This window comes from Arachis hypogaea, chromosome 3, assembly GCF_003086295.3.
Source record: "Arachis hypogaea cultivar Tifrunner chromosome 3, arahy.Tifrunner.gnm2.J5K5, whole genome shotgun sequence".
Lineage (NCBI taxonomy): Eukaryota > Viridiplantae > Streptophyta > Magnoliopsida > Fabales > Fabaceae > Arachis > Arachis hypogaea.
In genome coordinates this window covers 77,274,649-77,346,737 of record NC_092038.1, presented here as the reverse complement: position 1 = coordinate 77,346,737, position 72,089 = coordinate 77,274,649, and the positions used below count along the sequence as shown (strand labels likewise).

Here is a 72,089-nt window from a genome sequence, read left to right as displayed (position 1 = left end):
TGGACATCTCTTGGTCAGCTGCTTGTATCTTTCCCAAGCTTCATAGAGGGATTCACCATCTTTTTGTTTGAAGGTTTGAACATCCACTCTTAGCTTGCTCAGCTTTTGAGGAGGAAAGAATTTATCCAAGAAGGCAGTGACCAGCTTATCCCAGGAGTCCAGGCTATCCTTAGGTTGTGAATCCAACCATATTCTAGCTCTGTCTCTTACAGCAAAAGGGAAAAGCATGAGTCTGTAGACTTCAGGATTAACTCCATTCGTCTTTACAGTATCACAGACTTGCAAGAATTCAGTTAAGAACTGATAAGGATCTTCAGATGGAAGTCCATAAAACTTGCAGTTTTGTTGCATCAAAGCAACTAGTTGAGGCTTAAGCTCAAAGTTATTGGCTCCAATGGCAGGAATGGAGATGCTTCTTCCATCAAATTTGGATGTTGGCTTTGTGAAGTCACCAAGCATTCTCCTTGCATTATTATTATTATTTTCGGCCATCTCTTCCTCTTGTTCGAAATTTTCTAAAAGGTTGCCTCTGGATTGTTGTAATTTAGCTTCTCTTAATTTTCTCTTCAGAGTCCTTTTAGGTTCTGGATCAACTTCAACAAGAGTGCCCTTTTCCTTGTTCCTGCTCATAAGAAAGAGAAGAAAACAAGAAAAGAAAAAGGAATCCTCTATGTCACAGTATAGAGATTCCCTCAGGTTAGTAGAAGAAGAAAGAGGTAGAAGAATGAAGAAGGATGAAGAAGAATTCGGATGAAGAGAGGTGAAGAGAAGTGTTAGTAGTTAAATAATTAAATAGAATAAGAGAAGAGAAAGAAATTTTCGAAAATAATTTTGAAAAAGAAGGATGTAATTTCGAAAATTAGAAATAAAAATAAGTTTAAAATTAAAATTTAAAACAATTAAAAAGAATTTTTGAAAAAGAGAGGGAGAATTTTCGAAAATTAGAGAAGGATAGGTAGTTAGGTGGTTTTGAAAAAGATAAGAAACAAACGAGGAGTTAGTTAGTTGATTGAAAAAGATTTGAAATCAAATTTTGAAAAAGATAAGAAGATAGGAGGTTAGATAAGATATTTTGAAATCAAATTTTGAAAAAGATAAAATTTTTGAAAAAGATAAGATAAAAGATAAAAAGATATATTTGAAAAAGATATTTGAAAAAAAAAAAGATTTAATTTTAAAAATTACTTAACTAACAAGAAACTACAAGATAAGATTCTAGAATTTAAAGATTGAACCTTTCTTAACAAGAAAGTAACAAACTTCAAATTTTTGAACCAATCACATTAATTGTTAGCTAATTTTCGAAAATTTGATAAAAAGATAAGAAAAAGATTTTGAAAATATTTTGAAAAATATTTTTGAAATTTTCGAAAATGCTAAAAAAAATGAAAAAGATATGATTTTTGAAAAAGATTTTGAAAAGATAAGATTTTTAAAATTGAAATTTTGACTTGACTTGTAAGAAACAACTAATTTTTAAAAATTTTTGACCAAGTCAACCCAAAATTTCGAAATTTTAGAGGAAAATAAGGAAAAGATATTTTTGATTTTTAAATATTGAATGAAAAACACAAAAATGACCCAAAACATGAAAATTTTGGATCAAGACACAAGATGCATGCAAGAATGCTATGAATGTCAAGATGAACACCAAGAACACTATGAAGATCATGATGAACATCAAGAACATAATTTTGAAAAATTTTTGATGCAAAGAAAACATGCAAGACACCAAACTTAGAAATCTTTAATGCATGAAAATTATGAATGCAAAAATGCACATGAAAAACAACAAAAGACACAAAACAAGAAATCATCAAGATCAAACAAGGGGACTTGTCAAGAACAACTTGAAGATCATGAAGAACACTATGAATGCATGAATTTTCGAAAACAATGCAAGAAAAATTTTAAAAGCATGCAATTGACACCAAACTTAAAAATTAACACAAGACTCAAACAAGAAACACAAAATATTTTTGATTTTTATGATTTTCTAATTTTTTTGTATTTTTATTGATTTTTTTCGAAAAACATTTTTGGAAAAACGAAAAATAAAAGAAAAATTTTGAAAAAGATTTTTGAAAAGAAAATTACCTAATCTGAGCAACAAGATGAACCGTCAGTTGTCCATACTCGAACAATCCCCGGCAACGGCGCCAAAAACTTGGTGGACGAAATTGTGATCCATATTCTCTTCAAGTTGTTTGTCTTTGTATGAAATCATTATTATGGCACTGGTTGAATTCACAACTCCGTTCAACTAACCAGCAAGTGTACTGGGTCGTCCAAGTAATAAACCTTACGTGAGTAAGGGTCGAATCCACAGAGATTGTTGGTATGAAGCAAGCTATGGTCACCTTGCAAATCTCAGTTAGGCAGATTAAAATAGTTTTATGGGTTTTTGAAAATAGAAATAATGAAAGGGATAAAGATACTTATGCAGATTCATTGGTGGGAATTTCAGATAAGCGGATGGAGATGCTGTAGAGCCCAAGCACGCCTGCTCTCCTACTCCTTCTACTCAGTCCTTCTTACTCCTTTCCATGGCAAGCTTTGTATAGGGGTTCACCATCAACTGTGGCTACTTTCATTCCTCACGGGGAAATAACCTGTGCGGCTGTCACTCGCACAGCTAACCAGTCTGGAGGCATCACCCATGGCTGATGGCTACATCCCATCCTCGCAGTGAAAACTATGCAACGCACTCTGTCACAGTACGGCTAATCACCGGTTGGTTCCCGCTCCTACTGGAATAGAATCCCTCTTTTGCGTCTGTCACCAACGCCCAGCAGGTTAAAGTTTGAAGCACGTCACGGTCATTCATGATCGGAATCCTACTCGGAACACCACAGACAAGGTTGGACTTTCCGGACTCCCAGGATCCTACTCGGAACACCACAGACAAGGTTGGACTTTCCGGATCCAGATGAATGCCGCCAACTATCTAACTTATACCACGAAGATTCTGTTGGGGAATCTAAGAGATACGCATTCAAGCTCTGTTGCATGTAGAACGGACATGGTTGTCAATCACGCGCATTCATAAGTGAGAATGATAATGAGGGTAATCTGACTCATCACATTCATCATGTTCTTGGGTACGAATGAATATCTTGGAATAAGAATAAGAGAGAATTGAATAAAAGATAATAGAATTGCATTAATACTTGAGGTACAGCAGAGCTCCACACCCTTAATCTATGGTGTGCAGAAACTCCACCGTTGAAAATACATAAGCAAAGAGTTCAGGCATGGCCGAATGGCCAGCCCTCTCTAACGTGATCACAGGATCAAAGTACAATCCAGGATGTCTAATACAATAGATAAATGTCCTATATATACTAGACTAGCTACTAGGGTTTACATGAGTAAGTAATTGATGCATAAATCCACTTCCGGGGCCCACTTGGTGTGTGCTTGGGCTGAGCTTGATGAATTCACGTGCTAAGGCATATCTTGGCGTTGAACTCTGAGTTATGACGTGTTTTGGGCGTTCAACTCCGGATCATGACGTTTTTCTGGCGTTTTACTCCAGACAGCAGCGTGTACTTGGCGTTCAACGCCAAGTTACGTCGTCATTCTTCGAATAAAGTATGGACTATTATATATTGCTGGAAAGCTCTGGATGTCTACTTTCCAACGCCGTTGAGAGCGCGCCAATTGGAGTTCTGTAGCTCCAGAAAATCCATTTCGAGTGCAGGGAGGTCAGATTCCAACAGCATCAGCAGTCCTTTTGTCAGCCTTCTTCAGAGTTTTGCTCAAATCCCTCAATTTCAGTCAGAATTTACCTGAAATCACAGAAAAACACACAAACTCATAGTAAAGTCCAGAAATGTGAATTTAACATAAAAACTAATGAAAACATCCCTAAAAGTAGCTCAAACTTACTAAAAACTATATGAAAACAATGCCAAAAAGCGTATAAATTATCCGCTCATCAGGAGTCCACCAGAGCTTGAGGACTGGTTGTTGGAGTTGTTTATTGATCCAATCTGTGAGATAAGAGTTTGTAAAGTAGAAGTCAAATCATTCATATTATTCTCCATAGCCTGTTGTCTCCGATCAATGGCTTGTAGTAATTCATCATTAGGAGATGAAGAGAGGCAAGTGGTCTGGGAAGTTTGCTGAGAGGCTTGAGGTTGTCTTAAATGAGGTGCTTTGTAGGATTGAGTCTGATTCTGTTGCCTGAAATTGTTATTGTTATTCCACCTCTGATTTCCATTGTTACCTCTGCCTCCTCTGTCAGAATTGTCCCTCCAACCCTGGTTAGAATTGTCTCTCCAGCCTTGGTTAGAGTTATCTTGCCATCCTTGGTTATAGTTGCCACCTTGATTGTACCCTTGATTGGGGCAGTCATGAAAGTTGTGAGTGGCTGCTATAGTGTTGTCTTCTGGTTGGAGCTGCGGACACTCATCGGTATAGTGACTATAATCTGCGCAGATTCCACACACTCTTTGTGGAACTAACTGCTGGCTGTACTGCGGTGGGGAAGGCTGAACTTGCTGAGGTTGTTGTTGATTCAGTTGCATCTGCTTCAACAAGTTAGTCAATTCACATAGACTCTAGGCTATAGCAGTAGTCTCTGTATTAGTGGATACCTCCGCAACAGCTCTTGACCGACTTTGTCTCTGCCTATGATTCCTAGTAGAGTCAGCTAAGTCTCTGATCAATTGCCATGCTTCGTCCGTAGTCTTGTACTTTTTCATAGAACCATTGCAAGCACCTTCTAGTGTGGTCCTATCTTGAGATCTCAAACCCTGTGTAAAGTAACCGAGCAAAACTATCTTGTCAATCATATGATGGGGACATGCATCTCGAAGTGTATTGAAGCGTTCCAAGTATTCATAGAGGGACTCAGATTCATCCTGAACGATCATAGACATGTCCTTCTGGTGCGGAATTTTACAACCCACACTTACTAACCGGCAAGTGCTCCGGGTCGTACCAAATAATACCTTACGTGAGTAAGGGTCGATCCCACGAGGATTGATGGATCAAGCAACAATGATTGATTGATTGGATTAGTTAGGCAAGCAGAAATTGGTTTTGAGATGTTCAAAAGGTTTAAGTTTGAATTCAAAAATATCAAAAGTATAGACAATTAAATAAATTGGGAATAAAATATGGATAAACAGTTAAGGCTTCAGAGTTATCTATTTTTCCGGATTAACTTTTCTTACTAACTATTTTAATTATGTAGGATTTAATTTATGGCAAACTATATGTGACTAGACCCTAATTCCTTAGACCTTTCTAGTCTCCTCTAAAATTCATCAACTGCCAATTCCTTGGTCAATTAATTCTAATTAGAGGGTAAAAATTAATTTTCAGTTTTCATGCCACAAAAACTCTAATTACCCAAAAATAAGGGGATTATATGTCACGTATCCCATTAAATCCAAATAATTAAAATTTAGGAGAATATGTTTTCAAGCTGTTGTTCAAGTATAGAGCTTTTCCAAGTTATACAAGAACTCAAATAGAAAAAGGGTCATACTTCCGTTCCACCCAAATTCATAAGATAAAGAACGAAAACAATTCTTAAATATAAATCCAAAACATAAATTAAAATAGAAAAAGTAATAAAATCAATCCATACAAATAGACAGAGCTCCTAACCTTAACAGTGGAGGTTTAGTTGCTCATGGAATGTAGAATGTAAATTTGTATAGAATTTCCTAATAGAATCCCTCTAATCTAATCTAATGTAATCTAATAGAAGAGAAGTCTCCCTTTTTATAACTAATCCTAATTAATTTAAAATCTAATTATCTAAAAGTAAAAATAATATCTCTTTCCAAAAAGATAAGATTTGAATTTAAATTCTAATTAATTAACAGGTTTTCAGTTGATGGGTGGGGACCACTTGCTTTGTCCATTCTGCAGCTTTTAATCTGTGTTTTCTGGGCTGGAAAGTGGGTCAAAACAGCCCAAAATTTGTAACCAGCGTCATTTGTATTTTTGCAGATCGCGCATGTGACGCGTCCGCGTCGTCCACGCGCTCGCGTCATTTGTGTATATTCCAGTCCACGCGTTCGCGTCAGGCACGCGATCGCGTCATTGGGATTTCTCCATTCCGCGCGGTCGCGTGAGCCATGCGTCCGCGTCGGTCTTCGCTGGTCATATCTTTGGTTTCTTCTTTTTCTCTGCAGAAACTTCATCAAATCCATCCGAATGCTACCTAAAATAAATAAAATTGCACAAAACTCAAAATAGCATCCATAGTGGCTAAAATATAATTAATTCTCAATTAAACTCAACAATTTAGATGCAAATTCACTTGGAAAAGATAGATAAGATGCTCACGCATCACCTTCCTCAGCTTATCGGCAACTTCAGCTGGAAAGAATTTATCCAGAAATTCTCTCCTAAGTGTATCCCAGTTGGAAACAGTTTCTCTGGGTTGAGTGTAGTACCACTCTCTTGCCTTTCCCTCCAGAGAAAACGAGAAGGCTTTCAATAGAATAGAGATTTCATCAGCGCCATCACGCTTAACAGTAGAACAAGCGGTCTGGAAATCCCTAAGATGCTTGATAGGCTCTTGAGCAGGTAAGCCATGAAATTTGGGCATCAAGTTGAGTATTGAAGACTTTATTTCAAAATCTACAGCTACTGCTGGGTGGTGTGCCTGGAATGGTTGGAGCGTAAAATCAGGGGCTCCTTCCTCCTAGATAGTGACTCTTCTGGGCGCTGCCATGTCACTTGCACATAAATGAACTGGATCAGTAGAAAGGGGGTTTGTTTCTTCCTTAGATGACGGTTCAGGTTCATCCTCAAAGAGGAGTCGCCTACGCCTAGCTCTTCTTATATGTGAAAGAGTTCTTTCAATTTCAGGGTCAAATGCTGGCAAGCTTGGATCAGAAAGCAAACGCGTCATTTAACGAAAGAAACGTACAGTTCATAGTGATAGAATGAAAAGAAAAAAATTGCAATAAAAATAAATACCAATCAATAAATCAACACACTGTTGTAACTCCCCGGCAACGGCGCCAAAAATTGATGCGGCGGAAATTGGTGAATTAAAAATTATTAAAATATATGCGTTGCAAGTATATTTCTTAACTCACCAGAATTCCACTTATCAATTTAGAAAGGTGTTACAAAAATTTAAATTTTAAATACTGGGAGTATGAATCCCAGGTCGTCTCCCAACGACTTGCAGAAAAGTGTGCTATTTTATTAATCAGATGTTTTCAAAAAGGTTTGAGTTGAGTAAATAGGAAATAAAATTGGAGAATTTGAATAATGTAAATAAAAGCCTTGACTGGGAGTTGATTAGTTGGAAGTCCCGCTATTGTTGGATTACTCTCTAGATTAATTGATAATTAAAAGTTATCCTGTTTAGTTATCTCTTACTAGGTAAGGGAAAGTCAAACAAATTAGAATGCTATGTCCGTTCACAAGTTGCAATCCACTTAATAAAAAGGGATTGGTATTAGTGAATAGAGGACAAGCCAACAATAAACCCAATTATAATATTTCCTTTAAGCTTTCCAACTCAAGGGTTCCTTTCAATCAACTCCCCATCAAGTTAGGGAACTACTCGCTCATTGTGAATGTAAAATTCATAACATATGAAAAGGAATTAAAGAAAGACATTATAAATAAAAATCAAAATAATCAAATAAAAATAAAAGTAATCCTTGTATTAAATAAATCCTAATAATATTCCAATGGTAAAATTAACAAAGCAAAGGACATGGAAGAGCAAAGCCAAGTAAAGAAAACGAACTAGAATGACGAAGTCTTGATGAGGTAATAACTCTTCATAAAAACTATCAATGTGTAGAGAGAAAAACCTAGAGGAGGAGTAAAAACTAGATCTAAAACTAAAACTGTGTAGAATGATTGATGTCTCTAGTTTCTGCATGTTCTCTGGCTCTAGTCTGCTGTTCAGGGCCGAGAACTAGGTCAAAACGGGGCCCAAAATCGCCCCCAGCGGAATCTGCAGATTATGCAGATTGCGCACGTCACGCGATCGCGTCATCCATGCGAATGCGTCATTCGCGTTTTTCCCTGCCACGCGTTCGCGTCGTCCACGCCTCCGCGTCACTTGTGCTTTTCCATTCCGCGCGGTCGCGTGAGCCATGCGGCCGCGTCACTGCGATTTCTCCTCTTTTGCGCGAACGCGTGAGCCATGCGGCCGCGTCACTTCTCGCTGGTTATCTCCTCAATTTCTTGTGTTCCTTCCATTTTTGCTAACTTCCTTTCCAATCTCCAACTCATCCATGCCCTATAGAGCCTGAAACACTTAACACACAGTTCACGGCATCAAATGGGATAAAGGAGAACTAAAACGCATAATTAAAAAGTCTCTAGGAAGCAGTTTTCAACCATATAATAATTTCAGGAAGGAGATATAAATGCATGCTAAATTAATGAATAAGTGGGTAAGGATCATGATAAAACCACACCATTAAACATAATATAAACCATAAAATGATGGTTTATCAATGCCATCATCCATTTTCCTAATTGACCTCTCAACATTGGATAAGTCAACATATATTTTACTAGGTTAGTTTGTGCAATAACTTTCACAGGTTTAGCAACCATATAGAATTTCAACTTTGTACAAGCATAATACAAAGAAAAACATAATTTTTTGATGGGTGAATACCTTGTCTCAATATCTGTGCAATAAACGGCTCGTTCATGTCCGTTTTCATCATCTTGAGCCAGCATATACCAAATTTTGTTCATGGATGCCGCAATATATAATTTTAAGGGTTCATGAGGGCGAACATTTGCCATTACTGGAGCTTTGGAAAATAAGCCTTGATTGACTCAAAAGCCTCTTGATGTTCTTTTGTCAAGTCGAACTGCGATTCATTTTTTAGTTTTACCAAAGGTGCAAATATTCGAGTCCGACCTGAAAGATTCGATATGAACCTTCAGAGATAATTAAGCTTTCCAAAAAAAAGATTGTACTTCTTTCTTCGACTTAGGAGGGGATAATGCTAAAATTGCATCAACTTTATTCTTATCGATAGCGATGCCCTTTTTATGGACAACAAATCCTAAGAAATTTTCTGCCGATACACCAAATGCACAACTTAAAGGATTCATTTTTAACCCCTTTTTTCGTATAGTAATAAATGCTCTTCTCAAATGGTTAATGTGTTGGCTTGCTGAATTCGACTTAACCATAACGTCATCGATATATATTTCCATAAAATTTCTAATGTATTCATGAAAAATAGTATTCATAGCACATTGATATATTGCACCATCATTTTTCAAACCGAATGTCATAACTACCCATTCATGCGTGCCTAATGCCCCTAGACATCGAAAAGTAGTTTTAGACACATTATCTTTTACAATGGAGATTTGGTTATATATCCTGAATAACCCGTTCATAAAACTTAAAATCTTATTTCTTGCTGCAGAATCAATTAAAATATCTGTTATGGGAATAAAATATTCATCCTTTGGAGTGCATTATTCAAATCTCGAAAATCAATACACACTCTTAATTTTCCATCCTTCTTTATCACAGGAACAATGTTCGAAACCCATCCAACATAACGTGCAGTTCGAATAAATTTTGCTTTAATCAAGCGTTCAATCTCCTCTTTAATATTTTGATTAATTTCAGGAGCAAATCGTCAAGGTGTTTGCTTTACAGGTCGAGCGTTCGATTTTAACGCTAATTGATGTTCTACAAGAGAACGATCAAAACCAGGCATCTCATGATAATCTCAAGCAAAACAATCTTTAAACTTATGCAAAAGACGATATAATTCAGTTCGAAACGGGAATGCAAGAAAAACTATTCAAGAATGCACAGAAGGTGTTGCATCCTTGACTTTGTCGACTGTAAACACCTTGGATGGCTGTTGTCCCTTTCTTCCTCTGCCTCTTGAATATGCTCTGGCTCGGCCGTGGAGAAAGGGTATCGACCTTGAGGAGGACCTCTATACCCCCACTGTGGGTTACGCTTGTAATGAGCCTCCCTATTCCGAAACTCTTGGCAGTTTCAAATCCATTGTACACCAATGGCTTGAGAACTGTTGATATGCACAATTGAACTTTTCTGAGGACCTCTAGAACTTTGCCCTTCCATTTGTCGAATAGGTTATTTTTGACGGGCCTGTTCTTCGCTGTGAGCCAATTCCTTCTTCATCCTTTCTTTCTCAAAAATTGCTGCAGCTTCAGCATCGAAAATAGCATTGCATTGAGGACACAAGATACGTCCCGATCTTTTAACTTCTGCTGCACCAGAAAATCCAACAACCCATCTCCTGCTACAGGGTATATAGATCGGACATCTAGCTCAAAGTTTCCCAGAGCCATATCAAAGTCACAAGACATTCCAACCATATTCATACCAAAAGATGGTTCAGCAAAACTAGCTTCAGTATCAAAAGGATCAGAATCAACTTTCATTTCTTTTTTACCATCTTCGAATTTCAACTTCCGTTTCATAATGGCTTCTTGAATTAAATCCCTGAAACGAACGCAATTGTTAGTCGAATGACTAGTTGCTTGGTGAAACTTACAATAAGGTTTTCCTTTTAAATCTTTCATTGAAAGCAAAGTTCTGCCTTCCGAAAAAACTAATTGTTTATATTTAAGCAACACATCAAAAATCTGATCAGATTTTAAAATATCAAAACCATATCTCTTTCTACTTTTCAATTTTGAATCATTCGACTTTTCATTGTTAGGAATTTTTTTAAGTAAAGAACAAACATAAGGAGGGCCTCTCTTAAGTTCAGCCAAATCAACTTCTGCCTCTAAATTGGACTCCTCATTAGAGGATTCCATGGCCACAAAAGCGACTTTCTCTCTTTGAGAAAAAGATTTACTCTTCAACCTCCTTTCATTCTTATATTTATCCTTTTCTTTTTTCAGAATTTCTACCTTACAAACTCTTTAAGCCAAATTGGCTAAATCAGGAATATGCATATTGAGTAATTTTTGACGCTTATAAAATCCTGACCCTATCTTTACTACTTCACTCTCAGGGAGTGATACATAACAATGACTTCTAGCATTTTTGAAATGAATCATATAATCATCAATGGTTTCATCATCTTCATGATTCAAAGCCACTAACTCAGTAACTGCCACATTCAATTCTCTCCAATAGAATTGGGCATAAAAAGTAGTTTCTAACTGATCCCATGTTGTTATCAAATTTGGTCTAAGATTCGAAAACCAAGTAAATGCATTCCTCGTTAATTAAGAAGGAAAAAACTTCATTTTCAAACTTTCATCATTGGCTAAATTTCCAATATTGACCAAATATCGAGCAACATGTTCAGTAGTTGACTCTCCAACTTCTCCTACAACTTTCGTAATTTTTTAGGATTTTTCACTCCCCTTGACACTTCAGCCATTTGAATATTATGAGGAAAAGCTGACACAAAGTGGTGTCGGTTCATGAATCCTATATTGAATCCAAACCTATTTAGAACATCTTCCACAATTTTGGTAACCTGATAACGTTCACCGACTTGATTAGCTCGTAATCGAGCTAGGACATCATCTGCATTTTGACCACGAGGAATTAACTGAGGATTTTTTCTATTTCTAAAAACACCATTCTCATTTTGAAATAAGTTTCTCAAAACCCTCATTATTTTTGTTTCTAAAAACACCATTCTAATTCTGCCTTTCTCCTTCATCATAATCAATGATTCAGACAATTCGCTCAACTTGCCTTGCAAGACGATCAAATTTCGATTCGTAATCAGCCATCATAGGATTTAGAATTGTGGTCATTTACTGGGTCAATGGATTGACCAGATCATGATGACTTTCTTCTACATGTTGCCGAAATGCTGCTATTGAATTAGAAGCATCTGATGTAGAACCCACATTATAATCTCGAGAAAACTCGGATTGCTATTGTGGATTTTGAACATTATTTACTCTATTTACATCCCGAAATCGGATGGGAAGAATAAAACCACTCACTGGCGGAGTATAACCAGGAGGAAAGACATAAGGAGGCCAACCAGCAGTTACTTAGGGCTGAATTGGTAGTGGATTACCACGTGGACGAGTATTACGTCTGTTATTTTCATCCTGCATATTTGTAACCGCCACACTTTCACTGATAACCACCCCTTCCGAACGTGAAGTAACATCCGAAGGTTGTACAATTACTGGTGCACTGTCATTGGTGGACGAACTACCATTCACATTCGATACTTCATCAGCCATGTGAACAATTCTTCTACTTCTTAATTACATACACTAAGTGACACCAAAATCATTTGACACACTTCAAATTAAAAAATTATCCCACCAGACGTGCCAATTTGTTTTGTCGATTTTTAGCAAATCGATGGTGGTTCAATTCTAATGGTCTGGAAGCGAAATCAACTCCTCTTTTGTGAGTACCAATTTTCTAAAAGTGTATCAAAGACCCTCGAATTAGATGGAATTAAAGGAAAAGACTGAAGAGGCAATAAATAAATAAAAGGATTTGAAAATAAAAATGACAAGAATCGAAATGGTTTGCCTTGAATTTAAATAAAGCAATAAAATGCTTTCGATTAGATCCAAGGACTTTGAATTCGAAAATAACAATGTGAAAATGTAAATTTGAACAAGGAAATTAAATGTTGCTTGAAAGATAAATTTGTGAGAAAAGTAAAGTTTGCGGAAAATGTAAATGGAAAGTAAAACAAGTGGAAGGAACCCTATAGAAAATTGACTCGAAGCAGACTCAGTAAGTCGCTAGGGATATGAGTGTGCGTGAGTAGTTTTCGAAGCGAAGTTTCAACTCTTGTGACTTTGAGCCTTCTAGTATTTATAGTCATTTCCTTAACAGACTAATTTGAAATGAAACTCCTACGTGTGTGAAAACATGAATAACCGTTGCTACTCTTTTGCCTGATCATGTGACGGTTCCAGAATGACTTTCGATTTCAGTCTTTGATCTTCTTTGTCAAATACTTCCTTGATTCGCTAAGTCAATCGGACTCTTACTTAATATCCCCAAACACGTATCTCCTTCGATGCCAATTTCTCTCCTCAAGCTCACTTAATTACTCGAATAACCTTCTCCTTCGAATTTAATTATTTTTTGGCCAACACATGGTGTATGAAATTGGTAGAAAATACCTATAAATAAAGTGACAAGTGATGAACAAAGGATTAAAAATTCTTTTTAGAAAATACTCATACATTCAGACCCTAGTAATTTTTTAAGTTTATCTCAAATCGACTTCTGTAGGATTCCTTTCGTTTTTATTTTTATTTTCCTTATCATTTATGGTTCTGTAATTTATCTTTCTTGCATAGATTATTTCTTTTTATGTCACTTTGTTTTGTTAATTTCCTCTGTTATTTTATTTTATTTTATTTTGAGACCTTTAGAATTTTTTATGAGAATTATTTTTTATATTTTCAAACACTTTGAATTTCTGTAAATTGCTCTATATTCTAAATTTATCAAGTAAAGTTAGTTTCTTTTTTCTGTCTTATTTTAATTCTGCAAAATTTTTGTCTTCTTCTTCATCATTAACAAATTAAAGATTTTGATGCATGTAAAAATGGTATCTACAAAGAGAAATATGTTTCACTCTCAAAAATTAAATTTTGATATTTTAGATTAATTGTGATTGATAATTACTTTTAATTATAAAAAATCTGTAAAACATTATATATAAATACAATTTTGCTAGAAAACAAACAAGGAGTGTAGTATTGTAGTCAACTAACAATTATTTATTTTTAAAATTTGTTTAGAGGGAACAAGAATTCAAATTATTATGAGAAATATAAAAAAATTCAAAATCTAAAAAAAATATAATCCCAATAATAACAAACATCCAAAATGCTTATAAAATTATTTTAAAGATTTATTTTAAACATTTTAAAATCATTTATAAAATTTCAAAATTTATTTTAAAATGATCCAAAATTATTTCTAAAATCATCTTAAAAATTCTAAAATTTATTTTAAAAATTCAAAATCATCATAAAAGTTTCAAAATTTACTTTAGAAATTTTAAAATTATTTTTAAAATGATTTTAAAACTTCTAATAAAAAATCTAAAATATAAGAAAAAACATCCAAAACATAAAAAAATATCTGAAACTTACGAAAAAATATCCAAAACTAGTAAAAAAAAAAATTCAAAACCTAACAAAAGAAAAAAAATCCGAAACTTAATAAGATCTAACGAAAAAAAGAAATATCCAAAAACTTTTAAAATTTCTTTGGAGGAGCATCAATTCAAATTATCACGAGAAACATCTAAAACCTAATGAAAAATATCCAAAATAAAAAAACATCTACAACTATTTTAAAAATTCAAAAAATTATTTTAAAAATTTATTTTCAAAATTCCAAAATTATTTAATATTAAAATTCTAAAATTTATTTAAAAAATTCAAAACCTAACAAAATGAGATATCTGAAATTATTAGAAACGAAATATTCAAACACTAGGAAAAGAAACATCTAAACTATAAAAAAGAATCCAAAACCTAAGAAAAAATATCCAAAACCCAGAAGAAGGGTGTCACAACAAAGACAGACGTAGAAAGAAGAAGAAGAAGCGATGTCAGACACACGATGAAGAATAAAAAGGAGGAAGAGGAAGAAGAAAGTTATTGCCAATGACTTGCGACTCGCGCAGATGGATGGGGAGAGGTGGGGAGGCAGTGCGCGATGGATGCGAAGCAAAGGAGAGGGAACGACGGAGCTACTTTTGATTCGGAACACGACATCGTGGCAGAGATGAAAAGAATGCATGGACGATGAGCGAGAGGGGAATGAAACGGAAGCGCGATGGTGGTTTTTTTCCTGCACGAATAACGGATGAGGAGGCGACAAAAGATGCAAGGACGACCAGCGATAGTGTTCGAGGATAGTGTGGGTCATTGAGGAGAGGGATCCGCAGCATTAGTTTTTGGAAGAGAAGAATTAAGGTTTATGGTATTCTTTTTAATGTGAGTAGGAGTGAAAATAGAATTAAAAAAATATTTGAGTAGTAATTAATTCTTCTTTTTAATGTGTTAGCGTATGACATGTTTGGTTTTTTATACATTTTCATACAAATAAGATTCTTTTTTTTGGTGTCCAAAATACTTTTATTAAATTAATTTTAGGTCTAAATTTTTCTATCAAGTTAATAAGTGGACTTGTTGGGACCCTTTTTCTGCTTATTGAACAAAGAAAAATAATGTAACAAAAACAATTGTTACTGTATGAACAAGGATGCACAATACATACTCAATTTAAAACCTTTAATTCAACACATGTGCAGGTTGAGAGCAATGAAATTGAATAATTTAGCATCATTTAGAAGGTGAAGCAACTATACCTAATGAAGAGTTTTTACAGTTTTCACCGGTACTTTTTTGGGACCATCGCATAGTCCCACTTAGGGATGACAATGAACAAAGTGAACAAATTTTTCTGTCCTTATTTTTAAATTTACTTCCTGTTTCTATTTCTAATTCTCGTTGTGGGAGAATATTATCCTTCATTCCCATTTTTTGTAGGATTTTATTCCCTATCTTCTAATATTGATAATTTATATGAAAATTTTAATAAAAAAATTAAAAAATTAAAAAATTATAAAACATTATTTCAACATACAATTAGAATATTGTTTAAGATTATAAGTCCAAAAATATAAAATAATACACTATAATCATTAAAAAAAGAATTAGAGAGTGAGATGGTACATTGTTAATAATGTTATAGAAAAAAATACTTTTTAAATTAGAGTTAAGTTTCAATATATATATAATATAAAATGATTAAAAAATTTATATTAAAAATAAATTATTAAATATATTTAGATAAATTTGATAATTTGAAAAATTAGTAGGAACGGGGTGAAGATTCCTACGCTACTTTAGGAGAATTTTACCTTTTTATTCTTATAAAAAAAATTTCTGTCTTCAAATCTTTGTTTGAGACAGTCATCGTAGAGTTTTTTGTGCTTGGAAGAGTTAGGCAGACTCCCACATCTCTAATGAGCATAGGTAAGTCAACTTAAAAAAAATTGTTTTCCATATATATGAAATTCTTTCACGTGTGACGTGTGATGTCGCAAGCTAATTCTAACATTAATACTGTAAGACCCAAAATTTTTGAAAATTCTTATTATGATCAAGTCTCAAATCATATAGTTATTTATAGCCTTAATTTCAGAAATTATTTTATTAGAGATAATTAAGGCAATTTTTAATTCATTGGATTTGAGACGAGTTATGATTATTATCCAATTTTATAATTATTGGATTATTTTCTATATTTAAAGTATAAGGTTGATAGTTATGAAATAATAAGGATTTTATATGATTCGGATTAGATAAGTAATATTTTAAATATTATTACTGCTATTTTGGAAAATGAAGAAATTAAGTATATTATTTCTAATTTTTGGATTTGGGCATTTTATTGAAAATAATTTGTGAAATTGATGAGCAAATAATATTTTCTATGTACAAATAGTGTTGGATTTAATTTGGGTTTCAATTACTATAGTATTCCCAATTTTATGTGAAATTACCATAATGCCTTTAACCCTAATTTTCAAAAATGAAACCCTTCCCCAACTTAACCCCTTCAGCCGCTGAGTTCCCTTTCTCCTTCACAAGTTCAACACACACAGTTTCCTTGGTTATCCCTGAAAGAAGCAAGCAAAGAGAACGAAAAGGGGAATGAGGGGAAAGGGAGACCCGGAGGAAGAAAGAGCACCGGGCAAGCAGCAGCTCGCCGGCCAGTCGCGCTCTGCCGCCACGTCTAGCTCGCCGTCGATCACGCTCCCGTCTGCCACCACCACCGCGCCGATTGCGCCGTCGCTAGGGAGGACAGAATCGAGAAGGGGTTGGCTCGCGAATGTGGGTGGTCGCGGGCTCTGAGCCACCGCGTCTCCATCACCACCGCGTCCACGCCATGCCGCAGCCTCTGTTCGCCACACCGTCACTCCTAGCCGCGTCGTCGCCAGTCGCGCGAGAGAGAGACGCACCGTGAGGAGGGTAGCCACCGCGCTCAGCCACCATCACTTCCTGTCACCATCGAGGCTCGCGTCGCTGTCACTCATGGCCGTCGCTCCTACTGTGCTCCATTCGGGTTCTGGGTTGAGCGCGCCGCTGTCACCGTTGGAAGCCGTTGCTGAGGCCGGGTTGCTATGGTGGTTGCTGTCCTTGTCAGTAGCGGGAGAGGATGAGATGTGATGATGGTGGGTGGTTCCCTCGCCCTTGCTGCCGTGCCGTCAGAATCTGCCGCCATGGCCGCCAGAGCTCCGGGCTGAGTTTCTGCCACTTGAGATCCTGCCGCCATCGTGTTCCACCGCTGGTAAGATTTTGAGTTTGGTTTCTGTTCTGTTGGAATTCCGAAAAGGTTGTTAACGCCGCGTGGTTGTTACAGTTACCGTCACTGGTGTTTTTGCTCGCGATTGTCACTTGGGGTTACTGACGGAGCCACTGCCGGGTTGATAAGGAGCTGCGGCTGCTTCATTTTGTTATTTCAGTGAGTATTTCGATTTTCGAAAGCCCTGCGTTAGTTCTCTGTTCCGTGTAATAAAGTATTTGCGATGTTAATGGTTTTAGGAGTTAGAATCTGGTTTGCTTATGCCGCTTGTAGCTGTTTCTGCTTTCGAGAGAGCAAGCCGAGTCGGGTTCTGATTGCCGGTGATTTCAGGCAGAGCGAAAAGAGTTCAGTTGACACGTTTGGGTTATGATTTTGGCGTTTTGAGGTAGGGGCGATTTCCAAAAACTATGTTTTGTATATTAGAATTATTACATATGGATACCAATGTGAGATATTGTGTATTTGGTGATTGTATCTGCCTTATGTATTATTTGATTGACTCAAATGATTATGGATTGTTGGTTTGGCTGAATTATTGTGCGGATTTGTGAAAAATAATATTTTGAAGTTGATTCTTTAAAGATTTGAAATTTGAGTTTAAACCGTTGAGGATTGGTTTGAATTGAGTCAATTATTTCAATGATGTGAAAAGTCGAATGCACTTTTGAATTCAGCCTGGTTTATTTTAATTGATTTGGTTTTGGACAAATGATTTGTTATTGAACCGTTTCTTTAAAGCTTTGGAAATGAGTTATATCGATTGATATTGAGTTGATTTTTAAATGGTATCCTTGAGATACGCCACTGAGGCGATTGTTGGATTTGACTTGCTTTAAATTGATTTCTGGTTTTGAGCTGTTGAAAAGGAATGAGAAATGGTTTAGTTGGGACCCGAACCGGGTGGCAAAAGTCCAAGTTTTAGGGGAGGTGCTGCCGAAATTTCTATAAAATCCTAGCCTTGTTTGAAAAGTTATTTGAAAAGGGTTGGATTTGAGAAGTTTTATTATTTGATTTATTAAGAGAATATTGATATTTTCAAGCTTAAATTATTTAGTGAACTTTATGCCTTGAGTTCGACTTATTTAGAAATGAACTATTTTAACCGTTTGAATCACTGAAGGAAAGAATGATGCTCTAGTATTGATTTCAATATAAAAAGGAGCTTTTAGTGATTTCAAAGGAATCTAGACTTTTGATTGAGTAATTAAGTTTGAGGCATTTTGGAAGAATACAAAAAAAGGGGTTCCAAAAAGAAACCTGAAAGTGGTTTGATTCAAATGAACCGGTTCCGTTTCAAATGAGTTGATTTTTGGACCGGGTTGGAACTTGTGATTTTGTATGGCCGATTTTATAGTAAATTCAGTTTTATTTACTTGAACCGAGAATCTATGATTTTAAGAGTTTCAATGAATTTTAAGGAATTGATGTAAGTTGACCTTCCCTAAAGACTTGGGACTCTACTGAGAAACTTTTGTTATAAAATCCCATTGTTGGATGGGTGATTTGAATGCTTTGAAATAAATCCTTAACTTGCCATGGTTTGGAAGCTTGGAAAGAGAATGCCGAGAGTGGCTCTGTTTTAAAAGGGGAACTCACTTTGAGTAAATTTGGCTTATGAGGCTGAGATGATTTGAGAAACGAGATTTCTAAAGCCAAGGCTGAAAAGAGTTGAAACTTGATTTCAAAGTGAAATGAATAGAGAAAATGATTTATGGCTTAAATGCCGATTTCATGAATTTGATGATTTTGAATGTGGAAGTGTTGTTTTGTTGTGAGCCAGAATGGCTGTGTATGATTATGAATATTGGCTGGTTCTGGATTGAACCGTGAGTCGGAATGGCTGTGTATGCTATGAATATTGGCTAGTTCTGGACTGAACCGTGAGCCGGATGGCTGAGATGGATGTTGATCCACGGATGAGAATGAATGCATGTATATGCTGAATTATTGATAATTGTGATTTGCACTTCCGCTATCTGAGATACGAGTTTCCCTGGGTAGTAGCAGTGGCTAGCCACCACGTGCTCCAGGTTGAGACTTGATACTCTGTTGACCCTATGTCGTAAGTGTGGCCGGGCACTGTGAAAGTCCCGGGTGAGCTCGCCCCCGAAATATTCACCAGTGAGGGTGATGGATATGGATCATGTTTATGATCGAGTTTATGATGAGTATAACTCGAGTTGGGGATGCGCGACAGAGGGACAGTCCAATGGTTAGCTACCAGGACTTGTCGGGTTGGCTCTATAACCGACAGATGATATCATCAGCCACTAGGGACAGGCATGCATCATATGCATCTATGTGACATTGTTTGGGTATGCATATTGTACTTGGTTTGCCTATGTGATTAACTGCTAATTGTTCTACTTGCAATAACTGTTTGTTTGTGTTTGCATCTTCCTACTTGTGTTTGCATCTGGAACTCTGTTGGATTGTGGTGGATTGGTTGTGGTTGGATTGTTTGGGCCTAGGGCCGTGGTTGAATGAGATGGACCGATGGTTGATTTCAGTTTTGTGGTTCTGGTTTGGAATAAGATATGAAAGGTTATTTTGGTTCAGTATAGATAAACCTTTTTGAAATGCTTTGATGTTTTCAGAATTGAACAGTTCCTCTTTCAGAAAAGATTTCTGACTTTACTTTTATTGTAAACTGTTGTTTTTGAAAAGAGGCATAAGATGGTTATTAATCACTGGTACGGTTTATCTTCATGTATCCTATTACAGTAATTCCCAAAAACCCTCTACTGAGAACCCTTTTGAGGATGATGTTCTCACCCCCTACATTTTTCCCCTTTCAGGATTTGGGCGCAGAAGTTATGAAGAGTTTAATTATTTGTTATTGAGATGCTCTGTATTGCTTTAGATTATTATTTTTGTACCCTCGCCTTTATCTTGATATATTCTGTGAGAGGGATAGGAATTGTACTGGATAATGTTTGTAATATTATTTATATATATGTATGTATATATATGGATGTACTCTTTATGAGTTTCTGTAAGTTGTATGGTATGTATGGACGTACGTTGTATGGCGAAAGTATTTTTGGGAATGGTATTGCGGTTTAAAGTTTTTAAACAGGCTCATATTTTAGTATTAAATAGTATAAGTGTTGTCGTAATGTCCGAGCTATCAGAGTTGCGCAGGCGGAAGCGTGAGCTTTGGTAGTTAGGGTGTTACAAATACTTTGTTTGGATGTTGAAAAGAAAATAAAAGGAAATAAAGGCTTTTTTACATATATACGTACGGAAAATTCATTTATTTCCAAAATGTACATATGTAAAAATCGTTCTCAAAATGCACAGGGCCATTTCTTGCATAGCGGCTACGAAATGGGTTTAAACACCATTTCATGCAAGGTGCCCATGAAATGGGAGCACCATGTCACTTAGAGCAGGCACGGAATAGAGATCCCATTTCAAGCGTGACTGCAGCGAAATGGACACACTAAATCAGGGAGACAGACACGATTTAGGGGCACAGCAGAGGTATTTCCATGCGTATTTCAGTAAAAAGCCAAATATATGAAGTTTGGCAAATAGTTAGAGAAAAGAGAAGTGATTCCACCTCTGAATGCACGTTCAACAAATTTTAGCTTCACATGAATGTGCATTCAAAGGTGGAATCACTTCTCTTTTCTCTAACCGTTTGCTAAACACACACTTCATATATTTGGCTTTTTTACTGAAATCCGCATGGGAACACCTCTGCCGTGCCCAAATCGTGTCTGCCGTCCCTGATTTTGTCTGTCCATTTCACTGCTGCCACGCCTGAAATGGATCTCCATTTCGTGCCTGCTCTAAGTGACATGGTGCTCCCATTTCGTGGGCACTTTCTTTGAAATGGTGTTTAAACCCATCTCGTGGCCGCCATGTAAGAAATGGCCCTGCGCATTTTGAGAACGATTTCTACGTATGCGTATTTTGGGAATAAATGAATTTTCCGTGCGTATATACGTAAAAAAGCCCTAATAAAATAAGAGGAAAGAAAATGGAAGAAAAAGTTGAGTTTTTTTTGTGTTGTTTGGATAAATAAAAAATAAATAGAAAGAAAATGGAGAGAAGATTTTCTTTTGTTTGGATTGAAAGAAAAGTAAAAAAAAACATAATAGTATAAAATTACATTAATATTCTTATCATAAAATAAAGTATAAATATTTTTATTTATTCATGTTTTATTACATTTTATAAATATTATAAAATATTATAATTTTATATATTTGATTTAAGTTATTTACCTAATACATATAATGTTTAAATTTGAATCTTTATTATAATAATATATTAAACTAAATTTATGTTAATAATTGTTAATAATAATATAAGTAAAGATAGTATTAGAAATAAAAAATATAGTATTTTTTGTTTTTTTACTTGTGATAAAAAAAATTTTTATGAGATCTACACCTAATTTTTTGTTTTTATTTTTTTTGATAACCAAAAAAACACATCATTTTTCATTCATTTCTTTCTATTCAAAATTTTTTCATTTATTTTCTATTAAAACCAAACATAGTGTAAGGTTTGGTGCGGAGGAGGGATGAGTTGATGACATTATTGCCCTTATCCACGTCGGGTCCTATTTCACATTTCACATACACTCGACAAGGAAGGAACGGAAAAAGAAAAAGAAAAAGTGAAAAACCATAGGAAATAGGAAAATAATCTAAATACCGAGAAGGCATTAAAATAAAAATTTGATTCATGATTTGACGCCTAAAAAGGCCACATGCATGATGCATTTGTCTGTTTTTCATCATGATTTTGAGTTGTAATTGTAGCATTTATTGAATTTATCTTTGTGTTACATGAATATTCATGAATGGACCAGAATGAATAATGTATAAAAATCGATTATTGTTTGACATGTCAATTTGGCACCGAATTACTAAAATGTGTGAGGATGCTGCTGCTCAGTCCATCTCTACTTCCATTGATGAATATATACAGTCTTACCTTGTCCCTACTATATTGAATAGTGGTCCACATGTCAATGTTTGTTTCACTAACCCCCTGTCAACTTTACTAACGTTACCACATTATTGAATCCAAAAGTCACCGCCTAATCTGGTCTAAGCACAATACAATTTAGTATGCTACTATTACGGTATTACCATACCGCGTTGCGGTGAATAGTATGACACGCAAAACTTTGTATTATAAATAAAGAAATAAATTAGTGTGAAGCTAAAAACTAAAAAGTGTAAAGTCAATACTCTCTCACATTCCCAGAGTGAGTGAGCAAAATCCCAATCTCGCAATATTCCAATTGGAATAATGAGTGGTGTAAGCAACAACCTAACAGCAATACTGAACTTCATAGCAGTATTGGCGTCGATTCCAATAATAGCCTCGGGGATATGGCTGGCATCAAAGCCGGACAACGAGTGCATCCACAATTTCCGGTGGCCAATAGTATTAATCGGGTTCCTGATCCTTGTGGTGGCACTGGCAGGCTTCGTGGGTGCCTACTGGAACAAGCAGGGTTTGTTGGCCGTTTACCTCTTCTTCATGGCGCTCCTCATCGCTGCACTCCTTGTTGTGCTTGTGTTTGCTTTTGTGGTTACAAGACCCGATGGAAGCTATGACGTTCCCGGAAGAGCCTACAAGGAGTACAGCCTTCAAGGCTACTCTTCTTGGTTGAGGAATCATCTCACCACTTCCGGGAGTTGGCAGAACATAAGGACCTGTTTGGCTGATTCTGATGTATGCATTAAGCTTGCACAGAACTACATTACTGCTGACCAATTCTTCGCCTCTCACATCTCTCCTTTACAGGTAACTGTTCATATTCAATTTGGTGTGTCTTTATCTTCGTTTCGCTTTTCATCACTGGTACTTTCCGTTTCTGCTCTTGTACTTGCACTGAGAAATATTCACTTACAAGATCCATATCTGTCAGTGCTTTTCTTACTCCTGTTTCTTCTTCTCTTGGAAACAAACAATATGTGAATTATTGGTAATGAACAATAACATAAAGGTTTTGCGTATTTTTAAAGGAATTTATTTCTCGTATCTTGTACTAGCTTAGTCCCACTTCACATGATGCCATGTTGCTTGTTTAGGGACACTTCTAGTTTCTGAATCTAAGGATTAATTTAATTTAATTTAATTTTAAAAAGGGGATTCTAGGTTATTGAATTGGAAGTAAAGGATACTGCATTTAGTGGATCTAAAAAGTTCTGATCTCATGGATTTTAGTTGAATCTGTCATATATGGCTCTGTTAAGATTAGGATACTTTAATTCAGAATCGGATAGTTACTGACATATATATAAGAGGCTGTGAAGAACGATATGGTTCCCTTGTCAAAGGGGGTAATTAGTTGATTATTCTATTGTGGGCTTACAGTGGTGGTTGGGGAAGAGTGTTCCCGTGATGCTTTTGGTGGGATTGGGACCACATTCTTGATGTATAAACAATTAAATATACCAATCAGAAGATCAATAACTACTTCTTGGACTTGAATTTTAAGAAAAATTATCAGATGGTTTCATTTAATCAATCCGTAACAAACTTCTAGTCATGTCATGTAATGTAAAATTTTCCAATATAGATCCCATCTCATTCTTAACTTGACCCACCACCTAAGTCATAGGTTCAACTTCATGTTTGAAATTTGTGGTTAACTGGCTCTCCACGCCATAGTGTGACTGTGACCTGCTCTAGCAGATAACTATGGTCCATTGAAATCTAATCGTCAGCGAGTCCATTATAAGAAGAAAAAAAATTTCAAATGAAGTCTTAAATTTAGAATAATTTAGAACCTGACATTAGGCACATCCCTTGTTCTCAGTCCTTGTGTGGGACGTTTCTCATATTCTATAGGATGAATGATTGAGCCACAGCAGCTGAAATAGCCACCTATGGATTCACATGTACAGAAATCATACAAACTTATACCTTATTAAATTAATCAACCTACTAGAATAATTAACCTTATTGTTTTGTCTTTTACTGAACAATGAAGATAAAAAAGTCTGGCGCACTATTAATATTAAATTATTAAATGGTGCCAAATGGTTGATGGATTGGGTGGTTTGATTATTACAGTCAGGGTGTTGCAAACCTCCGACATCATGCGGGTTCAACTATGTGAGCCCCATCATGTGGACAAACCCTGTGAATCAGATGGCTGATCCTGATTGCTACGCTTGGAACAATGATCTGAGCCAACTCTGCTACAATTGCAACGCCTGTAAGGCTGGTCTGCTTGGGAACCTTAGACAAGAATGGAGGAAAGCAAACATAATATTGATTGTCGCTGTGGTGGTTCTCATTTGGGTCTATGTCATTGCCTGCAGTGCCTTCAAGAATGCTCAGACTGAAGACCTCTTCAACCGTTACAAACAGGGCTGGGTTTGATTAATTTCATTCTCTCCTATAATATAATGTTTCTTTAGTGTATATATATTATTATTCTCTTTTCCGTCTTGTTCTTTTTGGCGCATGGAGTTATGAAATGGTATTATTATTATTAGCAGCAAGAGTTCATCACGTAAGTTTATGTGCTTGTCTCATCGGTCATTAAAAACTGTGAATGAAAGTAGATCCTAATAGTTGCCGTTTCTTAGAGCATATCATTTCTCTTAACTTGTTATCTCAGCAAAATTTTGCATGTAAAGAAATGATAGTTCATATGCAATGTAAATCCAGCTTTAATATAAGCATCATCGAGAACTTGTATCGGAAAAAGAAAAAAGAAACCCATCTTTTCAAGCATATAGTTAGAAAAAGAGCTAGATTATTGGGTAACTAATTAATAAATTGGAAGGTCACCGACTCCACCGACTGAAAGAAACGAAAGCTTTTGAAAGTTTTTTATGCTACAAGATCTTCAAAGTCCAAGACAAGCATAAGCGATGATAAATTGTTGGGGAGTCCAAATGCGAACGCTTATAGCAGGTGAATAAATTCTAATAGAAATATGGTGATTTCTTCCAAATCCATGGCAAATTTATGGGTAAGTTATCCTTGCTTATGTGTCATCATTTCAGCCATTGATCAAGAAAAGTTTTTAAAGGTTCATTAATTGATGTATTGTAAAAGTCAAAGTTCATAATAAATGTATAGCATGAGTATACTACATTGTAATGTATGAGTAGTTGTTATATATTAATACTGTATAATGTATTGGAGAAAATTTACAATTAAAATTTCTATACTCTAAATTGATTTTTTAACACAAAATCCTTCTTTTGTTCCTCAAACCCTTCTTTTGTTCCTGAAGTTCAACATGCATTTCTGAGAAAAAGAAGACACACAGCCATTAGTCACCCAACCCTCATTTTTTGGCCTTCGTTCTATACTCTCCAACACGTTATTCAACCTCAGGACCTAGGCACAGAACCACTGACCCACCCCTCTTTGTTTTCTATTCTTCACTTCAACCACAAGTTCATTCTGTTATCTATGGTTGCGGGAGCCATCACTGGAACTCTGTGAATGCGGGAGCCATCACTGGAACTTGTTTCCATCAACTGGGCTCCGGCGTCGACTTAGGTGACGCTGAAGGATATCCTCTGTGTGCTTGCATGTTGTGAATTTTGTGTACCTAGAAGGTTTACATCTGATCGCGAACAAGCTGTTGCAGGTGGAAGGGGTTTACCATCCACATTTCTCAGCCAGCTACGAATCACGTGCGGGTGCTTAATTAAGATTGTCTCCCTCAATAAGTTCAATTCTTTACTCATTGGATTTCAAGCTTTGGTTGTCATCAAGGTATCTCCGTTTTAATTTTTTTTTAATAATGGAGGTTAGTTTAATTTTAATTTTAATGGAAGTATCTATCTTTTAAACATTGCTCTGTTTATGGTGTTGGGTTTAGGTTATGGAATTAGGATTTTAATTCACATTTGCCAGTTGTATGCTGTGGCTAGGTTTGGGGCATTGAAATTAAAACGTTATACTGGACTCTTAAACAGTTGGCTTAGGTTAAGAGCCTTGGTCCCGATGAGTGTAGTTTTTTTTAAGGAGTTTAAGTTAGCTTTATGCAGTTGCTGCCATTGGTTCTGTTTATTCATATTTTGGTTCACAAACTTGGATTTTGGCAGGGGTTAAAATATGTTCATAAACGAGGATGATGTGAAGAATGATTCTGATAATGATTTGGGCGATGATTTCGATTATCAACCGATTGCAGAAGATGATGCTGAAGACGACGATGTGGATTCGCTGGATTCTACTAGCAAGAGTGAAGAAGTTTGTGGTGTAAAAAGAATAGCGGATTTAATGGTGGAGGATATTTGGAACCTGGAGTTTAGGACAGAGGATGAGGCTTGCCAATTTTATAACGCTTATTCTTGTTGGCATGGATTTGTAATGAGGAAGGACGACGTGGTTAGGGATAATCAAGGTAGCATCATTAGCAGGCAACTTATTTGCAACAAAGAGGGTGGAGGAATGTGAGGTATCTTGATCTGGATGATAGATCAAGGGAGGCAAGGTCACTAACGCAAACCAAGTGTCCAGCTCGGCTTAGGGTAAAGCTTGACTATGGCTACGGTATATGGAAGGTATCATGTTTTGTGGAATCTCACAACCATGATCTGACGCCACCCCCAATTTGCGCATCTGGTTCCGGCCAATCGTCGTCTCACTGTCACTGATAAAGTCCAAGTGAAAAATCTTCATAATTTTGGTGTCAAAACCTGCCATATTATGGGGTATATTGCGTTCCAGAAGGGTGGATATCGTCATGCTGGCTTCACACGCAAAAATTTGTACAACCACATTGATCGTTATCGTCAGTCGAAAGTTAAAAACGGGGATGCCAATGCGGCAATAAACTATTTGATTGGCAAGTCAAACAACGATCTGCTGTTCTTTGGAAAGTATACATTCATTAGTGACGAAAGGCTCGAGCATATTTTTTGGGCAGATGGGCAGTCAATTATCGACTATCACTGCTTTGGAGATATTGTTGCCTTTGATTCAACCTACAAGAAGAATAAATACAACAAGCCTTTGGTCATTTTCTCCGGATGCAATCATCACGGGCAGACTGTTATATTCGGCTCTGACCTACTATCAGACGAAACCACAGAGACGTATAAGTGGTTGTTGGAAACTTTTGTTGAAGCGATGGATGGGAAAAGTCCTAAAGCAGTAATAACTGACGGAGACCTTGCCATGCGAGATGTAATCAAGAATGTTCTTCCTGATGCGACCCATCGGTTATGCGGATGGCATCTGCAGAGAAATTCATGTGAAAATATAAAGAATCCTAATTTCCTGTATGATTTTAAGTGTCTTATATACGACAACAACGACCAGAGAGAATTTGATCGGAGATGGACAGCCATTTTGGATAAGCACAACCTTGTTGGGAGTACCTGGATGGAAAAGACGTACGAAACTCGTGCGATGTGGTCCCATTATTTTCTACGGGATAAGTTTTTCGGTTACATAAGGACGACATCACAGTGCGAAGGTATAAATTCTCTCATCAGATTTTATGTTAATCGCAAGAACACCCTCATTGATTTCATGCATAACCTGGATAGGGCCTTAAAAGAGTATAGAAACAACGAATTAATAGCTGACTTTAAGTCTCAGTTCTCAGAGCCAGTGATGATTACCTCGTTGGAGGTATATGAAAAATCTGCATCTTGTTATTTCACGCAAAACATTTTCAAGGAAATTCGTAATAAGATTCAGAGGGCAGGGGCTTTGAATATCAAGGTACTAAGCACAACCTTGGACAAGGTCGAGTTTAGTGTGACTGCTCTCGGAGACCCGGCCAAAGATTGACGGGTGGAAGTCGATGGAGGTAAGAATATGTTCTCGTGCTTGTGCAAGCTGTTTGAATCACATGGTATTCCGTGTAGTCATGTATTCTGTGCCATGAAGTTTGAAAATATACTTGAGTTTCCAGAGTCGTTGATCTATAAAAGGTGGACAAAGAATGCAAAGAATGAATTTATTAGCATAGAAATGCCTGTGAATGATGACGTCGAAAGGGTCTTAAAGTTTTGAGTTGGTGCATTGGCATCGAATTGCAACAAGCTGTGTGATATTACTTGTAAGGATATTGCAGATTTTGATGAAGTCCAGTCTGAAATTGTCAATTTAGTTATCCGCCTGCAGTCACGCAAACAAGGCAAGTCAACTCCTAATGTTAACGTGGAAGGCATCAACGATCCCTTTGTTGTCAAAAGCAAAGGAGCCCCTTCCAAGAGGTCTTCTTGGAGGAAGAAGAGAGCATGCTCTAATTGCCACAAATACGGTCATTACTACAAGCGCTGTCCAGATCTGATGCAGCATAGTGTGGGAGGTAAGCCTCGCGATCGATCAGACGGCAATGCATCAGCCAAGGACTCAGGTTTTAGTCCAGAAAGGTTTGCTAATTGTTCGAGGTCGATCTCAGTTAAGTCCGAACACCACTCAGGACCTAAGACAAAGGTACGATTTGTTTATTCTAACTAGGCTCCTGCTGTGAATATCTTTTTCAGTGTGTGTCCTTTTAAAAACCATTAAACTATGTGAATGTTCCTCTGTTTGCGCAGCCTTTTAAAAAGGGTGGAACAAGGAAGTTTACGGTGACGGGTATGAGGAACCGGAAGGGTAAAGACAACAGTTTTGATGAGGTAATTTTTTTGAATATAAACCTCTAATTTCTGTGTCATGAATTGGGTAAATTAATGAAGATCTCGTTCTTCTTGTTTAAAAAAATTTATAAAACAGCGGAGCCTCCATGAAAGTAGTGAATCCATTGACATCGCGTCCACGAATGGTTTTTTCAATAAAAATCTCTACTCGTTAACACAGGTGTGATGCATAAAACTCCTCTTAACCACTATGCGATGAATGACCATTATGGTTTTATGCATGATTATGGTTTCTGATTGGGGATTACGATGTCATCAGTAGGTGAAGGAGTCACAGCAGGACAAGAGACATTCATTCACGAACTATGAATGCGTTAATGATGTTATGGATGATAAATGTGACACACGACATGTGCATTTTGATGTCCGAGATCCGTTACCATCATCACTGCCTTGTGGCAACAAACAAGGATCGTACATGGCATTGTTTGTGTCGATGCATAGGACTCTTTGACCATATGAAGGAATTAGTCTTCTGAATTTAGTGCAATGCAAGTATAATTGGTTCTAAAAGCATGATATATCCTGATTTACTGACCGCATTGTATTTGTCATTGCTTGGTATTGAGGAGTTTTAACTTGTAGTTATTTACGTTAACTGTTAATATGTCCATTAGGATGATAATTATGTTCAGTAATATGTATGTGATTTGCTTACATTGTTGTATTCTCGTTGCGGTTAATTGTGGTTGACTTTTGGGTAACGAGTTGCTACCATTGTGATTATGCAATTCAGTTGATCAATTAGAGTTGTGTAAATTGATTTTTTCCCTACTTAGTCCATTATGATGACAATCATGTTGAATAATATGCATGTGTTTTGCTTACATTGCTGTATTTTAGTTGCTGTATTTTCCATTCTTAGTGCATTTGATTTACCAACCAAATTATTAGATTGAATGGGTTGTAGTCTCCAAGGTTGAATTGTTCATAGATGGTTGTAAATCTGTTTTGTTACCTTGAGGTTGTGAATCTATTTTGTTATTATGGATTTCCTATATCATTGGAAATTTTATTTAAGGGGAAATGGCACACTGTGTATGAAAGCAGTTTGAAATATATATATGTGTCATGAATCTATTATATATGAAGCAGAAAATCGTAAACACAAACACGTTTTTATTCGCGCATATCATAGTTTCGATTATTAGGTTCAATAACCTATTGAAGTTGTTAGAGTCTTACATATTGACAGAATTTAACATTAGGAACAATAAATGTTTGAAACACTGCGGACATTTCCTTTAAGTTGAACAATAGCGAATGTTTCTATGTTATCAGCTATTTGACTACAGCATGACTTTGATAGGCAGGGTTTTGCTTCCTGGGATTGAGAGCTTGAATATTTCCAAAATGTAGTCATCTGGCATCTGTAACATTGTTGACTATTATGACCTGATATTAAAAATTAATTAACAATGACTGTTAGAAAAGTATATGTGAATTCCGTTCAAGAAAGCAAAAACTGCAACATTATAATTACTTGAGAATGTGTTAGAATAATTACTAGTGAGACATTCTGTGTTAATATATATTAAGCTACTAGCAGTATAATAAAATCTGTTTGTATTTTTTAATTTGTAACAAAGGTCATAGAAAACCGTTAACTCCGATATCGTTGGAACTACCAACCAAAAATAAAATAAAAGGAAAAGGGAGCATGAAAGAAGATATCAGTGTTTGGCTAAATGAAGGTTGGCACAGAATTGATGAGTTGCTAAGACTAAAGCATGAATATTTTGTGGTTTCTAAGTTTAACTGTGTTCCAGTATCGGTCTTCATAGATTCTTCGTGCGTCACCAAAGGATATAAACCATCATCGTCACTATTGTTCTCTATGCTAAGTCATCCGTATTTGTTTTATCGAGTAGCTCGTGGCCTGATCTTTGATCCCAGTACCATCATGATTGCACAAACATCCGATTAAGAAAACTTAGCACGACAACTATACACAATAAATGAATCAAAAAAATCAATTAATTCAGTAAACCTGAAAAAAAGGATCCATAAAACTGCTACTTACCCTTTAGCTTTTGGGTTTTAGGTTCTTCATCAATTTCCTTTCCCAGTGGACACAACCTACTCCGTGGTGTTTCCAATGTTTCATACATTTGAATCTGATTTCAAATTGATTAAAAAAAAAACACCAAATGAGAAACACACAGATCCTAATACCTTATAATGTACAAAGTCAAACATGTTAATCCAAGGGGAGATGAATGAGTTCTTACGATGAAGATATGCACTTCAACGCCCGAAAGGTACTCACCATCACGAACATAATAGGGCTGAGGAGATAGGATGATGATATTAAAGTATGCGGTGGCCTACTACATTTATGATTATGGATCACCCCTCATGCATGTAGTTGAGAATGTGTTAGAATAATTTCTTAAATGACATTCTGCGTTAATTAATATTAAGCAACTACTAGTAAAACAAAATCAGTTGCTAGTTCGTGCTTTGTAATGCAGGTCATAGACAACCTTGAAATCTGATATCATTGGAACTACCAACCGGACATGAAATAAATGGAAAATAGAGCATGAAAGAAGATATCAGTGTTTGGTTAAATGAAGGTTGGCATAGAATTAATGAGTTACTAGGATTAAAGCATGGATATTTTGTGATTTTTAAGAGTACAAGTTAATCCAAATACAAATCCATGGTGATTCAACATGACACTAGAAATCTATTGGTGAGGAGAGCATGGCGAGACCCAGGAATGCCACACCCGATCACAGTTAGATCTACACTGAAGTATTTTGAAGGGATCTTTCCAGTTTAGAAATAATTGACATTGTTCATCTATTCCAAATAAATGTCTTGTGGAACTTTGTTTAACGTCTTTGTTTAGTATTCTGGTTGCTGTTATTTATGTTTTTACGTTTTGGTTTATGAAATCCACTGTTAACTATTTTAACATTGCTTAACTGTAAGTTGTTATCTAAGTTTATCTTTAATGTGTTTTACATTGGTTTGAAATGCCCAAAATTAAGACAAATGGTTCTATAACAACTTCATTCTAGCTAATTCGATGTGTCATGTAGTGTTCTTCATGTATATGAGATTTATAATAGTGTTATTCCATTTGTAACCATGGTAGTATATAGATTACGTGACACATATCAGTTAACCAACAAACATTTTACGCAGTTATTCAACCGAAAAATGCTATTCAAACAAAAAACTACTACTCAAACAAATAATGAGCAGTGTAGGTGTAGACAGAGACATGAATGGAATAAATAGTTACCTGGAGATTCTTGGTTTCGCTTAAAATTCTGGAAAAAGTTGGGCTTCAACGGTTTCAAGCCACATGATGCATTACTCCTCAGCTGAATTATCTACTAATTATTTTTTGTTGCTAGCCCAAATTGGCAGCTAGCCCACTTTACTTTTAGAGAGAGTATAACTACCAAAAAATAAATGTTTTTTTCCAACGTTAGTTCACCAAGCCCAATCCCAACTACATCAAAAAGACTAAATATTCACTTAATTAAAGTAACTAACACTGGGGAAAAATGATGACATATAAACGAGCATGATTTTGAAACTACTTGAAATAGGTTAGAACCGAAACTTACATCATGGCCACACGTTTTAGGACCACAATTCTAGACACCACTAATGTCTCGAATGATGGCACAACCAAACCCAGTACATGGTAAGACCTGCAATAAGCCATACACTCATTCAATATTACTATATAAGAAGAAAAATAGATCAGCCCAGTACATGGTAAGACCTGCAATAAGCCGTTAGCACCCTATAACATACTATAACATAATCCAGCTTGCACTATACTTGCATGGCACGTCTCTGAAATGATAAACTCATTAGCACTCTCTCTTTGACCTTGAGTTACAAAGTAAGAGTAATTATATAAAGTGCAGGAAGGGGGCAGTAAAGTCAAGCAAATTTAGCAAATAAAAGATTCAGCAATAGTTGCAAGCTCCGGTTATATAAAAAAACAAATGTTTCATTTTGAGCATTAAACATCATCTGCAAGGGAATAAAGATGATGATCTACTACTTCAATACCTGATGAGATGAAGCCTTTGAAATCGATGATGGTAACAGACATGCTAGCTTATTTAAAGCATCATAGCTGGTCCCATTTGCTTTACCACAGTCTATGACATACACAACACCATCTATGGTGATGATACTCTCGGCAAAATTTGTTGCTAGGACAATATTTCTACAATGCGAAAATAAGAATCATCAAAATTACAAAACCTGATATATAATGGCAATCAAGTTTTCGCTGAACAAATGACGTATATTAGAACCAAGCAGTGGCCAATCATCATGGTGTGATAAACTAGCAGTGTTAACATTTATTTAGGTTCAAGGGATTAGGAATTTGAAAACCTATGCAGGAAAATTTCTGAAAGGAAAGCAACTAAACTTGACTAACAAGTTTCAATTCACCTATTTCCCCAAGCCTAACATAACATTCTGGTTTAGTTTCAGCTTTTTCATTCTATGATATGTCCATATTTATGCTGCACACTAGTAAATTAGAAGAAAAATATATCGTCTCAATTATCTATTGTGGTGGCAGCATGATTTGTCATGGAAGTCACCAAATCATCAGTCTATATTGTCATGCCATTCTCCTTGCTACTCTCACAAAATTGCCGAAAATTGAGTTATAACATGACTACAATATTCAACATTTATGTCACTAAAAAAGGTTGTTTCTTTCTGGTATTCGGACTGACTTACTACAACATATTAGCCTTCATATGCTATTGAAATTAGTAGGGCACTTCGATAACTAACTCACAAAAATATATAACATAAAATGTATACGTATGTATAGCTAAAACAAGAACATGTAACTAGAAACATAATCAAATTCCAACCACGTTGTCCATATAAAATAAACAACATCGACAATTTTTCCTTTAAAAGCTTCAAGCAATTGAGTGTCTACATTCTAGCAGAAAAATTCAGATAGAAGGCAATTATTATTAAGTTTCTCAACCTAATAGAGGTGCTTCATGTTCTGGTTTTCATCTAATCATTAGACTTTATTGATGAAGCCTCCATCTCTCTTGCAGTTGCTTCTGTAGTCTTCTTCCTCAACTCTGCTTGTATACTTTTCTTGTTCAGCAGCTTCTCTAGGTTTACTATTCTTTCCTCTATATGTGCTATCAGGTTATCCATTCCCAGATGTTCTTCAACATGATTCTGCTTTCCATCACCCGATCCCCTTGTAGCCTCCCCCTCTCTGACCCTTACAATGTGGTCGTCAACCCAGAGAAAGAATTTGCAGTGTGCTTCTGTCACCTAAATCAAATAGAACACAATGAATGTATGGTGGTACAAAACACTCCAATTCAATCTAATCCACATATGTGAATGTAATTAATCCCTAAAGACTAAATATTAAAAATCCTTTCAAATTTTAAAGCAATTTTTTTATATCAGATCAGGTTCCATGTGAATTCATGTCAAAATCATTCTTCAAAATTAACCAACACCAATATCAAATTATATACAATATCAACCCAATTTAACAGCAAATTGCTTACAAAATCAAATTATTTTCATAAACAATATGCATGCCATTCCAAACAATTCAAAATCACATCCACAACAACTTGAGCTAGGAAAAATAACCAAAATCTATATTCTAAACCTCCATTCCAAAAATTCAAAATCAACCCAAATTTAGAATAAACTTAGTGATCATACATGAAGAATTGCGTTCTTACCTTTAACAGTGGGCATCCAAAAAATAGCCTATTCGGGTTGGTGTCTGTCTTAGACATGTAACAGATGGCATATTTTCTGCAGAAGCATTTCGGGGCCACACCATCTTTTACATCCCCGGGTTGCAGCAAAATTGAACTTGCATATCCAGCTATCAGTTCCTCTTGTCCGCCGGCTTCGACTATGCCTCGTCTCGTGTTTGAGGGGCATGCATCACTGGCCATCAATATGATTAACATTAAACACAACCATGAAAAAATATTCTCAACTATTGTATTCAAAATTGAAACAATCTACTTCGATGAATGGTTATTAAAGAAAGTGAATAACAGAACAAATCATGTAAATTTGGTTGTTAAAATCGACAACAGAAACAAACGAATTAGCTAGTGGAAGAAACAGTAGGCCTTACAATGATTTTTTGAGAGGGTTTTCCTCGTGGGTTGCCGGAATCGTTTTCGCCTAGGGGATGACTTACGTTCTTCAATGGTTTCGTAAATACTTCACTCTGCCTATGAGTCACAAAAAAGGACACCCGTGGAACCCTAGACGAAGAAGCAGTAGGTAGGATCTTCGATGGGGTTCGGAAAAGTCAGTTCACTAACGATGAGTCACCGAAGAAATTAGAAGAATGAGGTAGAAAAAGAGGCTGTGGACATTAAAGCAATTTTTGGGGGAAGGTTTTGCGAGTGGGTCGCCGGAAAAATCAAACGCTTCACCTACAGGAACAGTTGGAGGAGCAGTGAGGTAGAAGAGGAATCTGTGGACATTACAGGGGTATTAGGGGAAGGTTTTTAGAGTGGATCACTGGAAAAATCACACCCATCGCCTACAGAAAGGGTAGAGAAGAAGGAGTAATGGACACAAGGGTGGAAGAAGTAGTGAGGTTAAAGAAGAAGCAGTTCCTTCGAATTGTATTTTGAGAGGTAGAAGAAGAAGAAGCTGTAGACATTGAAATGGTATTTGGGAAAGATTTTAATTTGTATGGTATTTGGGGAGGGATTTGTAAAATGAATTATTTGTATATTGTACCCATTTATGTTACAGTATAAATACTTAGTGTGGTATAATGTAAATACTATAAAATACAATGTAGTGTGAAATCATTTAATGAATCAATTAATGAATGTTTGAAAATTTTTTTAATCAATAGCTAAGATGATGACACATGTGCAAGGGTAACTTACCCACAAATTTGCCATAGAGTTGGAAGAAATCACCTAGAACTATATGTTGGAAAATCCCACTTCTTTATATCTTTCTTTAATTACACGCAAGAATATACACACAGAATCAGGTGGTAATAGCTAATAGGGATTTCGGAGATTGACTTGTGTGTTTAAACTTTTGCGAATAAATAGCAGGATTACAATTTAATTTATAATCATATTATGTATGCGTTAAAAATATTTTATCAATATAATATATATATTAAAAATAAGATAAATAATACATGTATTTATATAAAAATATATAATAATTAGTTCAATAGTTAATTAAAATTTTAATTTAAAATAAGATAAGATTTAAATTTAAATTTATATTAAAATTCGAAATCAGCAATAACCTCATACTATATATTTGTATAAAAATAATAAAGAAAAGGGTTTAGTACTTTTTTCGTCCTTAAGGTGTGAGGTGAAAATTAAAATCATTCTCGACTTTTTTTTGTTATTAAAATCATCTGCAACGTTATAGAACGTTATAAAATCGTCCTTTTCTACTTCAATTATATTTTTTGACTAAATTACCCTTAACTATTAATAAAAATAATATTAAAAGAAAAAAGAAAAACCCCACCCCACCCCACCCCACCCCACTCCTCAGCATCTCTTCTTCGCTCTGACTCTTTCCCAAGCTGCTACACAAAAACACCATATCGTCATTGATAATCCATAAACTTCTCACTCCAGGTGCATAAGATTGGTAGATTTGTCCAAAACAATTCCATAAAAGGTCTAAATTTAAAAACTAATTAATAAGTCATTCCATCAAATATCAAGATTGCTTATCTAAAATTTAAAACCTGTATTATTCATTATTACTATTAATCAGTTATCCAAAGAAAATCGAAAGCATTGTTTGTAATAGATACTGAAAAATCAAGAATAAAAACTGAACATCGGGATCTCTAGAACAAGGAAACAGCGAAGGGAATACAGGGACTCACTACCACAGCGAAAAAGGCGAGGAAGATGAAGAGAAGGTGAAAATAGATCCAGGCGATGCGATGGAATGGCTGAGCCGATCTTAATATGTTGGCTGTTGTGGGAGGGCAACATGCTTTTGGTCCTAAAGATGACAGAAGGCCAGAGCACAGAAACTCAAAATTAATTGAAGAACAAAAACTCAAAAAGATTGAAGAACAGAATTCTTTAGTAGTCAGTACTCACCACGGGAGAGCACAGAAGGCCAGAGCCAGACGACGACGCTTTGGTGACGCTGACGACAACAAGCTGACGACCACGACGACGCCAAGTCGACGACCAGACTACGCCAACGCTTCGGTGACGGTGATGGTGACGCTTTGATCCGCAACGGTGAGGCTTCGACCCACGACGGCTTCGTTTGACGGTGGCGTTTGTACTTCGTAGGAAGAAGGTTAAAGAGATTAGGGTTGGGAGGTGACCAGAGAGCCTGTGTCGAAGAGAAAAGTGGCTCAGCATTCAGACTTCAGTCTTTTTCTTTTTTTTTTAATATTATTTTTATTAATAGTTAAGGATAATTTGGTAAAAAAATATATTGAAGTAGAAAAGGATGATTTTATAACATTTTGTAACGTTGGGGTTGATTTTAATAATAAAAAAAAGTCGGGGACAATTTTGATTTTCACCTCAAATCTTAGGGATGAAAAAAGTACTTAAGCCTAAAGAAAATACACATAATTTTATTTTTTCATCTCTGCATATATAAATATTTTTTTTGAACAAAGAACAAAGAAAGTTCAACACACTAAAGTGGAGTGACACAAAGAAACATGACACATACAATAAAGCAAAAGAAACACAAAAACAACTAATCCATTGTTATCTCTGACATTGTCATCAACAACCAAATAGATCAGCACCACACCGCTCTTTATAGTTTAACAACGACCTCAATTTAATGTTTTGAAGGCTACCTTCTTCATTCTTGAATATTCTCACATTTCGTTCTAGCTAGATATTCCAAATTATTGTAAAAAAATCCAATCAGCCACTTTTCATGCTAATCTTTTCTGTCAGGCTCTCCTATCCAACTCTCAAATAGTTCTTTGATCGTTCCTAGAATAGCCCAAGCTCCATCAAAGTATATCAACCAAGCGCATCACACCTGCTAAGTAAACTCACAGCAAAGAAATAAATGATGAATAAATTCTATATCTTTTTTACATAGAACACATGTATTGTCACTTTGATGAATAACTCCTAATCTACTCAATCTCTCTTTGGTATTCACCCTTCGTACTAAAACAACCATGCAAAGAACTCAATTCTTAGCGGACCAAGCCTCTTCAAATTCAACTAGTGAAGCTATAACTTGTGACTTTCTCCGAAATTGTCTCTATTTGTAACACCTGCACAAAGGAGTTAGTAGAGAAAATACACTTTTTATCAAATTTTCACACCCATCTGTCCTTTCTATCAGTTGAATGCACTATAACCGAGATCTGCTATGAGGGTTGTAAACAATATTTGTTTAAATATATGAATTCATCTATATTGAATAGATTAGCAAAAACTATCACATCGTTGTCTACCATAGCAATACTGGGGAGGGTGATACTGATGCATGGGATCCACCAAAAAACTCTGCAGTCCTAGTATCCTAGTAATTAAAGGTAGCCCCCTGAGGGTCAGCTCCTTTCTGCTTCACCTCCCCTGGTACTATATGGGCCTTAACTTGACATTAGCCATGTCGGCCGATATAGTATTCACCAGGGTATGGAGCGAGCGTCAGTCACAGGCGGGCTGAACACGGTCACTACTCCTTGATAGAGTGAGAATTTGCACCGGTTTGGATTTTTCCACTTAAAAAATAACTTCCGTTGCAAGTATAGACCAAACCGACAACCAACTCCCACTATCAAATTTTAAATCAAAAGGTGTCACAATCAGTACAAAATAATCGGGAGTTTTAATTCCCGGGTCATCTTCCCTAGGAGTTGCAATGAAATGCTCAATTATTGGCTGTGGGGGATTTGGGGGTTTTTGATTATAAGAAGCAAAAAATTAAAATGGCAAGTAATTAAATGAAAAGCAAGTAAAAGCAATAAAAATGGAAATTAAATGGTAAAAGGGGGCTCTTGGCAAGAATTGGGCAATTAAGGATTCCTATCCTAGTTATGGACCACAAACATGGTAATTGTGTAGAATTAGTCCCAATTAGTCAATCCTAACATCGAGAATTAGTCAAAAGGGCATAATTGATCTCAATCCACAAGTCTTAGCCAACTCTATTAATGAAAGGCTTAGAGTTAGTGGAAACCAAATCAACTAACAATCCTCACACAATGTAGAGTAGACATCTGGGGCGGAATTTTACAACCCACACTTACTAACCGGCAAGTGCACCGGGTCATACCAAGTAATACCTTACATAAGTAAGGGTCGATCCCACGAGGATTGATGGATCAAGCAACAATGATTGATTGATTGGATTAGTTAGGCAAGCAAAAATTGGTTTTGAGATGTTCAAAAGGTTTAAGTTTGAATTCAAAAATATCAAAAGTATAGACAATTAAATAAATTGGGAATAAAATATGGATAAACAGTTAAGGCTTCAGAGTTATCTATTTTTCCGAATTAACTTTTCTTACTAACTATTTTAATTATGTAGGATTTAATTTATGGCAAACTATATGTGACTAGACCCTAATTCCTTAGACCTTTCTAGTCTCCTCTAAAATTCATCAACTGCCAATTCCTTGGTCAATTAATTCCAATTAGAGGGTAAAAATCAATTTTCAGTTTTCATGCCACAAAAACTCTAATTACCCAAAAATAAGGGGATTATATGTCACGTATCCCACTAAATCCAAATAATTAAAATTTAGGAGAATATGTTTTCAAGCTGTTGTTCAAGTATAGAGCTTTTCCAAGTTATACAAGAACTCAAATAGAAAGAGGTCATACTTCCGTTCCACCCAAATTCATAAGATAAAGAACGAAAACAATTCTTAAATATAAATCCAAAACATAAATTAAAATAGAAAAAGTAATAAAATCAATCCATACAAATAGACAGAGCTCCTAACCTTAACAGTGGAGGTTTAGTTGCTCATGGAATGTAGAATGTAAATTTGTATAGAATTCCCTAATAGAATCCCTCTAATCTAATCTAATGTAATCTAATAGAAGAGAAGTCTCCCTTTTTATAACTAATCCTAATTAATTTAAAATCTAATTATCTAAAAGTAAAAATAATATATTTTTCCTAAAAGATAAGATTTGAATTTAAATTCGAATTAATTAACAGATTTTCAGTTGATGGGTGGGGACCACTTGCTTTGTCCATTCTGCAACTTCTAATCTGTGTTTTCTGGGCTGGAAAGTGGGTCAGAACAGCCCAAAATTCGTAACCAGCGTCCTTTATATTTTTGCAGATCGCGCATGAGACGCGTCCGCGTCATCCACGCATTCGCGTCATTTGTGCAGATTCCAGTCCACGCGTTCGCGTCAGGCACGCGATCGCGTCATTGCAATTTCTCCATTCCGCGCGGTCGCGTGAGCCACGCGTCCGCGTCGGTCTTTGCTGGTCATCTCTTTGGTTTCTTCTTCTTCTCTGCAGAAACTTCATCAAATCCCTCCGAATGCTACCTAAAATAAATAAAATTACACAAAACTCAAAATAGCATCCATAGTGGCTAAAATATAATTAATTCTTAATTAAACTCAACAAATTAGATGCAAATTCACTAGGAAAAAGATAGACAAGATGCTCACGCATCACAACACCAAACTTAAATTGTTGCTTGTCCTCAAGCAACCAAAACTAATATAGGCTTAGGATGTGAATTTGTATGAGTATGAGAGTTCGATTAAGCTCATGTCTCTTTTTATAGTGGGGTTTATAACTGTAATCCTGAATAGGTTCGGCATCTCACTCTCCTTTGAATCAAGAATGTTTATTGTCATTAAGAATTAGAATTCGGATGATATTATGAATTCTCTGATCTTTACATTTCAGTTTAATCCTTGAACACAGCAAAATTTACTTTAATTTATTTTTCTTTGGTTCTTTGCACCTTGAGCCTAGCCGTGACTTTAAATGTTTTGTCTCAAGCTTTACTTGACACAGAAATACCACAAGCACTTAACTGGGGAACTCTCTTTGAGTTCTGGTTTTTCTTTTAATTACTCCCAGACAGTGGTGCTCAAAGCCTTTGGCATACTCTGTTAAATGCAATTTGACCTCGACTCTAGGTGTTCTGTCTCAAGGATTACTTGACATAATCACACCACAAGCATATGACTAGGGAAACAACTCTTTGAGCTTTTAATCATGTCTGACCTCCCTAGTCATTGATACTCAGAGCCTTGGACCTTGCTTTTATTTATTATTATTATTATTATTTGTTTTGCTGTTTATTTTGCTTCAAGGATTAAATTTTTCTAATTTTCAGAGAAGTCATAATAATTCTCTAAATTCCTGTTCCTTATACATCAACATCCCTTGATTCAAATTCAAATATGCATTGTTCATATCATGCCTTAAAAAATCACAGAAAATACCACCACATTTAAGTAAATAAGACTATTCTTAGAATTAACTCAATTTCTCATGCAATACATCACTTCTTTTTCTTTTCTTTTTATATTCAAGTTCAGTGAGTAGTACATGAAACATCTTTTCAGCATTAAATCAATTAAAAGAAAACTAATCCTAGGATTCTAACTAATAAAAGATCATGAAACAGACAAAGTAAAATAGCAGAAAATCGGAACATAACATAGAAAAAGAAAGGAGGAATAAAAATGAAAGGAACTCAACCACCTTAGTTATCCTAGCTGTCGCTTTATTCTTCAGGTTGTGCTCCTTAATGAAGATTATTTGCCTCCCTTTTGTGCCAGAAAACCAATAAGCGCAGCGTCCAACAACACCAAACTTAAAGGTTTGCTTGTCCTCAAGCAAATAAGAACTGAAAATAGAAGAGACAAATATTATGAGGAGAGAAAAATAAAAGGATAAAAGAATAAGAGAGAATTAGGATTGGGAGAGAGAGAAAGAAAACTTGGCGGCGAACTAGTGTGGCACAGGCGACGCGAACGCATGGAGCACGCGGTCGCGTGGGTCGCACCTTAGCAGCGTGCCCGTGCGACTTTCTGTTCGCATGGCTTGGGATGCCTATTTTCATACGACATGATCGCGTCATGCACGCGCTCGCGTGGATGGCCATATGAGTGATTGACGCGGCCGCGTCCGCGTGAATGACGAAAATCACAAACGACGCGAACACGTGGGGTACGCGATCGCGTGGGCTTGTTTGTGCGAAAGGCTCCATTCTTGAGCTACTGCAGCTTCTAATCTGTGTTTTCTGGGCTGGAAAGTGGGTCAGAACAGCCCAAAATTCGTAACTAGCGTCCGTTGTATTTTTGCAGATCGCGCATGTGACGCGTCTGCGTCATCCACGCGTTCGCGTCATTTGTGCAGATTTCATTCCACGCGTTCGCGTCAGGCACGCGATCGCGTCATTGCAATTTCTCCATTCCGCGCGGTCGCGTGAACCATGCGTCCGCGTCGGTCTTCGCTGGTCATCTCTTTGGTTTCTTCTTCTTCTCTGCAGAAACTTCATCAAATCCCTCTGAATGCTACCTAAAATAAATAAAATTACACAAAACTCAAAATAGCATCCATAGTGGCTAAAATATAATTAATTCTTAATTAAACTCAACAAATTAAATGCAAATTCACTAGAAAAAGATAGACAATATGCTCACGCATCAACATCTACCACTCAAGTTCACCCAATTACCCAATTTCCCAACCAAGAGTGTGAAAAACTAGGCAAAAATCTAACCAAGCATTTTATCAAACACTTGGAAGGCATAAAAGTAAAGCATGGTAAGATAACAAGAGATAATAAAATCTACAACTACTAATTGCAAGAAAACAATAATAATAATGGAATTAAACAATAAGAAACATAAAACAGGAATTGCATTAATTAAAATTAAAAGTAACAAAGTGTCATAAAGATAAAAGAACAAAAGAAGGGAAATAACAAATAGAAGTAAAGAACAAGAGTGCAAGAACAATAAATGACAAGAAAAACTAAAGGAAAACAAGAATTAAACCTAAATTTAGGAAAGATCTAACCTAATCTACCCTGATTCTAGAGAGAAGGGAGAGCTTCTCCCTCTAGAATATAACCTAAAGCATGTTTCTAATCTAACCTAATTGCTCTCCACTTGACATGGAGTGATGCCCCTTTGATATAGCACTCAATCAGCTTCAGATAGTCCAAAACTGGGCTTTGGAGGCCCAGAAATTGCCCCCAGCGATTTGCATTAATGAGGTCATGTGCTGGGACATGTGCCTATGCACAGGTGTGTATGTACGCACACTCGCTGATTTTCTTCTTGTGCGTACACACACTCCAGTGTGTCCTTGTCCTTTGTTTTCTTCATGTTTTCTCCCAATTGCATGGTTTTCTTCCACTCTTATCAAGCCATTCCTACCTATTATACCTGAAATCACTCATCAAAACCATCAAGGAATAAAATGGGATAAAAGTGGAGTAAAAGTGATTAAATTAAGTACAAAATAGCATGTTTTCACAATTAAGCTCAACTTAGGGAGAGAACACAAAAGTATGCTATTTGGATGAATAAATGTGGGTTTATGTGATGAAATCTATCCAAATCAATCCAAAATTATCATTAAATATGGATTCATCAATTCTCCCACACTTAAACAATAGTATGTCCTCATGCTAATCACATTTAAAGGAGAAGGGTAAAAGGGCAAGCAATTTATTCAATGCAACTACTTACATGCATGCAACTATGCTAAATGTTATCTATCTTTATCTATACTGTGATTTCCTATTGAGTTTGGCAAAAACAAATAGTGGAATTCTAATCAACCAAAGTAGAAACTTAAGGCCAAGACAAGAAAATATAGCAATATGATTAATGTCCAAAGATTTGATTTAAAATTTTCAAAAATTACTTTCAATAACTTGCAAGAAGACATAAGATAACAGATGGAAACATAGAATTAAGCGATCAAACCCCTCACCATATGTGTATACACTCTAGTCGCTCAGTGTTTAGGGCTTCACTCAATTCTCCTTTAATCATGTTTTCTAGGATTTGCTAGTCATCTAACAATCAACAAATACTTGATGAATGAATGCAAATATCATGAGGTATTTAGAGGGTTGTAATGGGACGAGGGTAAAGGTAGGATTAATATAGTTAAGTGGGCTAATAGATTGGATCATTGATTAGCTCAAGTATCCCACTTAATTCTATATCAACCTATGTAACAAAAGAGAACAACCTAACTTCCCATTCATTTCCCTTTTCACATTCACTCATGCATCTTCTTTCTAATTCACACACATATGCATCTTTTATTTATATTTTTATTTTATTTTCTTTTTTTTATAAACAAAGTATGTACACAATTTTTTTTATCAACAAAAAGAGATGCATATGTTTCAAGTAATGAATGCATGAGGGTTTACCTATTTTTCCAAATATTTTCAATGAATACCTAAAGTAATTTTCTACCAATGTTTTCCCACAAATTTTCCCCACACTTGAATAACACAAACCACTCAACCCAAGCTAATCAAAGATACAATAAATGGACATTAATAGTTTTTTTCTTAGGGCAAAAGATGTGCTTAAAATTAGAACAAAAGGGATTTAAAAGGCTCAAAATTAGGTTACAATGGTAAATGTAAGGTGGTGCACGAAATTGTGATCTCAATGGCGCCAACAACTTGGTACACACAATTGTAATATCACTATTTTTTCACAACTTCGCACAACTAACCAGCAAGTGTACTGGGTCGTCCAATTAAAAAACCTTACGTGAGTAAGGGTCGATCCCACGGAGATTTTCGGTATGAAGCAAGCTATGGTCATATTGTAAATCTCAGTCAGGCGGATTCTAATGGTTATAATGGTTTTTGAATATAAAGATAAATAAAGCATAAAATAGAGATAGAGATACTTATGCAATTCATTGGTGGGAATTCCAGATAAGCGCATGAAGATACTGTGTTCCTTCTGAATCTCTGCTTTTCTATTGCTTTTATCCAATCATTCTTACCCCTTTCCATGGCAAGCTGTATATTGGGGGATCACTGTTGTCAATGGCTACCATCCGTCCTCTCAGTGAAAATGGTCCAGGTGCACTGTCACCGCACGGCTAATCATCTGTCGGTTCTCAATCATGCAGGAATAAGATTTACTATCCTTTTGCGTCTTTCACCACGCCTTACAGTCGCGAGTTTGAAGCTTGTCACAGTCATTCAATCCCTGAATCCTACTCGAAATACCATAGACAATATTTAGACTTTCTGGATTCTCAAGAATGTTGCCAACAGATTCTAGCTTATACCACGAAAATTCTGATTAAGGAATCCAAGAGATACATACTCTAGCTTTCGCAAGTAGAACGAAAGTGTTTGTCAGGAACGCGTTCATAAGTGAGAATAGTGATGAGTGTCACGGATCATCACATTCATCAGGTTAAAGTGCGAATGAATATCTTAGAATGAGAATAAGCATGAATTGAATAGAAAACAGTAGTAATTGCATTAATACTCGAGGAACAGCAGAGCTCTACACCTTAATCTATGGTGTGTAGAAACTCCACCATTGAAAATACATAAGAACAAGGTCTAGGCATGGCCAAATGGCTAGCCTTTCCAATTGACATATGTGAATTCGAAAATTAGGGAAAAAGACCCACATTACAATAGTAAAAAGTTCTATTTATACTAAACTAGTTACTAGGGTTTATAGAAATAAGTCTAAGTGCAGAAGTCTGCTTCCGGGGCCCACTTTGGTGTGTTCTTGGGCTGAGCTTTTGCTTTACACGTGCAGAGGCTTCTCTTGGGGTTAATTGCCAGGTTGTAATGTGTTTTTGGCATTTAACTCTGGTTTGTGACGTGTTTCTAGCGTTTTACTCCAGAATGCAGCATGGAACTGGCGTTCGTCATCTAAATTCGAATAAAGTATGAACTATTATATATTTTTTGAAAGCCCTGGATGCCTACTTTCCAACGCAATTAAGAGCGCGCCATTTGGAGTTCTGTAGCTCCAAAAAATCCATTTCGGGTGCAGGGATGTCAGAATCCAACAGCATCTGTAGTCCTTTTTCAGCCTCCTATCAGATTTTTGCTTAGGTCCCTCAATTTCAGCCAGAAAATACCTAAAATCATAGAAAAACACACAAATTTATAGTAAAGTCAAAAAATGTAAATTTTGCATAAAAACTAATAAAAACATCCCTAAAAGTAGCTAGATCCTACAAAAAACTACCTAAAAATAATGCCAAAAAGCGTATAAATTATCCGCTCATCACAACACCAAACTTAAATTGTTGCTTGTCCCCAAGCAACTGAAAATCAAATAGGATAAAAAGAAGAGAATATACTAGAAATCCCAAAATATCAATGAATATTAGTTCTAATTAGATGAGCGGGACTTGTAGCTTTTTGCTTCTGAATAGTTTTGGCATCTCACTTTATCCTTTAGAAGTTTAAAATGATTGGCATACATAGGAACTCAGAGTTCATATAGTGTTATTGATTCTCCTAGTTAAGTATGTTGATTCTTGAACACAGCTACTTTTATGAGTCTTGGCCATGGCCCTAAACATTTTGTTTTCCAGTATTACCACCGGATACATAAATGCCACAGACACATGACTGGGTGAACCTTTTCAGATTGTGACTCAGCTTTGCTAAAGTCCCTAGTTAGAGGTGTCCAGAGCTCTTAAGCACACTCTTTTTGCTTTGGATCACGACTTTAACCACTCAGTCTCAAGCTTTTCACTTGGACCTGCATGCCACAAGCACATAGTTAGGGACAGCTTGATTTAGCCGCTTAGGCCTGTATTTTATTTCCTTAGGCCCTCCTATCCATTGATGCTCAAAGCCTTGGATCCTTTTTACCCTTGCCTTTTGGTTTTAAGGGCTATTGGCTTTTTCTGCTTGCTTTTTCTTTCTCTTTCTCTTTTTTTTCGCCATAATTTTTTCCGCAAGCTTTGTTATTCACTGCTTTTTCTTGCTTCAGGAATCAATTTTATGATTTTTCAGATCATCAACAACATTTCTCTTTTTCATCATTCTTTCAAGAGCCAACAATTTTAACATTCATAAACAACAAGATAAAAAATATGCACTGTTCAAGCATTCATTCAGAAAATAAAAAGTATTGTCACCACATCAATATAATTAAACTAATTTCAAGGTTAAATTCGAAACTCATGTACTTCTTGTTCTTTTGTATTAAAAACATTTTTCATTTAAGAAAGGTGAAGGATTCATGGAATTATTCATAGCCTTAAGACATAGTTACTAAATACTAATGATCATGTAGTAAAGACTCAAAACATAGGCAAACGTATAGCATAAAACTGAAAAATAGAGAGATAAGAACCAGGACGTTAAGGAATGAGTCCACCTTAGTGAGGGTGGTGCCTTCTTCTTGAATGACCAATGGTGTTCTTGAGCTCCTCTATGTCTCTTCCTTGCCTTTGTTGCTCCTCCCTCATAGCTCTTTGATCTTCTCTAATCTCATTGAGAATGATGGAGTGCTCTTGGTGTTCCACCCTTAATTGGTTCATGTTATGACTCAATCCTTCTAGAGAAGTGTTGAGTTGTTCCCAATAGTTGTTTGGAGGAAAATCATCCCTTGAGGCGTCTTAGGGATTTCTTAATGATGATCTTCCTCATGCGTCTCTTGAGATCCATGAATGGGCTCTCTTGTTTGCTCCATCCTCTTTTTAGTGATGGACTTGTCCTTTTCAATGAGGATCTCTCCTTCTATGACAACTCCAGCTAAATTGCATAGATGGAAAATGAGATGAGGAAAAGCTAGCCTTGCCAAGGTGGATGGCTTTTTGGCTACAATGTAGAGTTCTAGAGAGATGACTTCATGAACTTCTACTTCCTCTCCAATCATGATGCTATGGATCATGATGGCCCGATCCACAGTTACTTTGGATCGGTTGCTAGTGGGGATGATGGAGCGTTGGATGAACTCCAACCATCCTCTAGCCACAGGCTTAAGGTCCAGTCTTCTCAATTGAACCGGCTTGCCTTTTGAGTCTCTTTTCTATTGAGCTCCTTCCACACATATGTCCATGAAGAATTGGTCCAACCTTTGATCAAAGTTGACCCTTCTAGTGTAGGGGCGTGCGTCTTCTTGCATCATAGGCAAGTTGAACGCCAACCTTACATTCTCCGGACTGAAATCTAAGCATTTTTCCCAAACCATTGTAAGCCAATTCCTTGAGTTTAGGTTCATGCTTTGATCATGGTTCCTAGTGATCCATGCATTTGCATAGAACTCTTGAACCGTTAATATTCCGACTTGTTGAATGGGATTGGAGAGAACTTCCCATCCTCTTCTTCTAATCTCTTGTCGGATCTCCGGATATTTGCCCTTTTTGAGCTTAAAAGGGACCTCAGGGATCACCTTTTTCTTGGCCACAACTTCATAGAAGTGGTCTTGATGGGCTTTTGAGATGAATATCTCAATCTCCCATGACTCAGAGGTGGAAGCAATTGCTTTCCCTTTCCTCTTTCTTGAGGTTTCTCTGGCCTTAGGTGCCATCAATGGTTATGGAAAAACAAAAAAGCTATGCTTTTACCACACCAAACTTAGAATGTTGCTCACCCTCGAGCAAAAGAAGAAAGAATAGAAGAAGAAGAAGAAGATATGGAGGAGAGGGAGAGAGGTGTCGATTTTGGCCAAGGGGGAGAAGAGAGGGTAGTGTTGTGTGAAAATGAAGAAGGATGGATGGGTTTATATAGTGGAGGGAGAGGGGTTTGGGTTCGGTCATTTAGGGTAGGTTTGGGTGGAAAAGAGATTTTGAATTTGAAGGTAGGTGGGGTTTATGGGGAAGAGTGGATGGATGTGATTGGTGAAGGGGTAATGGGGAAGAGAGATTGAGGTGATCGGTGAAGGGTATAGTGTTATTAGATTGTGTGAAGAAGAGAGAAGTGGGGTAGGTGGGGATCCTGTGGGGTCCACAGATCCTGAGGTGATTCTGTGGGGTCCACAGATCTTGAGGTGTCAAGGATTTCTCATCCCTGCACCTTTTAGGCGTGTAAAACGCCCATTCTATGCAATCCTGGCGTTTAACACCAGACTGATGCTTGTTTCTGGCGTTAAACGCCCAAATATAACCTATTTCTGGTGTTTAACGCCAGCTTGATGCTTGTTTCTGGTGTTAAACGCCAGCTTGGTGCTTGTTTCTAGCGTTAAACGCCAGACATAAGCATGTTTCTGGCATTTAAATGCCAGACGGCTCTTCCTCCAGGGTGTGCTTTTTCTTCTGCTATTTTTTATTCTGTTTTTAATTTTTGCAGTTATTTTGTGACTCCACATGATCATAAACCTAATAAAACATAAAAGAACATTAAAAATATAGATAAAAATTGGGTTGCCTCCCAATAAGCACTTTTTTAATGTCAATAGCTTGACAGTGAGCGCTCATGGAGCTTCACAGATGTTCAGAGCATTGTTGGGACCTCCCAACACCAAACTTAGAGTTTGGTTGTGGCCTCCCAACACCAAACTTAGAGTTTTATTGTGGGAGCTTTGTTTGACTCTGTATTGAGATAAGCTTTTCATGCTTCCTCTCCATGGTTGCAGAGGAAGATCCTTGAGCCTTAAACACAAGGTAGTCCTCATTCAATTAAAGGACTAGCTCTCCTCTGTCAACATCAATCACAGCTCCTGCTTTGGCTAGGAAGGGTCTTCCAAGGATGATGCATTCATCCTCATCCTTCTCAGTGTCTAGGATTATGAAATCAGCAGGGATGTAAAGGCCTTTAACCTTCACTAATACGTCCTCTACCAATCCATAAGCTCATTTTATTTACTTGTCTTCCATCTCCAATGAGATTCTTGCAGCTTGTACCTCAAAGATCCCCAGTTTCTCCATTACAGAGAGTGGCATAAGATTTATACCTGACCCCAGGTCACACAGAGCCTTCTCAAAGGTCATGGTGCCTATGGTACAGGGTATTAAGAATTTACCAGGATCTTGTTTCTTTTGAGGTAAAATTTGCTGAACCCATGTATTTAGTTCACTAATGAGCAAGGGAGGTTTATCTTCCCAAGTCTCATTACCAAACAACTTGGCATTCAGCTTCATGATGGCTCCTAGAGATTGAGCAACTTGCTCTTCAGTTACATCTTCATCCTCTTCAGAGGAAGAATAGTTCTCAGAGCTCATGAATAGTAGAAGGAAGTTTAATGAAATCTCTATGGTCTCTATATGAGCCTCAGATTCCTTTAGGTCCTCAATAGGGAACTCCTTTCTGTTTGGAGGACGTCCCATGAGGTCTTCCTCATTGGGATTCACATCCTCCTCTTCCTTTTTGGATTCGACCATTTTGATAATATCAATGGTCTTGCACTCTCTTTTTGGATTCTCTTCTGTATTGCTTGGGAGAGTACTAGGAGGAGTTTCAGTGATTTTCTTACTCAGATGGCCCACTTGTGCCTCCAAGTTTCTAATGGAGGACCTTGTTTCATTCATGAAACTTAAAGTGGCCTTAGATAGATCAGAGACTATGTTTGCTAAGCTAGAGGGGCTCTGCTCAGAATTTTCTGTCTGTTGCTGAGAAGATGATGGAAAAGGCTTGCTATTGCTAAACCTGTTTCTTCCACCATTATTAAAGCCTTGTTGAGGCTTTTGTTGATCCTTCCATGAGAAATTTGGATGATTTCTCCATGAGGGATTATAGGTGTTTCCATAGGGTTCACCCATGTAATTCACCTCTGCCATTGCAGGGTTCTCAGGATCATAAACTTCTTCTTCAAAAGATGCTTCTTTAGTACTGTTGGATGCATTTTGTAATCCATTCAGACTCTGAGAAATCATGTTGACTTGTTGAGTAACCATTTTATTCTGAGCCAATATGGCATTCAGAGCATCAATTTCAAGAACTTCCTTCCTTTGAGGCGTCTCATTACTCACAAGATTCCTCTCAGAGGTGTACATGAATTAGTTATTTACAACCATGTCAATGAGTTCTTGAGCTTCTACAGGTGTTTTCTTTAGGTGAATGGATCCACCTGCAGAATGGTCCAGTGACATCTTGGAAAGCTCAGATAGACCATCATAGAATATATCCAAAATGGTCCACTCTGAAAGCATGTCAGAAGGACACTTTTTGGTCAACTGCTTGTATCTTTCCCAAGCTTCATAGAAGGATTCACCATCTTTTTGCCTGAAGGTCTGAACATCCACTCTAAGCTTGCTCAACTTTTGAGGAGGAAAGAACTTGACCAAGAAGGCTGTGACCAGCTTATCCCAAGAGTCCAGGCTATCTCTAGGTTGTGAGTCCAACCATGTTCTAGCTCTGTCTCTTATAACAAAAGGGAAAAGCATGAGCCTGTAGACTTCATGATCTACTCCATTAGTCTTAATAGTATCACAGATCTGCAAGAACTCAGTTAAAAACTGATAGGGATCTTCTGATGGATGTCCATGAAACTTGCAGTTCTGTTGCATTAGAGCAACTAGTTGAGGCTTCAGCTCAAAATTGTTTGCTCCAATGGCAGGGATTGAGATGTTTCTTCCATAAAAATTGGAAGTAGGTGTAGTATAATCACCTAGCATCCTCCTTGCATTATTATTGTTGTCATTATTTTCAGCTGCCATCTCCTCTTCTTTTTCAAAAATTTCTGTAAGGTTTTCTCTGGATTGTTGTATTTTAGCTTCTCTTAGTTTCTTCTTCAGAGTCCTTTCAGGTTCAGGATCTACTTCAACAAGAATGTTCTTGTCTTTGCTCCTGTTCATATGAAAAAGAAGGGACAAAAATAATAATAGGGATCCTCTTTACCACAGTAGAGAGATTCCTTTATGTGAGTAGAAGAAAATAAGAAGAAGAGAAGGAGAAGAGAAAAATTCAAACACAGAGGAGAAGAGAGGGTTCGAATTTTGAGATGAGGAGAAGTGTTAGTAAATGAATAAATAAATAGAAAGAGATGAGAGGGAGAGAATTTCGAAAATTATTTTTGAGGAAAAAAAGTTAGTGATTTTCGAAAATTAAGAGAAGAAATAAAATTAAAATTAAAATTTGAAACAATTAGTTAATTAAAAAGAATTTTGAAAAAGAGAAAAGTGATTTTCGAAAATTAGAGAGAGGAAAGTAGTTAGGTGGTTTTGAAAAAGATAAGAAACAAATAAAAAGTCAATTAGTTAGTTGAAAAAGATTTGAAAATAAAAAAGATAGGAAGTTAGAAAAGATTTTTGAAATTGATTTTTGAAAAAGATATGATTTGAAAAAGATATGTTTGAAAAGATATGATTGAAATTTATTTTGAAAAAGATTTGAAAAGGAAATTAAAAAGATTTGATTTTTAAAATTAAAATTGATTACTTGACTAACAAGAAACTAAAAGATATGATTCTAGAATTTAAAGATTGAACCTTTCTTAACAAGAAAGTAACAAACTTCAAATTTTTGAATCAATCACATTAATTATTAGTAAAGTTTTTGAAAATTATGAAGTAAAGATAAGAAAAAGATTTTAAAAATTTTCGAAAATATAGAAGAAAAATGAAAAAGATTTGATTTTTGAAAAAGATTTTGAAAAGATAGGATTTTTTAAAATTGAAATCTTGACTTGACTAACAAGAAACAACTTATTTTAAAAATTTTTGACTAAGTCAACCCAAAGATTTTGAAATTTATGAGTAAAATAAGGGAAAATATTTTTTATTTTTGAATTTTTAATGAGGAGAGAGAAAAACACAAATATGACTCACAACATGAAAATTATGAATCAAAACACATGATGCATGCAAGAACACTATGAATGTCAAGATGAACACCAAGAACACTTTGAAGATCAAGATGAACATCAAGAACTTATTTTTGAAAAATTTTCAAGAAAAGAATAACATGAAAGACACCAAACTTAGAAATTTTTAATGCTTAGACACTATGAATTCAAGAATGCATATGAAAAACAAGAAAAGACACAAAACAAGAAAATATGAAGATCAAACAAGAAAACTTGTCAAGAACAACTTGAAGATCATGAAGAATGCAATGCATGAATTTTTCGAAAAAATGCACAAATTTTAAAAACATGCAATTGACACCAAACTTAAAAATTGACACTAGACTCAAACAAGAAATAAAAAATATTTTTTTGATTTTTATGATTTTATTAATTTTTTTGGATTTTTTTGAAAATTATTTTTGTAAAAACAAAAAAGAGAAAAAAAATTTTGAAATATTTTTGAAAACTTTTTTGAAAAGAAAATTACCTAATTTGAGCAACAAGATGAACCGTCAGTTGTCCAAACTCAAACAATCCCCAGCAATGGTGCCAAAAACTTGGTGCACGAAATTGTGATCTCAATGGCGCCAACAACTTGGTACGCACAATTATAATATCACTCTTTTTCACAACTTCGCATAACTAACCAGCAAGTGCACTGGGTCGTCCAAGTAATAAACCTTACGTGAGTAAGGGTCGATCCCACGAAGATTGTCGGTATGAAGTAAGCTATGGTCATCTTGTAAATCTCAGTCAGGCAGATTCTAATGGTTATAATGGTTTTTGAATATAAAGATAAATAAAGCATAAAATAGAGATAGAGATACTTATGTATTTCATTGGTGGAAATTCCAGATAAGCGCATGAAGATACTGTGTTCCTTCTGAATCTCTGCTTTCTTACTGCTTTCATCCAATCATTCTTACCCCTTTCCATGGCAAGCTGTATGTTGGGGGATCACCGTTGTCAATGGCTACCGTCCGTCCTCTCAGTGAAAATGGTCCAGGTGCGCTTTCACCACACGGCTAATCACCACACGTCCTCTCAGGAATAGGATTTACTATCCTTTTGCGTCTGTCACCACGCCCTACATTCGCGAGTTTGAAGCTCGTCACAGTCATTCAATCTCTGAATCCTACTCGGAATACCACAGACAAGGTTTAGACTTTCTGGATTCTCAAGAATGCTGCCAATGGATTCTAGCTTATACCACGGAGATTCTTATTAAGGAATCCAAGAGATACACACTCTAGCTTTCGCAGGTAGAATGGAAGTGTTTGTCAGGCACGCGTTCATAAGTGAGAATAGTGATGAGTGTCACGGATCATCACATTCATTAGGTTGAAGTGCGAATGAATATCTTAGAATGAGAATAATCATGAATTGAATAGAAAACAGTAGTAATTGCATTAATACTCGAGGAACAGCAGAGCTCCACACCTTAATCTATAGTGTGTAGAAACTCCACCATTGAAAATACATAAGAACAAGGCCTAGGCATGGCCGAATAGCCAGCCTCCCTAAATGACATATGTGAATTCGAAAATTAGGGGAAAAGACCCTCAGTACAATAGTAAAAAGTTCTATTTATACTAAACTAGTTACTAGGGTTTACAGAAATAAATCTAAGTGCAGAAATCCACTTTCGGGGCCCACTTTGGTGTGTGCTTGGGTTGAGCTTGAGCTTTACACGTGCAGATGCTTCTCTTGGGGTTAAATGCCAAGTTGTAACGTGTTTTTGGCGTTTAACTCTGGTTTGTTACGTGTTTCTGACGTTTTACTCTAAAATGCAGCATGGAACTGGCGTTGAACGCCAGTTTGCATCGTCTAAATTCAAATAAAGTATAGACTATTATATATTGCTGGAAACCCTTGGATGTCCACTTTCCAACGCAATTGAGAGCGTGCCATTTGGAGTTCTGTAGCTCCAGAAAATCTATTTCGAGTTCAGGGAGGTTAGAATCCAACAGCATCTGTAGTCCTTTTTCAGCCTCCTATCTGATTTTTGCTCAGTTCCCTCAATTTCAGCTAGAAAATACCTGAAATCACAGAAAAATACACAAACTCATAGTAAAGTCCAAAAATGTGAATTTTTCATAAAAACTAATAAAAACATCCCTAAAAGTAGCTAGATTCTACTAAAAACTACCTAAAAATAATTCCAAAAAGCGTATAAATTATCCGCTCATCATAAGGGTTGGCCATATGGGTTAGTGAGTTCAATTTCAAAAATGGCCTTAATCATACTAAATGTATTCAAAACATCAAATATAGGACATAAAGATTCAAGCAAATCTAAGATCACAATCATAAAGGAGTATAGCACACAACAACAAAATTTGTGGTTAAAAATGTGCCACCACACAATTAAAGCTCAAATTTCACTTGGTGTTTTGTTCAAACTCTTTTCTATGTTCCATAAAAATACTTCAAGCAAGTTCAAAAATAAGTTTTCAAATCTAATCGATGGAACGCCCTAAAAGAGATTTCTTGAAAATTCTTTGTTGTTTTCACCAAACTTATTTCCTATACTAGGCAACATGCAAATGCAAATATTTACTACTATTAAACTATAAGAAAACTTGATATATCTATATATAAGCAAGCTAAGATATATACAAGCAAACTAGGCAAAAATGCAACACAATGAAATAATAAACAAATATTTACAAAAACATAACTATCAAAACTATGAAAATAGTGCGAGGTGTTGAGAAAGAGAAATTCATGCCCTGAAAATTGCGAATCCTCCCCCACACTTAAACGTTGCATGGTCCTCCATGCATGCACTCAATCCGGGGGTGTAGAACTATGAGGCTCCACCTTCAGCTGGTGGGCACTGGGGCTCAGGCTACTGTAGATAGCAAATAAACAAGAATTGAGGAAAAGTAAGATGTGTGGTATGATAAAAGACAATGTGTGTATTCTAAGTGCGCACGGTTTAGAACACACACATTGGCCGGGTAAAAACAATAACCACATACGCAAAAGAAATAGCATGTGTCCTCAATTAAGTAGCCTAGGTTGTCAGTAAACAATAAGCAAGAGATAAGACATAGCGCAGGGGTTCATACGCATAGGGCGTGCCAGCGCTCCCAGCAGAGTGAGTGGTGCGCACACATAAAGCCCATAACAAAGGGAGATGCGGGCACACAAGGCGTGCAAGCGCTCCCAACAGAGGGCATACAGGCTGGTGTGCGTATGGCGCTGTTGCCAGAGGACTTCCAAATGTGTGCCTTATAATTGGTTATTGTGAATATATTTGCCTTTTGTTTCTTTGTTAGTTATTTCTAGTTTTAGGAGTTTAATTTCATTATTTCTTATTAGCTTTTGTTTTTATTTTCTCTTGTTACTATGAGTTTTCACCCTTTTGGCTATGAGTGTGGTTACAATTATATTGTAGGAAGTGGAGATTACAATGAAGGCTTGCATCAAGGATGGGATAATTAAAGATGGGAAGAGCCACAAGGATTTGATCAACACTCTTGGCAACAACCTCCTCCAATGTGCTATGAGCAACAATCATTCTATGATGCATACCATGACAATAATTATGGTGGACCTCTTTGTGACAATCAACAACCACCACCATATACCTATGAACCCCCTCCTCAATATTGCCCTCAACCACTATACTCACAAGCTTTGTTTTACCAAACACCTCCATATGACCCTAATCCATATCCACCACACCAACCACCTTTTGAGCCATATGAACCCTACATAGAGCCACCCAATTCCAATCCAATTACTCCCAAGAACTATCACCTCAATATACACCACCTCCAATGTATGCAAACTTTCAACCACAATATGATCTTAATTATGTTAGCCAAGCGGAACAAGAGTCACAGAATCATTTTAAGGAAGTAATGGATCGACTTCACGAAACCATCCATCAAATAGAGCGAGAGGAAAGCCGAAAAGAACACGAAGCTCTCATGGCTAACAATTCTCAACTTGAGAACAAGGTACTGGGGTGTGTTGTACAACAAGTGGAAAAGATGGAGAGTGTTGAACCGCCACATACTTATCATGATGAACCACCTTCCTATCATGAACCCTTCTTCCCAAGTAATGAACTCTCATATCCACTACAATCTCCAATGGATGACACCCTTGGTGTTCTTCTTCAAGAGCAAAGATAGATGCAAAAGACGACACTAGAGTTCATAGCTACCTTGACCGAGGTAGTAGATAATTTTTCTTCACTGCGCTTCAATGCTCATAGTACCCCCATGGCCGCATGTGGAGAATCTAATGAGGAGCGTAGCATGAAGGATAAATTAGAAACTCCGGTGGAAAGTGAGAGATGTGACTTTGTATTGGAACAATTGGAGGAAGTCATACTTATTGAAGAGGAAGAAGTGGTTGAAGACTTAGGAGATGCTGAACCTCCATGGGAATCTAGAGTTACAGAGTATTCCTCCAAGAAGCTTGAATTTAATGTTGAGGAGGGTAGTGCACAACCTCTAAATCATATTCCCTATGAAGAATTGGATGGAATTGATCAAGAAGGAAGTTCCCTTGGTAATGATGATCATGAATCAAGCCCTCCTAGTAATAAATCTGCTTCCACAAGCGAAATCCTTGAGTTAGAAGAACCTTCTCCTGATGACATTGAAAGCAACGTTGAGGTAGATTCCTCCCAACCTCATATTTATGATTTGAGTGACGGAGAAGAGTTGGATATATTCGGTGAGGAAGAGATTGAATGTGAAGAATCTTCTCAATCTATTGTACTTTATCAGCCAACTGAGCAAGGCCGAGGAATTGTTGATTGACTAACTTATTTCTTACATTGAAATCAAGATCATTGATTAACATCTTAACAACTTCTGGTTTGAGAATAGGAGTGAAAGATATGTTTCTAATATTCTTGAGACGTATTAGATAGTAATCAATTGACCAATCTTTTCTATCTTAATTGTAAATTAATCTGATATAAAGTCACCTTTAATTCTCTTTTAATGAATTGATCATGAAAACTTCTTTCAAGTTATTCTCAACTGTGAATTGATTTAGGTTGCAAATTTAAAAACCATGTAAAAGTATTTTTAGTGAAAGAATAAGGAAAATATCTCATTTTCAAATATTCATTACTTGCCAATTTGCCAATCTCGATGGTGTTTCGAGTCACATGTTCGAATGTTGATTCACCATTTTCTCCTGAAAATTTGGTGAGTGATTTTGGGGTTCTAAAAGCCTCTAAGGAGTTCACCTTGTAAAACATAATCAAGAAAAGGTGAAATAAAATAAGATTGATTTGTGACCCCTATGTTAAATCATGCCCTATTCAATATTGTTCTACAACTTGAGTTATGCTTTGCCCTTAGGCTTGAGTAGTATTGTTTGCTCTTGCCTCATGTAGGACTCTATTTGGATTGTCTCCCTATTCAAAATCACTAGAGGATTATTTTGCCCTATTAGAGGTAGTAGAGGATTAAATGGTCGATTAATTGCTCTAGTAATATCGTCAACACGTCGAGCTACTTGCTATATCCTTTCATTATTATTTTCTATCATGGAATTTAAGATTGTAGTCATCTATTGTGTAAGCATGTTGACTAAGTCATGATGACTATCTTTGATCTATTGCCTAAATACAGCTAGGGACTTAATAGTATTTGATGGTGCAATTCTGACAAGTAACTACCTTAACATTTCTGGAAACACAAAATCTCGTCTTGAAAGGGTCGATATTCGTGGTTGTATCGATTCTATATCCTGTGTTTGAAAAACACCTAGCATTGCCATATTAGCCCAGAGAGATGTAGGTGCAGACCCTAAGTATGAAGGATAAACCATTAAGTGATTATAAGCATTGTGGTTAAACATGGGATTGTAACTACCCTATGTACCCGACAAAGGGTATCCAGGAGGAGACAATGGATTATATAAAGGTTTGTTTTTTATGGCAGGTCCTCCTCCACAACCTACAATACTTGGATTTTTATAAGATGGTAAACAGTTAGATGGTAATTCATATATAAGCCAAGGAAAGGGGAAAGTGAATGGGATTCCTTATGAAACTCTTATTGGATTAGTTCTCCGACTTATACTAGCCATTGGAGATGATGACTCGGCCTCTGGCCTTCTTATAACATCTTCTGCGGGTTGTCCAGAGTCATTATTCTACGTATCCGTTGAGGTGGAAGCTCTATCAAACATTCTTACTAGCTTTCCAATATGCAATTGCATACAACAAGTGACACTAAATTTGCCCAAGGTCCCACTAGGCATGCCAATGCGCTTCGCTTGAGTTTTTTTCGACCCTCGATTGTAAGTGTCAATCAAGTTTGTATCAAAATATCAATTCGAAGAGCGAATATGACTCCTTTAAAAAAGTGAGCTCAACCCAGGACTTACTAACTTAGTGTCCTTAGTATTGAAGTTGGCTTGCAACAACAAATTTCACATGTGATACTTGAGAAAACTTATAATAAAAATAATCTAATAGAATATAACTTGAAAAAGAATGATTACACTGAATAAACTTAATAATTTAAAAGGGTATGATTAAAATAACAAAATAAAATAATAAACAATTCAAAATTTAAGTAGATAAACATACTAAAACAACAAGCAATAAAATAAAATAAAATAAGTTGACTTTAAACACTCACATGAAATAAAAAACATCATTAAAATTGATGGTCAAATCGACAGTTAAGCTGTACATAATATTAAAAATCGACGGCGAAAGTGGTCGCTATTAAGCTTGTTGATTTTTCAAAATTCTAATAAAAGCGACGGCTTATTAAGCCGTCGATAATAATTTGGTAAAATCGACAATATTTCCATCTATAATATGAGTTTGAGAATTTTATGTTTTTACTAAAATCGACAACGTTGTGTTGATATTATTATATAAAATCGACAACATTTCTGTCGATATTTGATTCAACAAAATTGATAATATTTCCGTCTATTATATGAGTTTGAGAATTTTACCTGCTTAATAAAATCGACAACATTTCTGCCAATATTTGATTCAATAAAATTGTCACAATGGCCGTCGATTTAATTATTTAGATACCGAGAAATCTTTGTTAATATTTTTTTTCTTGTATATTTTAAACTTAAAAAACGACAATGCTACAGCCAATTTTAATAGCTATACTTTTTTTAATTATTTTTTTATTTGAAAAATAGTAAATGCAAATAAACTTTTAAATATAGAAATAAAATTTATACAAAATATTAGATAACAAGACAAATAAAATTTTAAATATAAAAATAAAATTAGGGTAATACGAAAGGTTACACCTAGTGTTCAATTATTCTTAGAGTAAGCGTTCACAAACCTTCCAGCTACCATCTGCATGTGGGTTGGATCACTGAATACTTAATAAAAAGTTAATAGAGGGAGATTTAAAAATAGGTTGTAGGGGTGTTATAGCTAGGTACCTTTCTAGCTGCCTCCCAATTTTCATCTTTAATCAAGATGGGTTCTCCATGTTTAACAACCCTTTCCACTAGTCTGTCTGTATAAGTTAGCACAGTATGAAGGTTTCATAAACCAAAAACTAATATAATTTTCTAATACATATGAAAACCAAGAGATGATGATATTCGAGACTACCATTGTCCCTAATGAAAAACCTACTAGTGTGACAGGCTTGGACTATAAATAAAAAGCTACAAAATATATCAGATTATACAGTGAGGCAATAGCATAATCAATCTTTTTGCTGTGATATTAGCTGGTGTTACCTGTTTTCCAGCAAGCCTTTCAGCAAGACATCAGCAAGCACCTTACCTGCCTTGTCTGATCTGTTTCAACAAAGAGGATTACTAGGCTAAATATGATGTAAAAATTTTAAAGAATCAATAAAACGTGATTCATAATTCACAAGATCATATCATTAAGGGAAAGTAATTACACCAAGATATTAAGGAGATTTTTTTAACCTAAATAAAAGAAACAATTTCCTCAGGCGAAGAAAAATTTATCAAAGATGAATGGATCAGAATAGATCAGTAGATATAGATATGATGAAACCATAATATTGAATGGTTAAGATGATGAGTATCGCTAGAAGCCTATAACTGAAGATTCAAAGCAACTAAGCCTCTGTCCTTATAAGAAATTTCTAGGCTAACTGTGTGTGCTGTTTTTGAACAGCCATTAAGGCATTTCTATATGCATGAATATATTTTATCTATTGACAGAAGTGTTACAACCAAGAAACATAACCAACCTATCCACTGCAATTGCCCATCTGTTGTCTATAAAATCAAATGGTGACACAAGGGTACTTAGAATATATCAAATATATTTGACTCTTAAGTAAAAAATAAAATAAAATAAAATAAAATAAAATACAGAGTTCAACAGAGCTACTTGATCTGATCCAGTCTTGGATGGCAATGCTTAGTGCAATCAAAATTTGCGACTCATATTGAAGTACATACCTACACACACAGGATAATAAATACAGCAACTGAAATATTGAAAATGAAACTTTCAACTTAAAGCACATGGGATTTCAAATTCCTCTAAAATATTAAATTAGGCATGCTATTGATATAAAAAAATATAAGGATCACAAACTTAGGTTGTTTTGACAAGTTACATACATTATTCATTTATAGAATAATAATACACTACATAAATGCAACTAAATAATTTTCCATCATTCTCTTTATAACTCTTGTAATTTCCTCTCTTTTCATATCCCATCTTCATCATTATCAACCTTCTCTGATTTCACTGCCACTTTAAGCACATATGTTCATACCTTGGGTCGAGCTATGCGACCCGGGCTAACTGAAGACACGAGCGACCGACCTCTTCAGATTGGATCGCCACTAACCTCTTTCTGAAGAATTCGGCCAAATCACTATAAAGATCCAAGTTGGCCCAAACAAAGGAACAAAGCCTACTCTAAAGGTGGCCAGGCCCTAAAAGATAAGGCAGTTCCCCTAAAAAGATAAGATAAGATAAGATAACTATCTTATCTCAAGGAAGACAACTCAACATTACTATAAATATACTGGAGCACCCAAGTATAACTCATACTCTGATTCTACAAAAAAACCTACCTAAAGCACGTGCTAACTTAAGCATCGGAGTCTCTTGCAAGTACCACCACCCTCCGATGAACTTGGATTAGCAGCACCGCCCAGTTCAACAAGTCAGACGTGATAGCTTCGGCCACAATAGCAGATCTCATCCGAGATCGACCTTCAGTTTCAGGTAACCCTCGGAACATTGGCGGCATTGCCGGGGAACCTGGAAGTCATCCCGTTACCATGGCGGACAACCTCGACAACGATCACAACTCTGGTTTGGAAGAAAGAATGCCGCTTAAAAACACAGATACCATGTCAAAAGACACTCCTCAACCTAACGGAGACAAGCATTCTCCAAACATAGAAATTTTAGATGCCCTCCGAGAATAGCAGGAACGTCTCAAGCAGCTCGAACAGGAGGCCGAACACCAGCGCAAACCTGAAAGAGATCTCTGGAGGGAAACAAGACGACGTCGAGAGTTAGAGGACAAGCTCCTAAAGCTCGAGGCTGACCTTAAATCCAAAACCATTCGATCCAGTCATGAAGATAGCTCCCACAAAGATCAAGACCCATTCACTAAAGAGATCATGAAAAATAAAGTCCCAAAGGACTTTAAAGCTCTTGACATAACCCCATACGACGGCACATCAGATCCAAGCCATCATCTCAGCAATTTTAGAAGTAGGATGTATCTCACGGATGCCTTAGATGCAATCCGCTATAAAACTTTCCCAACCACCTTAACCAAAACGGCAATAAAGTGGTTCGATAGCTTGCCACCAAGGTCAATAGCAAGGTTGTATGACCTCGTTGAGAAGTTCCTAGCCAGATTCTCCATCAAGAAAGACAAAGCCAAACATGCCCCAAGCCTGTTAGAGATTAAGCAAGGAGATCGGGAGAGCCTCCACAACTACATGGAAAGATTCAACAGGGCATGTCTGGACATACAAAGTTTGCCAACAGAAGCAGCTATAATGGGTCTCATCAATGGCCTGCGAGAAGGACCTTTCGGCCACTTAATATCCAAAAAGCACCCAACATCCCTAAACAAGGTACAAGAACAGGCAGAAAAGTATATTAACATGGAGGAGAACTCTCGACTAGGAGAAAATTCAAATCCAGATTCTCCTACCCTCCTTTGGACAAGGATAAAGAGTCTAGAAAAAAAGAAGACCAGCCTACTGAAAAACCTAGAAAATACCACAACTATACTCCACTAAGAGTGTCCCTTGTGGATGTATACATGGAGATATGCAACACTGAGAAGATTCTACCACCTCGCCCAATTAAACACAAAAGAGGATGGGAAATTAGATAGAGTACTGTGAATACCACTAAATCTATGGACACTCTACCAATGAGTGCTTCGACCTAAAGAATGTCATAGAGAAATTGGCAAGAGAAGGGCGACTAGATCGGTACTTAGCCAATAAAGCGGATGAACCAAGAAAAAGAAGAAGGGATGAAGAGGTCGGATGAATTGAACGCCCACCTCACACCCCTGAGAGACATGTTCATATGATCAATGGGGGATTCGCAAGAGGATGGATCTCTAAATCATCCTGCAAAACACACCTTAAAGAGGTATATCATGTCGGAGAAGGAGACAGGTCGCTCAACCTCCCCACTATTACCTTTACCCAAGAAGACGCAACAGGCATCATACCGGGCCATGATGATCCCATGGTCATTACTATCACACTCGCCAATGCTAATCTCCACCGAACATTAGTCGACCAAGGGAGCTCTGCAGATATCTTGTTCAAAACCACATTTGACAAGCTTGGCCTGCAAGAGAAAGAGCTCAGAGCGTATCCGAATAGTTTGTTCGGACTGAGGGACACCCCAATTTAATCACTAGGATACATCTCACTACATACAACTTTTAGAAAAGGAACCCGGTCAAGGACACTAAGCATAGACTACATTGTAGTCGACGTGAACTCAGCTTATAACGCCCTTATAGGTCAGACAATGTTAAACCAAATTACCGTAGTAGTCTCCACTCCACATTTATGCATGAAATTCCCAACTCCAGAAGGGATTGCCATGATAAAAGGAGATCAAAAACTCGTGCGACGCTGTTACAACGAAAGTCTGAACCTTAAAGGTGACCCTAGAGGAGAGGAAATCAATGCCATTGAACTAGGGGGAGTTTGAGCTCGCGAAGAACTTTGTCCACAACCCGAAGGTGAGACCGAAGAAGTCCAGATCGGGTATGCTCAAGATAAAAACAACCATGTAGGAGCCACTAATACAGTTCTTAAAGGACAATGCCAACCTCTTTGCATGGAACGCCGCAGACATGCCCGGCATAGATCCTAAGTTAATGTGCCATAAATTGGCAGTATATCCCGGATCTCGGCTAGTACAATAGAAGCGTAGGAAACTTGGGTCAGAAAGGTCTCAAGCTGTGGAAGAGCAAGTGCAAGCCTTATTAGAGGTAGGATTCATAAGGGAGGTCAAATACCTATTTTGGCTAGCCAACATTGTCTTGGTGAAAAAGTCAAACGGCAAGTGGAGAATGTGTACTGACTACACCGACCTTAATAAGGCCTGCCCAAAAGATCCCTACCCGCTCCTGAACATAGACACTCTAGTGGATGCCTCTTCCGGATACAACCAAATCCCAATGTACCCACTTGATCAAGAGAAGACCTCATTCCTAACCCCAAAGGCAAACTATTGCTATATAGTTATGCCCTTCGGACTCAAGAATGTAGGAGCTACCTACCAAAGACTGATGAATAAAGTCTTTGCTGACCATATCAGGAAACTCATGGAGGTTTATGTAGATGACATGCTGGTAAAAACACAAAGTGAGGAATCATTGTTGTCCGACCTCACCAAAGTTCGACACCATAAGAAAGCATGGTATGTGACTTAATCCCGCAAAGTGCACCTTCGCGATAGAGGCTAGAAAATTCTTGGGCTTCATGCTCACACAAAGAGGAATCGAGGCGAACCCGGATAAATGCCGGGCTATACTCGACATGAAAGGTCGAAGCTACGTCAAAGAGGTACAACATCTCAATGGAAGACTTGCAGCCCTGTCTAGGTTTCTAGCCAGATCATCCATAAGATCTCTCCCCTTTTACGCAACATTAAGGAAGGAAAAGATGTTTGAATGGACAATGGAGTGCGAACAAGCCTTCCAAGATTTCAAAAAATTATTAGGACAACCGCCCATCCTTACTCGACCACGAGAAAGTGAAGAACTCATATTATACCTCGTAGTGGGAAGTCGAGCAATAGCCTCAGCACTAGTCAGAGAAGACGAAAGTGGATAACAACCCATCTACTTCATTAGCAAGGCTCTACAAAGGGCCGAACTAAACTATCAAAAGATAGAAAAGTATGCCTACGCCCTCATACTTACTTCTCGACGACTACACCCATACTTTCAAGCTCACACTATCAGGGTTCGGACCAACTAGCCCATAAAAGGCATCCTACAAAAAACAGACTTAGCTGAAAGAATCCTACAGTAGGCAGTCAAGTTATCCGAATTCGATCTTCAATATGAAGCTTAGACAGCCATCAAATCACAGTACCTGGCTGACTTCATTGCTGGATACACTGACACCCCAGGAACTCCAACGAAATGGAATCTCTACGTGGACGGCTCTTCAAACAAAACCAGAAGTGGCGTAGGTATAATTATAGAAGGTGATCAGGGAACCCAAATCGAGCTATCACTAAAGTTCAAATTCCCTACTTTAAATAATCAGGCTGAATATGAGGCACTACTTGCTGGTTTGAGGCTGGCTAGGGAGGTAGGTGTTCAAAAGCTTACCATCCTCAACGATTCGCAAGTAGTTACCTCACAAATAGATGGGATCTACCAAGCTAAGGATCCCACCATGAAGAAATATCTGGGCAAGATAAGAGAACAACTCGGACAGTTCGGGGAATATGAGGTCCAACATATACCTCGGGAACAGATTGCCCAAGCTGATGCACTTTCAAAACTAGCCAGCACCAAACCAGGGGGCAATAATAGAAGCTTCATCCAAGAAACCGTGCAAAATCCATTAATCTCGGAGGAAGAAAAAGTCCTGACCATATCACGTCAGGATCAAGGATGGATGACTCCCATAATCAACTACCTCAAGTCAGAGATACTTCCCACAGATAAGAAGGAGACGAAAAGGCTAATACGAGAGGCATAGTACTACACCATGGTAGGCGACATCTTATATAGGAGAAGGATCTCAACACCCTTCCTAAAATGTGTGCCGACCTCCAATACAAGGGAAGTCTTGGAAGAAGTACACAGTGGTATGTGTGGCAACCACCTTGGGGCACGAGCTCTTTCTAAAAAAGTACTCCGAGCCAATTTCTTCTGGCCAACCTTGCAAAAAGAAGCAACAGAGTTCGTCAAAACATGCCCACCATGTCAGAAGCATGCTAACTTCCATATCGTTCCACCAGACGAGCTCATCAGTGTTACGTCGCCCTGGCCATTCGCAAAATGGGGGCTTGACCTCCTTGGACCCTTTCCCCAGGGTTCAGGGCAAGTCAAATTTCTCATTGTAGGAATAGACTATTTCACAAAGTGGATTGAGGCAGAGCCCTTAGCTAATGCTACTGCCCAAAGAAATCAGAAATTTTTGTATAGGAACATTATCCCAAGGTTTGGGGTCCCTTACTCCATCACCACAGATAATGGAACTCAGTTCACGGACACAGGTTTTAGGAATTTGGTAGCTGAGTTGAAAATAAAGCACCAGTTCACATCTGTAGAACACTCACAAGCCAACGGACAGGCAGAAGCTGCCAATAAAGTCATACTGGCTGGGTTAAAAAGGATACTACAGGACTCAAAGGGAGCTTGGGCTGAAGAGCTCCCACAAGACATATGGGCATATCGGACAACTCCGCACTCCACCACAGGAGAATCACCCTTTCGACTTGCTTATGGGATGGAGGCAATGATTTTAGTGGAAATAGAAGAAATATCTCCCAAAATGATCTTCTACAATGCAGAGGCCAACTCAAAAATTCAAAAAGAGGAGCTTGACCTACTTCCAGAAGTCCAAGAAAGAGCTCGGAATAGAGAGGAAGCATTAAAGTGTAAAAACCCTAGTTTTTGAAAATCAAATAATTAGTTATTTGTGATTTATTTTACTTACTGATAATTTTATTTTAACAAAATTATTTTACTAAAGGTAATTAAATGGAGTTTCATCATAATTGGAGTTTAAATTAATTAGAATTTTTATATAATCTTTATTAGATATTTGGTATAATTGAAATTATAATTTGATAATTGAAAAATAAGAATAATTGTATAATTTAATTTAAATAAATTCTATTTTGAATGAATTATGTTATTAATTTGAACTCTTAGGAATTAATTTACTAGAAATGATTAGATTAATTTTTATAAATACTTTATGTTTAAGCCAGTTAATATTTATGCACAATTTTTATCATAATTAGTTATTTTATAAATTGAAATTAAAGTTTCGGTGATAGAAGAATAATGAAAAGTTATATCATTTAATTTGAATAATTAAAATTGAGTTTAAACTATATCTTATAAAAATGTCATTAATATGTTCATTTTATATTTTAAATTAGAAATAAGTGATTGAACTTAGCAATATGTTGATAAATAATATTTCTAAATATTTTTAATAGAATATATTTGGTTTTAAAATTACTCTACCTTCCAATTTTATCAAAATATCTATTCATATCTATCCTTATTTCTTTATAAAATTCTAATTTCTAACCCTAATTCCCAAATCAAACTAGAAACCCTAATTTCCTAAATTGAGGAACCCTAACCCTTTCACCCTCACCACACTCAGCCGCACCCCCATTTCTCCTTTCCTTTCCTAAACGTAAAAGTCACTCACACAGAACAGAGAAAGAAGCGCAGAGAGAGTGGGATCCGAGAAAAGAGGGAAGAGCGACGCGGAAGGGGGATTGGCACCGTCGCCGCCTCTGTTCGTCGGGCCCTGCTGCGCCGTCGCCACCGTCTATTGCACCACCACCCCGCCACGTCGCAATCAAGGAGCAAAGTCGCGAGGAGAAAGAGTTCACGAGCGAGAGAGAGAGAAAGACGTGGAGGATGAGAGTCGCGAGCTTGGCACCGCTGCCTCCTCGCACCAGTCACCACCGTTGTCGGTGAAGAGGAGCCGTCGCGGTCCGCCGATGACTAGCCACCATCAAGCTTCGAAGAGAGAGAGAAAGACAGTGTGCAAAGATGAGAGAAAGGGGAAGCCGATTCAGTCACCGCCGCCACACCCAATCGCCATCATTGTCACGGGAGCCTGTCGCTGTCGCTGATAGGAGTTGCCGCCTCTGCTGTTGCGAAGCCGTCGTCTCCGTTAGTTGCTCAGCCTTGTCTCTGTTTTTGGTTCCCCTTTTGTGTGCCAAAGTCACTGCTGCTGTGATGGTGGCCGTGGGGTTGCTTGTGCCTAAACAAAGCTGTTATTGCTGCTGCTCCATTCCTCTGTTCTTTTCAAGTTTTAGTAAGTTGTCCTTGTTCCAAACCCTCATTGTTACCGTTCTGCTTCCATGGTTGATCGAAAATGTTGAGGTGTTAATAATGATAGGGTTATGTCAATACCACTACAAATTGTTTGATGGCATTGCTGTTATTGATTCGGTTTAAAGCTGTTGCTGCTGCAGCTACGAGTTGGAATGAAGTTAGAGCCACGCTTAATTTTGTGGATTTCGACTAGCTGAGGTAGGGGATTTATTTTTAAATTTAAATGTTTTTAATTTAGAATGCCTACAAAGTTAATTGGATAATTGCATATAGTTAATGATGGTTAAGAATTGATAAATGGTAAAATCCGGGAAGTACCCCCGAACTGAATGATCATTGATCTCGGGAAAACCTATAAATTGTAATTTGTTTTAAATGCGGAAAAACCCACGAATTGATAATCATTGATTACAGGAATAACCCATTAACTGTTATATGTTGATCTCGAGTATAACCCACGAACTGAGGATCATGTTTGTTGTTATGTTGATCTCAAGTATAACCCACGAACTGATGATCATGTTTGTTGTTGTAAATTGATCTCGGGGAAACCCACGAACTGAGGATCATTGTTTTGTTTGTGAATTGATCTCGGGGATACCCACGAACTGAGGATCACTGTTTACCCTTGTGCGTATATTATGGGGTCGAGCTTTGCGTCGACTGCTGGTAGTCATGAAGGAGTGGTATTCTTACCACCGACACATATGCACTAAGGACACAAAGGGAAGCCATATCTGGGACATTGTTCCTAGGTAATGTCGGGCTGCAGGGTGTAAACCGACACGTGAGCTCATGGCATGCTTAGGACAAACATGCATCATATTGGTTGCGCATTTACATTTGGTTGTGTTTGCCTGTATTACTTCTCTGTGATTGTGTTGTTTGTCTTATTGTGATTTGTTTATGTGTTAAATTGAGTTTCTTACTTGTGTTAGTAGTTATTGAATGGATAGATATGATTAATATCTATTGTTATGACTGAGAATTAATTATGTGGGTGAAAGATATTTAATATGACAAGTTTTGCGAATGAGATTTGTTTTGGGTTTAGAAGTTTAATGAAGTAATTATTTATCTAAAGTAAGATTAAAAAGTATTTCAAAGGGGTTTGACAAAGATGGTTTATTAAGCAAAGTTAATTATTTGCATGTTAATTATTACTTTTGCGGCATTCCCATTCCCTACTGAGAACGTGTAGTTTGTTCTCACCCCAAAATCTTTCCCCCTTTCAGTGACACAGGTTCGAAGACTCAATTTGAAGCTGCGGACGATTGTTGGACTATATTTATGAGTTAAATATATGAGTTAATTTGCTTTCATAGAGTTCCCTCGTACTTATTGCTTAAGATTTTTATTTTATACAAAGGGATAGGGTTTGTATCTGAGTTTTTTTGAAATCTTTTGTATGACAGATATTATTATTAATAATTATGTGATTATTATTACTTGGTGATATTTGCTATATGATTTTAATTAATAAAAACAAAATTTTCTGGAATTTTCTTAGAAACTAAAACGCAATATCGAATTAATGGCTCAATAGTAAATAGTTAATAAAGGAAAGCAGGTTAGTAACACCTTACTTTTGGTACGATCATGACGTTCTGGAAGTTGGGTCGTTACATAAAGCGTCGAATGGCTCTAAGGTATAATCAGAAGGTTGTCCAACAAAGCTTCACCACCAACGATCTCATCTTAATCCGAAATGACATCGGAGCAGGGAAGCTAGCAGGTAACTGGAAAGGACCCTACTGAGTTGTAGAAGTACTGGGAAAAGGTTACAACAAGGTGTCTGACCTCGAGGGGCGAGAGCTGCCAAGGTCATGGCGTCCCTATAACCTAAGAAGGTACTATAGTTAGAAAGTAATAAAGATCTTAGGTCAAGGTGCACTCTTTTTCCTGAAAAGGTTTTTTAATGTGGCGCCAGGCCAAGATCTACAAAATTGCCTGACTTAGAAGGGTAAGCACTCATATGTATATATTGCTGTTTATATTCCTATTTTCTATTTGAATAAAGTTTTTCAGATTTCCTAAAAAGTTTCCTACCAAGACGCATTAATCTAAGCTCACAAAACGCAAAAATTCATCGTCCGATTACGAAAAGGTCGGCAAGGTGAAAACCAAATTCATCGTCCGATTGCAAAGAGGTCGCCAAGGCGAAAACCAAATTCATCGTCTGATTACAAAGAGGTCGGCAAGGTGAAAGCGTAAAAGCAGATTAATGCAAGAAGTTATAAAAAGTAACCATAAAAAGTGACCTGATGAGGTCTGACTAAAAATGGATTACTAAAAATAACTTAAGAAGGCCCTACAGAGAAGTCAGACCAAGAGAAAGGATCACTAAAAAGGGACGAAGACATCTTACAAAAGGCCAAAGAAAGGCCAGAAATGTTTTGCTGAAAGGTACGAAGTCTTGAAAAAGACACTACTTAAAAAGCAGATGAACAAAGTGAAATGGAGCTAAAAAGTCATCCAAATAAACTACATTTGGAACAGTACCTAAAAAGTTGTTGGAATACGACTAAAAATCTCGCATCAACATCAACCAAAGGAGCGACCCCGCAAAGCAAGCACGACCTCAAGGATAAAAAGGTTGAAAACAGCTTAAGGCTCAAACGTGCTCAACTAAAGGGAGTAGCCTCATTCAAAGGAACAATCCTAAAATATAGTTACAAAGAAGTCGGTTAAACCAACTAAAAAGGTTCTACGGAACACTAAAATCTTAACAAATGAATCACCAAGAGCTCGGACGCCGAGCTGCAAAGATAATGTTTGCCAAAAGCAAAGGGTTAGCAGGTACTAACTCAAAGGACTGCCCGACTCAGCCAATATTAAGTCAAACCAAGGCATGACCACCAAAGGCAAGGGTAAAACACTCACGCAAAGGAGATCAGACCGGAAGGTACTTAAATAAAATATCACAGGGCTGCAAGAAAGTAAAAATCCCAAGTGTGTGGCAAAGGTGTAATTACCATAATAAAACATCAAAGACTCAAAAGGTCGCCTAAAGGTAACCTCAGAGTTTAAAGTAATTTAGCAGAATAAGTTGCAAAGAAGCAACCAAATGTTAAAGAAGTCATCGATGCGTGAGCATCTTATCTATCTTTTTCTTGTAAATTTGCACTTGAATTGTTAAGTTTAATCAAGAATTAATACATTTAGCCACTATGAATGCTACTTTGAGCTGTGTGTAATTCTGTTTATTTCTGGTAGCATTTCGGACAGATTTCGCGAAGTTTAAGCCAAGGCTAGAGAATGGAGAAAACGAAGAATTGTTGCTGACCACTCCACGCTGAACTTAGAGTTTTCCAAGTTCAGCGTGGAACTAATCCTTCATCTAGTCAATTCGGCCTTGTCCACGCTGAACTTAGGATTCTCCAAGTTCAGTGTGGAATCCACACACTAAGGGAGAACCATGAACCATCCCACACTGAACTTGGAAATTTCCAAGTTCAGCGTGGACTCAATGGAACTCAATAAGGACGCCTCTGCTTATCCCACGCTGAACTTGAGGTTTTTCAAGTTCAACGTGGATCCTAACAACCAAGTGGTCCCTAGGCATTCAAGAAAAGCTGCAAATAAAGCCAAATTTATTTTGATTTAATTTTTATTTTATTTTAAAATAGCAAAATATATTATTTAGTTTTAGAAATTATAATTTACATTAATTAGGATTAGATATAAACGGGAAAAGAATCAGCCCTTCAGGCTCATCTCTTCCCTTCTACCTCATTCCAAATTTACAATTTACCAAAATCCTAGTTTTCACTCTGAACCATGAGCAAGTAAACCTCCACTGTTAAGGTTAGGAGCTCTGTTTATTGTATGGATTGATTCTATTATCTTTCTATTTTAATTCATGCACTGATTTATGTTTCAAGAATTATTTTCGTTCTTTATCTTATGAATTTGGGTGGAACGGAAGTATGACCCTCTTTCTAATTGAGTTCTT

General features: G+C 36.7%; 2 protein-coding genes and 1 non-coding gene across 4 annotated transcripts; all 3 read left to right on the top strand.

Annotated features, from left to right (window-relative positions):
• Positions 1-22,187: 22,187 nt before the first annotated feature.
• LOC112790700 (tetraspanin-2) lies at positions 22,188-24,874 on the top strand. The gene is made up of 2 exons (XM_025833228.3): positions 22,188-23,074; positions 24,350-24,874. The coding sequence occupies exons 1-2, from the start codon at positions 22,574-22,576 to the stop codon at positions 24,659-24,661; spliced, it is 813 nt and encodes a 270-aa protein (XP_025689013.1). The 5' UTR covers positions 22,188-22,573; the 3' UTR covers positions 24,662-24,874.
• A 1,533-nt stretch (positions 24,875-26,407) lies between these two features.
• LOC112790699 (uncharacterized) lies at positions 26,408-29,673 on the top strand. Of its 2 annotated transcripts, none has more exons than XR_011880026.1 (4): positions 26,408-28,699; positions 28,804-28,884; positions 28,982-29,065; positions 29,168-29,673. XR_011880026.1 is itself a non-coding variant. In XM_072233114.1 (4 exons), the coding sequence occupies exons 1-4, from the start codon at positions 28,553-28,555 to the stop codon at positions 29,357-29,359; spliced, it is 504 nt and encodes a 167-aa protein (XP_072089215.1). In that variant the 5' UTR covers positions 27,153-28,552; the 3' UTR covers positions 29,360-29,673. The 2 variants fall into 2 exon arrangements, 1 of the variants encoding a protein (XP_072089215.1); XM_072233114.1 differs by having other exon boundaries at positions 27,153-28,699.
• Positions 29,674-50,967: 21,294 nt separating this feature from the next.
• On the top strand, positions 50,968-51,075 carry LOC112793747 (small nucleolar RNA R71). Its single transcript, XR_003198444.1, has one exon. It is a non-coding gene; the product is annotated as a small nucleolar RNA R71 (small nucleolar RNA).
• The last annotated feature ends 21,014 nt before the right edge of the window (positions 51,076-72,089 follow it).

What these genes read in the sequence shown, in the direction of transcription:
- LOC112790700 (XM_025833228.3), top strand. Translation starts at nt 22,574, where the DNA reads ATGAGTGGTGTAAGCAACAACCTAACAGCAATACTGAACTTCATAGCA. An exon ending in CTCACATCTCTCCTTTACAG is followed by an intron (nt 23,075 to 24,349) that starts GTAACTGTTCAT and finishes TGATTATTACAG; the next exon opens with TCAGGGTGTTGCAAACCTCC.
- LOC112790699 (XM_072233114.1), top strand. Translation starts at nt 28,553, where the DNA reads ATGCAGCATAGTGTGGGAGGTAAGCCTCGCGATCGATCAGACGGCAAT. An exon ending in ACTCAGGACCTAAGACAAAG is followed by an intron (nt 28,700 to 28,803) that starts GTACGATTTGTT and finishes CTGTTTGCGCAG; the next exon opens with CCTTTTAAAAAGGGTGGAAC. An exon ending in AAGACAACAGTTTTGATGAG is followed by an intron (nt 28,885 to 28,981) that starts GTAATTTTTTTG and finishes TTTATAAAACAG; the next exon opens with CGGAGCCTCCATGAAAGTAG.